The 72,089-nt window shown below is 40.4% G+C and overlaps 1 protein-coding gene and 1 long non-coding RNA gene across 6 annotated transcripts; both read left to right on the top strand.

The window, feature by feature from the left end:
* The first annotated feature begins 15,701 nt into the window (after nt 1–15,701).
* On the top strand, nt 15,702–24,872 carry Foxg1 (forkhead box G1). 3 transcript variants are annotated; one of them, XM_040743136.1, is made up of 3 exons: nt 15,702–15,720; nt 21,007–21,279; nt 22,228–24,872. In XM_040743136.1, the coding sequence occupies exon 3, from the start codon at nt 22,497–22,499 to the stop codon at nt 23,949–23,951; it is 1,455 nt and encodes a 484-aa protein (XP_040599070.1). In that variant the 5' UTR covers nt 15,702–15,720; nt 21,007–21,279; nt 22,228–22,496; the 3' UTR covers nt 23,952–24,872. The 3 variants fall into 3 exon arrangements, with proteins under 3 accessions (XP_040599070.1, XP_040599069.1, XP_040599068.1); XM_040743135.1 differs by having other exon boundaries at nt 15,707–15,830; XM_040743134.1 differs by lacking the exon at nt 15,702–15,720 and adding an exon at nt 19,505–19,836.
* A 5,627-nt stretch (nt 24,873–30,499) lies between these two features.
* On the top strand, nt 30,500–44,362 carry LOC106021625. Of its 3 annotated transcripts, none has more exons than XR_005876350.1 (3): nt 30,500–38,617; nt 43,480–43,535; nt 44,040–44,362. It is a non-coding gene; the product is annotated as an uncharacterized LOC106021625 (long non-coding RNA). The 3 variants fall into 3 exon arrangements; XR_005876349.1 differs by lacking the exon at nt 43,480–43,535 and adding an exon at nt 39,145–41,771; XR_005876348.1 differs by lacking the exons at nt 30,500–38,617; nt 43,480–43,535 and adding an exon at nt 38,624–41,771.
* The last annotated feature ends 27,727 nt before the right edge of the window (nt 44,363–72,089 follow it).

Genomic DNA, 72,089 nt, shown 5'->3' with positions numbered 1-72,089 from the left:
CTACTTTAGGATTTTGGATCACCTGGGCCATTGCTTCATGGGGTCTTGCTTCATCCAACCATATAAGTCATTTTCTGTGGAAACAAAAGCAAACACTCTTTTCCCAAGTAAGCTGTCCTTATATTTAAATTTAGAAGCCAAAGCATTTTTAAAATATTTAAGTTGGATTAATTTAGCAGCACTTATAATCAAGTGTATATTAGCAGTTCTTGTTCCTTCCTTAGCAGTTGAAGAATTGAAAGACAACACAATAGCATACAGTTCCAGACTCTCTGTGTAGTGTTCATCTTTACATGGCTTTTTTATTACTCTATATCTTTTAAGTTTACTTTATACTTTTTTGAGACAGGGTTCCTCTGTGTACTTCGGCTGCCCTTGAACTCCCTCTGTACACAAAGTTGGCCTTGAAATCACAGAGATTTGCTTGCCTCTGCCTCCTGAGTGTTGGGATTAAAGGTGTGTGCCACCACAGCCCAGTTTCTCTATTTCTTTTACCACTATCCTGTTTCTTTTTGTCTCCCAAGCCGATGTATATTCTTAAACACACTGTCAACCTTTTAGAGGTTTTACTTAATCTAAATCTGTCTTTACTGTAAATCTTTATGTTTTTCTGGCCACATGTCTTTTATCTGCTAAACAACATTGTTAAAATTAAAGCAGTGGCTGTTTCAGCCACTGGCTGTCCAACATGGCAGGTGTAAGTTTACCGCACAAGTGTCTGCTTGTCGCTAGTAAAACAGAGCCCACCAGAGAAAATGCTGCCACCAAGAAGCTGTCCTTGTCTCTGTTCTTTTGTTTCTAAAAATCCCTTTTAAGCTTTTGTCATTCTACATGGAAATTCATGCAAACAACGGGCACCATAACGTACTGAGATTCTTCCCGCCAGCCTGGCCCCAGAGCCGTGTCAGTCCCAAATGAACATGCAGGATGCTATATTAGTTATGAAGCTGTTGGCCATTGGCTATGGTTTCTTGTTGGTCAGCTCTGACTTAATTATTAACCCATAACTGCTAATCTAAGTATTTCCACATGGTCTTCTCTTACTGGAGAAAGGACCTGGACCTTTTACTTCTCTGGCATCCTACATGGTGACTGATTGTGCCTCCATTTCCCAGAATCCTTCACCTCTCCTAGTCCCACCTATCTTTCTTCCCTGTTGGCCAACAGTGCTTTATTCATCAACCAATAAGACAAACATATACACAGAAGAACTTCCCCCATCACATGGTGGCTCTCAGATGGCAGAGGCAGGCAGATCTCAGTTAGCTCCAAGCCAGTCTGGTCTACAGAAGGAATTCTAAGACAGCCAAAGATACTAAGAAACCTTTTCTTTAAAAAAAAAACACAACCATCTAGAGTGAGATCTGATGCCCTCTTCTGGCATAAACTCATACATGCAGAAAGAGTACATAAAATAAATAAATAAATATTTTCTTTAAAGGGCTGAAGAGACGACTCAGAGGTTAAGAGCACTGGCTGCTCTTCCAGAAGTCTTGAGTTCAATTCTTAGCAACCACATGGTGACACACAACCATCTATTATGAGCCCTCTTCTGGCCTGCAGACATATGTGCTGACAGAGCACTGTATACATAGTAAACAAATAAACTTTATAAAACAAAAACATGAAATAAAATTAAAGATAAAGATAAAACAAAAAACAGTAAACCAAATAATCCTGGATAATAAAAGAACTGCTGACTTATCACAGGATTTCACATTGTACTACAGAGTTATAGTAATAAAAATAGAATGGTAATGACACAAAACAGACATGCTGATCAATAGAATCAACAGAAGACCCAGACATATGTCCTCAAACCCATGGACAGCTGGTATATGATGACCAAGCCAGAAATACATCCTAGAAAAATGACAGCATCTTCCATAAGTAGTATTTGTCAAACTGGATGGTTGCATGTCAAATATCTCAACTCCAGATGGATCAAAGACCTCAACATATAACCATACATTGAACTTTATTGAAAACAAAGTGTGGAATAGTTTTGAACTCACTGACACAGGATAAAACTTTTTAAGAACACTGTTAGCACAGGCACTGAGATCAAAACTAATGAATGAAAAATCATGAATCTGAAAAGTTTCTGCACACCAAAGAGCATCATATCTCAGATAAAGCAACAGCCTACAGTTTGAGAAAAGATTTTTAACAACTATACATGCAATAGAAACCTAATATCCAAAATATATAAAGAACTCAAAAACCTAGATATCAGGAAAACAACTCATTTTTTAAAGTGGGGTGCAGATCTAAACAGAATTATCTAAAGAGAAAAACTCAAGAAAATGTTCAAACTCTTTAGTCATGATAGAAATGAAAATTTAAAACAATTTTTATATTTTCCAAAAGCATACTTCTTCCTATCACAGAAACACATTCTCATTGCTACTCTATTCATGATAACTGGAATTGGGAAATACATAGATGCCCCTCAACAGAAGACTGGATAAAGAAAGTGTGGTATATTTACACAAGGAGAATTACTTAGCTCTTTTAAAAAATTCATCATGAAATTTGCAGGTAAATGGATGGAACTAGAAAAATTCATCCTGGGTGAGGTACCCAGACTCAGAAAGACAAATATGATATGTTTGCTTGTATGTGGATATTAACTGTTAAGGCAATCATGACCAAGCTACAATCTGTAGACCCAGAGTAAAGGACTAGGTGTGACAGATATGTCTCCTTAGGAAAGGGAAATAGAACATGCAGTTATGGATGTACAGTGGCAGAGGTGGGGACTAGCACGGGGGGATTAAGTGCAGGAAAAGTAGAGGAGCAAGATATGAGGGAGAAAATTCAGAGAGAGACAGCAAAAATTAACGGGTATTTTAGGAATATTATGAAAACCTAATACAGTGGACTGAATGAAAATTACCCCCATAGATCATAAGAAGTGGCATTATTGGATGTGTGACCTTGTTGGAATAGTTGTGGCTTTGTTTGGTGGAAGTATGCCACTGTGGGTGAGGGATTTTAGGCTACAGAAGCTCAAGCCAGGCCTAGTGACTCTCTCTTCCTGTGAGCGACAGATCCAGATATAGAACTCTCAGCTACCTCTCCATGAGTCTATGAACCATAAGCCAGTCCCAATTAAATGTTTTCCTTTATAGGAGTTGCTGTGTCATGGTGTCTTTTTACAGCAATAGAAACAACAAGACACCTAATATAGTAAAAGCTTCCTAGAATATATATGAAGGTGTTATAAATGAATTTGTCAATAATAGGAGCAGCACAACCCCATCTGTCCATCTCTTGTCACCAAATGAAGCTTCCAATATGTGGACCATGTTACATCTAATTGAGTTGCTGGCCAAATGAGTTCCATGGAAATTCTCAAACAATCCAGGCTATTCAAGACATAGGTCACTCTCCACAAACTAAAGGGAAGGCCCCATTGCTAACAACAATACGCATACTGCTCATTGAACATAGAAATGTTGAGCACATGCCTACATGGAGCTTTCACCCTTATGTTCTAGCATCTTTGGTACAAGGAGGTAGGTACTTGCATGCTTACAAAAAGAGAAATGTAAAACCATCATAGCCACACTGTCCTGCCTGAAAGATATGCTAGGGCAATGATGGCGCAAATCTTGAGGAAGTACTAACATTATTTTGATTTAAGGCCCACTCTATGAGATGGAACCCATATCTGGCATTCCTTGCATGACAGAATATGAAATAGTTTAGGGACCTAGGGTAAAACCAAATGTGATTGGTCTTAAAATATTTTTAGAGAAGCAATAAAATTACTCCTAATGACATTCTTCAATACTTCTTAATCATGTCTTTCTCAGGGATCATCAGAAAAGCTTTTTCCTGCAGCACATGGGAACAATTCTGGTTATCTTATTACATTTTACATGTTATTTTATTATTATCCCTTAGAAGCCTGTTCATTTTTTTTTAATCAGAGACAGAAAGGGAGTGGATCCAGATGGGAGGGGAGGGCAAAGGGGGAGTAACTGAGAAGAGTAGAGGAAGGGGAGCCTGTAATCAGGATATATTTTGAGAGAAAATAAAATCTATCTTCAATAAATAAAAAGATATTGGGATAGGGATGGACTAGAAGTGAGTAACTGAGAGTATCCACTGGTGGGAGAAAGCTGAATGTACCACCATGATTTGCTTAGAACCCCTCGCTATAACAGGTGATCTGCTTCTGAGCTAGGGAGAAGACTGGGTTATTGAAATAGAGGAGCAGGGACAAAATGAAGATTGCCTAAATGATTCCCTGCCCAGGACAGGCAGCAGGTTTCCAATGAATGACTACAGAAGTTGGTGGCTGAGACAAGGGTGTTCCCACTTTTTCTAGAATCACCTCCTTAGCAAAGGATGAGTTGGCCAAATGCAGTGACTATTTGGAATTCTTTCTATTAAGTGTGATTCTCAAACTCAGTTTGAGTAATTTTATTTGTCACACAATAACAATTGGAGATATATAATAGGCAGCACTTATTTCCACTACCATAAAACTGGCAATCAATCTTGGAAGATCATAATAAAAGGAAAATAATTTTATTAAAAAGAAGCAAGAATTTATAGAGTTGTTTGATATTTCCATACAAAATGATCAAAAGTTGAATGATTATATTTCTTTCCTTGCTCTTTGTTGAAAGTTTGATTTACAATGACCGCAGTGGTGGAACTGTTTGCCAAGCATCGAGAGGTGTGGCTTGTTGAATGAGGTATGTCACTAGAGAGCCTGACTTTGTTTTGAAAAGATCCCTAGGGATGTCTCTCTGCCTACTGGTTGTGCATCAAGATGAAACCTCTCAGGAGTTCCTTCACTCTGCTATCCTGAATTCTGGCCATCTGAAGCCATAAGCTAATTAAATACTTCATTTATGAAAACAAATAAGTAAAGAAATAACTGAAGTCTGAAGTCAACTAAAATAACTATTTCAAATAGCATGTTAATAAAAATAAACATTTCTAGTGGTTAAAAAAACACTACTCTTCCACACGACATGGCTTACATCCTGTCACCCATACGGTGGCTCAGAGTCATCTGCAATTCCATTTCCAGTTCATCTGGCACCCTCTCCTGGCCTCCACAGCACCAGGTATGCATATACATGATGCAGAGACATATGTATAGGCAAAACACCAGTAAATATAAATTAAAAGTAATACTGACATGTTTCATTTATACATTTCTAAGCCATGTGATATGTAAAGCTGGTCTGATAAACACACCCATGTTTTACAGCATGCCTGGCTACCTAGTTTTGCCTGTTGCCTTGATTAAAAAAAATTACCCTGACCAAAAAAAACTTACGGGAGAAGAGGAGAAGAATTATATTTTCCTTCACAATTCCAGGTTATAGTTGGTCATCCTGGGGAAGTCAAGGCTGAAATAATTTGAAACAGTTACATTATATCCATAGTCAAGAGCAGAGAGAAAGGGAAAGTATGCCTACTTATCAGCTCCTTTTCCCTACTCCTTAGGATCCAAACCCACTGGAATGGTGCCAGCTGCTTTTAGATTGTGTCTTGTCACACCAATAACACACTTAAGATCCCCCAGTCCCCAGTCCACCCATAAGATCTATTCTATTACAGTCTCCCAAGCAGGTTGACATGTCTTCCCCCAGCTCCTTCCCCTATAACTACCCATTCTGGGTCTAAAGTTCATAGTTTGCTTACCATTTACTTAACAGCTATTGTTCACATGGAAGCAAATACATACCATATTTATCTTTCCATGTCTGGGTTACTTCACTTAGGATAATTGTTTCCAGTTCCATCCATTTATCTGTGATTTTCATGACTTCATTTTCTAAATGGTTAGTAATACTCCGTTGTTTAGGTGTGTCACATTTTTCTTAATCATTTTTCTGTTGAGGGGCATCTAAGTTATTTCCAATTTCTGGATATTGTGACTAGAGCAGCAATGAACATGGTTGAGCAAGTGTCCCTGTGGTACGGTGAGTCATCCTTTTGATATACACCCATATACACCCGAGTAGCATAGCTGCATCTTGGGGTATATCAATTTCAATCCTTCTGACCAACTGTCACACTGATTTCCATAATGACTGTACAAGTTTGCGCTCCTGTGGGGGTTTACTTTATGCCACCACACACATTGTTACAGGTTCTCTCCAGACTTGGTGTCATGGGTATGTGCTTGTTCATTCCTGGAGTGTCTATCCACTCCACATATCCACAAGTTCACTAGTGCAAATACAGTACGGGTTGCCTTTTTTTCATTATCAGTGGACTTGATGGGAAAGGATAGATATGTCTCTAGATTCAGCACTGACTATGTGTCCAAGGGTTTAGAGAATATAGCTTAAGGAAACATTTTTCTGGAATGATGAGAAAGCACCTTAGTAAAGGTTATCAATTCCTTCTAGAAGGTTTTGTGGCATATTATGTAGTACACTATGCCTTGTGTATAGGTTTCTAATGTCCTCTTACCAGTACTATACTCTCAGCACTTATACAACTGTCTGACTTATAGCACATCCACAATATAATTTTATCAAAACAAAGAGAGCACTTACCCACTGTTTCTGGTCCTTTTATAATTTTCTGTCTCTTTATAGCATTAGAGACAAAATACTTATTCTGACATATGAGTAATTACAAAAATATCTGCTAGGTATTGCCCCAGCTGAAATGTATCTTGATTTGATAATTGAATAGTCCTTCCAAGTACTCTGGCACAAATACTTGAAAGAAGAAAAAGCCAAATGCCTTTCTTCATGTATCTTAAGCAAATGTGAGTGAGTAAATGAAGAATAATAGGAGGACACAAAAAAAGTTTGGTTTCATTTTTTCCTGTGGAATAAAAATCTTCTGAATATGGTTAATTATCATCATGTATCTCCTTTGAAGTTAAAAAAATGCCTTGAGTTAGCATGAAGGCAGATAGCGTGTCTGCTTTGGTGGCTGACTACCAGTTGAGGGCAGCAGAGAGCAGTTTGGAAGAAAATGAATCCAATATGACAAGTCACAACTCTCTGCCACTGAATGCAGCTAAAGATGCAGCCCATTTGTAAAACAAGTCAACAAGACAGCCAATAAGAAAACAGAAACCAAATATATTAGTAAAGGGTGTTGACTATCCATGGAGATATGTAATGTGAATAAATAAAAAACCCAGAGACAGATATTGAGTTTCATCCTGAAAATCAGGGAAGCAAAGCAGGCAGCCACTACCTCTCACCTCAAGCTCAGGCTGAAAGGTCTGATCCAGGAGCTCTTCACCAAGCCTCAAACTGCTATCTCTCCTCAGCGTGGCTGGAGAATGATTGCCTCCTACTGACTTCTTACTCCTGTCTTTTACACCCCTCTGGTGTTGGGATTTAAAATGGTGAGCTATAATTCTCTTTCAGACTGATTCAATGTTGTGTAGATCCGGGTGGCCTTGAAGATCTGTCTACCTCTTAATACTGAGCCCTAGGATTAAGGGTGTGTACCACCACCTCCTAGCTTCTGAGTGCTGGGATTAAAGGTGTGTATCACCACTGCCTGAACTCTATGACTTAGGCTGACTTTCCTTTTCTGAATCCTCATATTTCATAACATATTTCTACAGAGAAAGACAAGTAACAGTGCCAGGAAACTCAGAAAAATCTGGACTGAATTCAGCATAGTTTCCAGAAGTCCTTATTCAGTCATCTCTGCCCTGAGCTACTGAATTGAACCACCTCTAAGATTCCTTTATCTCCAAAGTTTTGCTTCCCAGGTTGACTAGCAAAGGCATTGTAGAGACAATCTTTTTGCAATAGTGATACCTTCTGTGTACATAGAATTAAAACATTAACATGAAGAGGACAAAATCCACATACAAATAACATTATTCGGACTGGGCTGCTTGTATTTACGTATTAGGAACACACACAACAACAACAGAAATAAAAAAGAGGGCATAAACATTAAAGACAACAAGGCTGAGGAATGTTGAAGGGAGGAAAGAGAACAAGGAAAAGATGTGATTGTATTATAATCACAAAAAAATAAAAAATTAAATTAAAGGAGGAGAAAACCATAGCACGGAGTCGATCATATTGCAAGGAGTCACAACATTTTAAAAGTTGAGAGTCCTCAAATATGCGAGGTAGAATTCTACTGAGGAACACATCAGGAAGTATTTCCCACTGTGAAATGTTACTACTTCCAAGAGTAGGGTGGGTAAGTGAGAGCAATAGTTGTGGACCCCAACACCATAACTCACCATCCTTTTTTGTATTTTCCAAGCTGAATGGCCTAAGGTAAAATGTTCACCCTCTTGGTCAGTTTTCCCTGAAAGCTCCCAGAAGAAAACATGCTTTCTTAATCTTATATAGTATCAGCAACTCTAAACCCAAACTCTAAATCTGAAATGCTCTCAAGTCCAAAACTTTTAAATACTGGCATGCATTTTTCATAAGTTTTGGACTTTGTAACATTTGGGATTTCTGGCTTTTCAGATTAGGGATCTTCAACTGGCAAGGTCTCTGTAAATATTGCAAAAATCTCAGGTAAGGGACACCCTGTACAAGCACAAAGGCCTAAGGTGTTTTAATTGCCATCCCCAGGACTCAAAGAGCAGAAGGATATCTAGGGCACAGAATAGCACCTCAGAAAGAAACCTTTGAAAGACTACATTTGTCTCGTAATGAACCCCCTGTGCCTCCTATAAAACCAGGCAGTGTAGAAATGACACTCCTTGCGTCTGTGCGCAGCCTCCATGAAGCAGAGTATGTGTACATCCTGAGTGATGAGAGCCTTCTGTGAGCTCAATAGGGATGCTAGTCGAGTGGAAGCTGGGAACATGTTACTGTCAGCTCCTGAAGGGATCAATTCAAAGGGCCACAGAAGACAGGAGAAAAGCAGGCTATTTGCAGCCAGACTACCTTGGATCTGGTACCTAAAAATATTAATATTAATTTATCACTGTGATAAGGATGTGGGACCTTGTTAGAGGAACTCAGATACAGCTGCTTCAGCTCTATGTTCAGTCTAATCAGCATTCTCACATGATTTTTATGAAGAACAGCAAGACAGAGAGGCAAGGGCATGCCAATGACTTAGTAAATGTTGATTGGGAAGAGTAGAAGAACTGTTTTTGCTTTTACAGGAAGGAAGGAAGGGAGGGAGGAAGGAAGGAAGGAAGGAAGGAAGGAAGGAAGGAAGGAAATGGTACAAAAAAAGGAAGATCTGTTGGATGAATTCAGAATTAATGCTGAATATCCAAGTCCCCATCTCAAAGAAAGTGGGGTTACAAGTACCAGTGCTGGCACGAGAAAATCATCTTGAAATGAGAGTTAATGGCTTGTAGATTCATAGATCGCCTGAGCTATATGGAGTAATAAGGAAATTCACTCTTTTCATTCTGTGTATAAAGAAACAAAGGTCAGCCAAAGCAGTGTGGCTACCTCACATTCTCCCATGTGCTAGCAAGTATCCAGCTATTATGTTGAAGACCATCCACTTAGTTTTAAGCCAGTTAGTAGCATATTCCACAAGGAAATCATGGGAAGTATTGGTAAAAGTAAAATGTGATAAACAAAAACAACCCTAACGCATGGGTCCTTGTACTCCAGGAGCCATCAGCTGCCTTGCTGATAGGAAATTAAAAACACACTTCATCAAGTACATGCACAATGCACATCCACACATATGACCAGCATACAGAGTCATGGGAATGAGAGGAATTCTCCTCCCTCAGTCTAAGTGTTAAATGCCAAGCAAACGCTAAAGCGGTTATCCTGAAAATTCTTGGACCCTCTAGTTCGCCATTGCTAAGACTGCCATCCAGTCCATTTATAATCTTTTCCACAAAAAGGAGATGTGGCATCCATCCGGGCACAGGAATTCCATTACTTTGAATTTCAAAACATTTGAGCAATGGTGATATAAGGAAAGCATAGATGGGTCATTTAAAACGAGGTAAAAATTTAGTGTTTTCCTGATACTAACTCAACAGTCATCTTAAGTCAATAACCAATGATTGCTTCACAAATGCCTTCTTCAACTTTCATTATTTATGTGTTTATAGCTTTTGTTATCAATTCTTGCTGATAATTTGTAAAATTAATGTAGTAAAGCACAAGCTGTCCTGGATGAAAACTTGACAGTGAAACGTAGTTTCATTTATCTGTGTTTATGTTATAATATAAAATTTGATGTTATAGAGTTGTCTTTGCAAGACAATCAGACTGTGTTAGAAAAATCCCCTGCACCCTCAAAAACAGTAAACTCTCTTACCTCAATACTATTTAGCCTCATGGCCACTAGATGGCAATGCTGCTATTTGAATGGGATTTCATTTCCAACTTTAAAAAAAATGTGATTTAGAAATTATTTGGGGTGTCATTTCTTGGGAGTTGTACAAACAGAAAATACCCGGCACTTATGTATTAACAACTATGGGATTTTTCTCAGACGAAGAAGAAACCCTACAAAGGTGACATAACTTCCTAAGGATTCTTGGGGGAAAGAATGGTAAAATCAGAATTGGGAAAGTTATTTCGTCTACATGTCACCAACTTCCAAGAGGCAAGAAAATTTCAAATTTCATCTATGAATCACAAACCCACCAGCAAACCCACTGTATAACATTTATTACGCATCTAATTTTGCTTGGCCTTCTTGACGATGATCTTCTCCTTGGAAACTGGGTACATGAGTCATGTGGGCCCAGGCTTTGGCCAGAATTACATGAAAGAGTAGGTCTAACAAGGCGATCCTGGCTTCAGGTGATGGGGTTGTCTAGCAGTGCATCTCTTCATGGAGGGGTAGACTGGCAAGCCCCCCAAAAGTATCCCTAAAAGTTTTTTAAACTACAGAAGCATATGACACCGAGCATCTGCGTGGCGATTTCTAGTGGCATTTTCTTTAGAGTTCTGGAGTGGGGACCATCCCGACCTTCAGTTACAGACTTGGGTAAGGAGAAAGGAAAGGCAGGATTAAGAAAAGATGAAGTCAGGTATACTGTTAGAGGCAACCAGGAGACCTTTGGATGCTGCTGCATTCCAGAGAGAACCAAAACCGCCCAGTTCCTCCCAGGGTAATTGACAAGTGGTAGAAAGGGGGGGGGAGGTTCACACACTCACTAAGAGTTGTTGGACCCCCTTTCCAGACCCCATCTCAAGAAAAGAAGAGGAAGGAGGGAGGGATGGACGTGCCCTGAAAAGAAAACAAGAAGAAGAAAAAAAAAAGAGCCAACATTGCAGCTAGCCTTGGGAAAATCTCCACAGATGAACATGAAGTGGCTCACATTAGCAGCCTGCACACGTAGAGGGAGGCTAGCACGCCTTAATATAATGCAGGAGAGGGATTGTAGACCTGGGAGTGGAGACTGGAAGAGCTAGTTTTGCATGAAACAAAACAGCTGATCCATTTCTGAGGATTCGAGTTTTCCCGGATGTTACTGGAGTGAGTTTAGGTCATGCAGGCCTTGGGCCACAATGCATCCTTCCAATGGGGCATCAGTTTAGACTGTGATATATATAATTTCGCCACCTTAAAAACAATTTATACATACACCATGAAAATAGTTTCTTGGTTCGTTATTCTGAGGTGCTACTGGGCCAGAAGAAAAGGAAGAATGGTCTCGTAGAGGTATCCAAACTCCAAAATGGAGTGTCTGAGACTCCGAGTTTAAAAAACAAAAATACCGCTCTGTTCCTTCATCTTACTCTTGGGAAAGTTTCAGCAGATATAGACTAGGCAAGAGAGAGAAGGGGGAGGCGGGAGGCGGGAAAGCAAGTGAGAAATCTAAGAGAGAAGAGAAAGACATGGAAAGAAGAAGCCAAGGAGACTGGAGAGATTAAACCCAGCTGAAGTTCCAGTGTTTACTACACGAATTTTCCAAAACGAATTCAATCACCCTGCTCTTTACTCTTCCTACTAGTGAACCGTATTGAACAGTATGGTAGGTTGCTTGAGGCGGGTAAGATCAAACTTTGGAGTGGAGCTGAATGGCTGGCCTGTATGCCACAGGGTCGGCAGCCGCAGCACGACAGCACCCGGAGGCCGCTGAGGGAAAAGACAGCGCATACAAGGAAATTCTCCATCTAGCCTACTTCACCCTGACTTCGTGTATCCCTGCCCAAAGCTTAAATTAAACTACATTGGAAGGAAGGGTGACTTTTTTCCTTGAAGATCCAGGAGATCTAACAAGGCGAGAAAGATTCATAGTCCCACCAAGCCGAGCCCCAAATTCTCCCGCGCACTGCACGCACTTTCCTTGAAACTCCAGGACTGCAAAAATCTGGGTTTTTTTTGGGGGGGGTCTGGCTTCAGGGGCACAACCAAACAAGTCCGCCTTATGGGTATTTCCAACAGCCTAACTGGGTAGATAAAGGTCTTACTGGACTAATTAGATAAAGGCAGGTGATCGCATCTTTGTGTGCCGGCTGAGCAGGCTGTGGTAACGTAGGACTGATTTCTCTACGCAAAGCCGGAGAACGTGGACACGTGGTGATTCCCTCTTAAGCTGTTCCTTTATGAGACTTGAAATCAGGCTGCTTTAGATGACTCTTCCCCCCCCCCCCCAGTAAAAGTGAATCTTCTTTACAGAAACTTCCGAGCACTGACCCGCTTCCCCAATGCACTCTCTGCCACTTTCCCGGGAGTTCCTGCACTAACCGAGAAAGTCAGAGCTTTTGTCAACTGCGCATAACAATTACTAAGAAAATATTGTGACGATGTTGCAGGGCGTAAGAGGATATGAGGGGGTGGAGTGGGGGAGTTAGTTTGGACAGCAATTTGCAAAGGAATATTAACTTTGATTCTCCGGGTCACCGCGGGGGTAAAAGGGTTTTCATTGCACTACACAGATGCTCCTCTAGGTGGCGGATTTTATACCAAACAACCACTAGGCGAAGTGTTGACTTCAAATAGGATTAAGCTTCTTGGTGGTTAAAAATAATAGTAGTAATAATATAGAGGTGTGGGGCTGTTTTCCCCCTTTGGGGTATTTATTTATTGCAGAGAAAAGTCATTGATTTTCCTAAGCAAACTGTGTTTCTCCTTCGCTTGGTGGAAAATAAAAAACTGTTTGAATAAATAAGTTATTTCTGAACATTTTGTTGTCAAAGTGTTAAATGTTCCCGTCATTTTTATTCAAACACTAACATGATTACAGCCAATTATATATTCACCAGTGTTCTTTATTTTAGAGTAATTGTACTTGTCACTAATAAAACAGAGGCATAATGGATCGCTACTGTTCTGGATTTTCAAGCAATTTTGTGTAATTTGATTGAATTATACATCTTATCTGCTACTTTTTTATTTTTATATTTGGAGATCCTATTTTCTTGAAAATTGCAGTTCTATGCTTGTGTTACTGCTTTTCCGGTAACGTACATTTCGGTGATGCTGAGAAATAGAAAGGGTCTCTTTGAAATGTCGGAAATCGGTTGCTTACACACACACACACACATACACACACACACACACACACACACACACACACACACACACCTGCTTCACCATCGGGAAGACTTGAACTCTACGTATCAAGGGAGTCCGGACAGTGGCTGTGCTTTCCCTCACAAGTTCAATGCCAAGAAAACTCCCCATTTGCCCCAAAGGCAGTGACCTCCCTGCCTGATGAAGTCTTTGGGGCTTTATCTCTTTCCGGTAATGATACTGTTGGATGTCTAGGGCTTCAAACATGCCGAGGCAAGCCGACCATGAATTCTGTTCACATGCAGTATGTATCAAGGGGATGGGGTATACACAGCACGGCTGAAAGATAAACTGTATACACCACTGTAATTACACAACCCTCAAGTGCCCTACCTACCAACCCATCCTCCACCTCCACACAATCACAACCATTATGTATTTGGGCTTTTCTTTGGGCTTCAGATATACTTAAAGGACTAGCATCAATTTACAGCCTGCTTTAAATCATTACATTTAAAACAAATGGGTGAAACACACCCATCTACTCAGGGTCCCTATATTGGAGCAAATTAAAGAAGCATCCTGACAGCAGACGGGCAGGACTACAATCTTATAGGGCCATCGCCGAAACTGTGGGAGCAGAGAATGTGCAGTTCCCTTCCCAGGAAATCTTTTCAGCTTCTAGGACAGGACTCAAACGCCCCGCTAGGAGCTGCCGCTGTGAGATGGAGCCAAAGGCTCTGACAAGTGGCTTGTGTATGACCCAATATTTATCAATAACAACAACAACAAAATCAAGTGAAACCAAGGCTTGGGATTTTGAACTGCCTACGAAGCCCTGGCAGATATACACGGGCGAATAATGTCTCCGGAGACCAGTTGGCTCCATTTGTCCGCCCTAGGGAGCAATCCCGGGGCAAAATCCAGTGCTAATTGATCTCAACCAGCCACAAGATCAGCTGTAAATGTTCGAGGGGACAAAGAAAGAGCAGTGTGCTCTAAAGATACTCTGAGCACTTTTTCAAGCAAATAGGGGCGTGTAATCAATAGCATGTACATGAATATAAATAGAGAAAGAGAATTACTTTAATTAATTAGGAAATAATGTTTCATGCACAATTCCAGACCTCCTCAATACTCAGAGTTCTCTCACTCACGGGTTATTTTGTGGTCTGGACCTAGAACTCCCTCTATGAAAACCTTCCGGCCCAGTTTTGTGATGTGAGATAGTTAGCAGCGTATACTTAGCTTAATTGGGGGCCTTTCTCTCTTCTTTGGGGGTATTTATTCTAAGGCCAAAGGGTCGGTTGCTTGGGCAGAAATCCGAGCCAGCAGAGCGCCTGGCCCTGCAGGCGGCCGGGAAGCCTTAAGCCGAGAAAGCACCGGTGTGAACCTCTTTACCCGCTCTCGGAGACCATGCGGCTACCATCAGCTAGCCGCACCGCCTGCTTTGGCAAGAGCTGGGCTTCTTCTGAATTTCCATTTCCTAGTTGTCTCTTCCTTCTTACCTAACAAGTTCACTCTCTGGGAGAAAAGAAAAGAGATGGAAAGAAAAAAAGGAAGGAGAGAGGGAGGAAGTGGGAGGGAGGAGTAGAAGGAGGGAGGGAGAGAGAGAAGGTACAAAGAAAAAAAAGAGACAGTGAGCCTCTTCGCAGTGATGGGTTTGTCACAGGCTCAGAACCAAGCTTGCCCGACTGAGCTTCCTTCCCAGACATGGCTTTCTCTCCCCTACTTATCTTAGGGCAAACCCAGAAGAAAGACACCGAGTTTGGCGAAATAGATCCGGGATTGTTTAATATAAAAATGTCCCACCACCTTTGCTGTCACTTCTGAAAAGGAATTGGGCTGTTTTAGTTCTCATTTGGTGACGGTAGCAGCTTGCTTCTGTGCCCTGCTGCTTGTAGCTTGCTCTGTCGGATGTCTCCTTCCTGCGCGTGGCTTCTTGGGAAGATCCGGAGAGAAGTGATATGTAACTGCTCTCCCCCACTGGGTTCAATACTCCTTAGTTGTTATTGAATATTCGAATTAACTTCAGCACCACGCACTGGTATTTCAGCTCGGAGTTGTGCACTATATCAATACAAGCTCACAACCTTTAACTGGTTTCCTCCTCTCACCCCCCACCCCCCCTCCTGCGTTCACCATGGCAGATGACCTATAAAGCCCAAAAATATTGATCTGTTGGTGCATACTTCCAGTCTGATGTGCAAAAGCCAGACATCTAAGCTGAAAGTTGCCTCCTCAGAAGGGGAGGGGGGATCTGGAGATGAAACCTAAAAGCAAGGCCTCTCTCTCCGGCTGGATCGCACTTGGCAGGCGTGGACGACAAAGAAGCTCCGGGTGAGCGCGCAGGGAGGAGAGCATAGCAGAGTAGTGCTGACTGGCGATTCCGTCGGGAAAGCTCAGCCGCCAGGAACCAAGGCCCTACAGCCATTGCCGCCCCCAAGAGGGTGGGTAGACCGGCCCTTTGGCAAACACTAGCGCCACAGGTTTTGTTCTGCTTTGGGTTGGGTAGGGTGGGGCATGGGGAGGACCTAGAAGAACCAGGACTAGAGAGCCAAGAGGCAGGTGGGTATGAATTGTGAGCACTGGAAGTTTTTGTGATTGTTTGGTTGGATTTTTGTTTGTTTTGTTTTGGGGGCTTGGTTTTAATTTTTGGTAAGGAAACAGGCATTTTTATTAGCACACGGGTTGCTTTCTCTCCTGGACTAAGGGAGGCTTTGGGACTGGAGCACTCTCAAGAATGTAGTTTTCCCTCTCCTTATTCCTCTCCAGACTTGCAATGGGCATTAGTTATTCCATGTATTATATTTATCCATCTCACACACAACCCTTGGTTGTCCTACGCATTCTGTGGTCCTTTCCTGACTAGGGGTGACTGCTTTTGAGTTAGTAGCTGCAGCTTTGTTTTTTTTTTTTTGTTTTGTTTTGTTTTCAGTTTTCTCACACAACTGTAGTTTTGAGGACCTTCTGGAATGTTCCCTCAGAACATAGGGATTTGATCGTTGTGTTCTCAGGAAAGTGATTTAGGCTCCCATTGAAAATCAAACTGAAAAGGTATGACCAGGGATAGGATAGTTAGGGCCTCTGGGTCATAGGAGCTCTGCACTTTTCTAGCCTGCAAGCTTTTGTTTCACCATGTGTGTGTTGACCAAATCGTTGTCTTTCTTTTCCTTTCAATATGCATTGATGGACAAACCAGGCAAGACAGCATTGTCTTACATGCTGGATTCTGTAAGTCCATTTGCTTCCTTTTCAGACAGACTGGGATGGGTGGAGAGAACTAAGAAATCAAACCTTGTCTTCCATTTCCAGTTCTGGGGCCATCCTTCCTCTCTGTTCTCATCAGGCTTTCCAGTCCTCTTGGAAAAGTGGGCTGCATTGATTCCTTGGGCAACTGGGAGGAAATACAGATACTGGCCTTTCAGGGCTGGCTTGCCCAGTTGGTGTGTGAATTTCTCCCAATTGGATCTGATCTGCAAGTGGAGAAAAGCTTCCCTTCTTACTCACCAAGGGCTGGACTTCTTAAACTATCCAGTCTAAGAAGTCCGTAGTTGCTGGCAAATAACAGGAAAACACATACAAGGGCAGCAGGCCTTCCTATTCACCAAAGATGTACCGGGTTATTCTGCAGAGACATTGTTCAGAAAAACACAAGAGGCCTTGGCTCTAGGATTATGGCATTATGCTGTGAGTCTCTCTGAGATTGTTGGTACCAGGAGTTTTTGGGTGCCATTGGATCTAGTTTCATGGGACACATGATTATGTCAAAGAAATGTGCCCAGAGAACTCCATGGGTTTCCATGAAGACCAATTCCCTTCTCTTCTTCCTCCTCTTTTTAACTTACTGGTTCCTGAAGTGGTTCCCTAGCTTATAAAAGTTAAACATTTCGAGTCTCAAATATGAGGCTCTCCCATATATTTTTTTCCTCAAGGTTCTCAAGCAAAATTGCCGGTGCCACAATGTTATGATGGAAGGATGCTGAAATGACAGGCCTAGTAGACGCTTGTCTTAATCATCCGCTTCTTAATTTAGTTTTAGAGCTCTGTGTGTGTGTGTGTGCGCGCGCGTGTGTGCGTGTGTGTGCATGTGTGTATGGTGTGCGTGTGCATGTACACGTGCGCTCGTGCGTGTGTGTGCGTATGCGGTGTGTGTGTTTGTGTGTGTGTGTGTGTGTGTGTGTGTGTGTGTACCCACTCCTCGCATATCTGCGCGTGCCCTCTAGGACATGAAGGGTGCGCACATGAGCCTGCTGAGAGCAGCCTCTAACAACCTGCAGCTCCCTAATGAGTGACGAGGCAGGGCTGCTGAGGAAAAGTAACACTTCCCTGGTGTGAAGACCTCTTACTGAGAAGTTTAGTTCACTACTGTTCTCGCAAACCTAATCGTATAACCTGTAACCAAAACCCACAGAACAAGGATACAACACGCTAAAGAGTAACTTCTAATCACTAAATGTTAGCACCATTACCTGCTGTTAGGAAGTGATTACAGAGAAGTTTGCTCTAGGGAGGGCCGGCTTCATTTGTTACAGAATCTCTTGAAAATACCTGGATGTCTCAGCATGGGATCTGCTGACTGCCTCAAGTCAAGGGGTCACAAACAGTCCTGTGCATTTGTAAGAAGAGAACTTTAGCTAGATTTTGTCCCTGATCCCAAGGGAAAGCTGGAGATAGATAAATATGGCCCACCCTTGGTAGTAGAAGTTAAGGAAGGCCCAAAGCAAAGAATGCCCTCAAGGAAGACAATGTAGCATCCACCTTCAGAAATAAAATGAAAATGAGCTCCTCCCTGTTCAGATGAAGTACACTGTGGAGTCTTGGAGGATAATTAAAACTCTAGAAGAAATAATGTAATTCATTTCCAAGGAATCTTCCATTGGAATTGCTTACAATACAATTCTTGTCCTCTTTGAGGATGGGTGGGTGGAGGATGAGAGAGAACTGAGGCCTACCAGTTCACCACTATGTAAACCAACAAATCACATTAACTCTGATAGGCTGTTATGTTCACTATTTCACTAACACTACACATTTTCAGATTTATAAGTGTGAAGTTAAATTGATTAGGAGGGAAACTTACACTGATTGGGGAACTGGTTTCCGGTCTGAGACCACTGGCTGCCTGCCCTCTGTCTTCTGAAGGTAATCACAGAGGCTGAAAATAGGGCTTTATGTGCTGAGGGAAGAGGCCCATGGTGGACGTGGGCAGGACTTCAAATCCAATTTGCACCCAAATTGGTTGGTAGGATATACAAAGCCCCATCCAGAGACTTTCAACTTCACAATACTTTGTCCAGAAGTCCCTTCCCCCCCATGTTTCAGCTAGCAGCTGATCTAAAAAGAAACCATTGCTGATACAAATATAAGCTGCTGAGTAAACAGTGCATGTTTTGTTGAAGGCTGACATACATGTGAGTGTATTTTAATATATATTCCCATCTCATCCTAAAGCGCAATTAAAATTATTTAGAGGTATTCAAACTTGCTTTTTTTGGAAATTGCAAATAATCTTTGCATCATGAAACTAGTTTTAATATTATACCAAACTATATTCTATTTTTTTTACTATTAAACATCCTATTTGGAGAGACTTGCATTCATGCAACCTTAGAAATCCCACAGCACATCTTTAATTTGCATGCAAAACATTTTTCAGGCCAGTATAAGCCTTGACATATAAAATCAGATTATTGCAGCTCTCACTTTCCAAAGCCCAGTTTTTGCTCTTTGGAAGTAAACAGAAGGAAACCTTACTTCGCCTGCTAATTTCTTCTACAGGGTAATAAAACAATACACATTTAGATTTAACCTAAGAAGCACCTCAGCATTAAAAATTCATCAGTCAGCGCTGGGGTTGTATTCAAGGAACACTCCTCCAGTTCACTGCTGAGCTCAGATTGGAATAAAATGTCCAATGTTAACAAACAATACCCACGTTTGGCACTTTGTGTATTAAATTGATCAAACAGATTTTAGGAGACACAATGCACAATTTGTACAGACCTGATTGAGTTAATATAATATCAGCAAATTTTACATCGAAATGATTCTGTTTCTTTTCTTTGTGTTTAAAACCAGCACAGATTACAAATTTTAATGATCTGAAAATGTTTGGTATACAAAATCATGCTTATTTCAGTATTAGCAAAAACACAAGAAATTTTTCAACACAAACACCCAGCTGTGTCTATTTTAAAAGCAGTTCAATGACAGCTTGCACTTATGAGCATGCAATCAGCTAATTTCGCTTTTTTTTTCTTCTGTGTTAATCAACACTTTCCTTCCTGCATATCAGAGTACAAATAGTATAGTTACTCCACATCAGTAAATGTTTACGTAACCTGTCCTTTCCCAAGAATCCGGTTACACCGAATCATTTCACGCTAGACCGACTACGAAAACGTACCGGGCCGTCCACCTCAGAGGGAGCCCCGTGAGCCATTATAGGCAGTGGTGAGAAGGGGGGCTGGGGGGATGGGGAGGAGTAGGTGGAGGAGTGGAGGGGAGAGGAAAGGAGGGAGGGAGAAGGGGTGGCTTGGTGAAAAGAGGAGAAGGAAGAGGAGAGGAGGAAGGAAAGCTAGCCGGTTGAGGAGCCACCATGAAGGAGAGAGTAGAAGGGGAAGAGAACCGGGCCACTGGTGCTCACAGATTTCTATAGCTGTGACAAACCCCAGGCTTAGAAATCAACCTTTGGTGACCAGTGTGGCTTGCAAAGGAGATTGCTAGGACCCTGGAATTTTTCTTCATGCATAGCTTGTTTTAAAGTAAGCAGATTTGTAGAAATAGATCCAACCAGTGGAAGGATATTTGGGGACAAATATTCAAAGATCCCTTACAACGGTCCTAATAGATATATTAAAAATCTCTAGCTGTTTATAATTGTGTATTATTCTCTCCAATGTTTCTCTCCCCCTCTGCCTGCGCCCCATTTCAAACTTGGGGGTGGGAACCCTGAAATAGCTCCCTATTAATTTGAGTATTCATTTATTACATTTTATGCTAGATTTAAACGTCATGCATAGGACCTGCTTTTTCTCCCTCCATTTAAAAAAAAAAACCAAGTCTGCAAGATCATTTAGCTAAGAGCTCATCAAAGTGAAGAATGCTTGCATGGCTGGAGTATTTTACCTTAAAGAGGAGGGGAAATGTACTCGTGACCCAAGCGTCTCCACCTCCCTCTTCTCTGGGGCTAAATCCTCCCAACAAGGTGGCCTGCTTCGAGCCCGTGAGGGATGGAGACGCTTCTGATCCCTGTGCTGCAATCCCTGGGAAATGCTGGGCCTTAGCCCTGGCCCTGGCCGCGAGATTCTTGTAAAGCTCTTGAATCGCAAGCTATCCACTCATTTCAACCTCCCCATCAAACCATCCCTACATCCTCGAAGCCGGGACTGTCAAATCCACGTTCCCCGGGCTCCTGAGAAGAATTCCAGCAGCATCCTGGAATGGCAAGAGCTGATTTCAACATACTGATGTTTCAAGATTGAGGCTTTAAAGAAATAAAGCATTTGTGAATGGGGGGGGGGAGGGATGGCGGGGAAGCAAACATAGGATTTTTCTTTTTAAAGGAAGGAGACGCGCACTTATATTTTCGTATAATGTCAAGCAAAATGAAAATATTTCCAGGGTGATCGATCGCAGCTAACGGCTTCCAGTACTGCCTAGAAGCTGAAGAGGAGGTGGAGTGACCGAGGAGAAAACGCGACCCCGTCACCCGCGCGGGAGCGCGAATCTTGGAGTGAAGAGAGACATACGGAGCGCGCACGTGTTACCTGCTTTATTTCGGGACTGTTTGGTACTGTGTTCGCACTGGGCAGCTCTCCGCCCGGAAGGCCGCCCCCCGCACGCCGCCCTCAGCGCCTCTTCGCGGGCCGAGCTCGCCGAGGGCCTCAGAAACCCGTAAGTACCGGCCTGTCCGTGGCCACCCCCGCCCCATACACCAGGTCAGGCTCCCCCAAACCCCGGCTATCCAGAGCCGCTGGCCGATCGGCTCCGAGGGCGCTTCCCGGGCTGCGGCGGCGTCGCTAAGGTTCACGCCCTCTCCCGCACCCTCACGGCTCGCCCCTCCGCCGTGCCCCCCGCTCTTAGAGACAAAATCGGATACAAACTTTAATCAATAAAGATAAATATTGACGCGCAAAGGAAAATAATCCCATACAGGGAGGAGGCCGCAGGCAAGCGGCCGGGGTCCGGGCGCACGCCCCGCGCTAATCCTGGCCGGGTGGGCGAGCTCCCGCCGGTCCCCGCGCGGCTCCGGGGCCCGGGCCCCGCCACCCGGAGGGGGCAGGCGCAGGGGGCGGGTCCGGGGCGGGGCGGGGGTGGGCGGGCTCTGGGCTGCCGATTGGTCGACGGCCAGCCAGACGCTCCCGCACGCCGCCGGCTGTGATTGGTGCAGCCGTAGGAAAGGTTAAACCAAAAATTTTTTTACAGCCCTAGTGTGCGCCTGTAGCTCGGAAAATTAATTGTGGCTATAGCCGCCTCGATCGCTGTCTCCCAGCCTCGCCGCGGCCGCTCCGGGACGCGCCCGCCCGCCGCCCGGCTCTCCCCCCCTTCGGGCTGCCGCTGCTGCTGCTGTGACTGCTGCGGCGCGAGGAGGAGGAGGAGGCAGCGGGGGAGGGGGAGGCCGGGCGCGGAACGGAGCGGGGCGCTGCACCCCGGGCGGCGGGTTGCTTCTGCCTCTTGTTTTTTTTTTTATTTCTCTCTCTCTCTCTCTCTCTCTCTCTCTCTCTCTCTCTCTCTCTCTCTCTCTCTCTCTCTCTCTCTCTCTCTCTCTCTCTCTCTCTCTCTCGCTCTCTCTCTCTCTCTCTCTCTCTCTCGCTCTCTCTCTCGCTCTCGCTCTCTCTCTAGCTCTCTCTCTCTTCTCTCGCTCTCTCTCGCTCTCTTTCGCTCTCTCTAATTCCTGAGGGGTGGTTGCAGCTTTTGCTACATGCCTTGCCAGCGCCGGAGCCTGCGGTCCAACTGCGCTGCTGCCGGAGCGCTCAGTGCCGCCGCCACCGCCGCCGCCGCCACCACCACCACCCGCTCCCCCCGCGCCCCGCTTCGAATCCACCGGCCGCCCGCCGCGCCGCTACCCGGCTTCCGCGCCGCCGCCGCCGCCGCCCCCCGACGCCTGGGTGATGCTGGACATGGGAGATAGGAAAGAGGTGAAAATGATTCCCAAGTCCTCGTTCAGCATCAACAGCCTGGTCCCCGAGGCCGTCCAGAACGACAACCACCACGCGAGCCACGGCCACCACAACAGCCACCACCCCCAGCATCACCATCATCACCACCACCACCACCACCCGCCGCCGCCCGCGCCCCAGCCGCCGCCGCCGCCCCAGCAGCAGCAGCAGCAGCAGCAGCAGCCGCCCCCGACCCCGCAGCCCCCGCAGGCACGAGGCGCCCCGGCAGCCGCCGACGACGACAAGGGCCCGCAGCCGCTCCTGCTCCCGCCGCCCGCAGCCCTGGACGGGGCCAAGGCCGACGCTCTGGGAGCCAAAGGCGAGCCGGGCGGAGGGCCGCCAGAGCTGGCGCCCGTCGGGCCGGACGAGAAGGAGAAGGGCGCCGGTGCCGGGGGGGAGGAGAAGAAGGGGGCGGGCGAGGGCGGCAAGGACGGGGAGGGGGGCAAGGAGGGCGACAAGAAGAACGGCAAGTACGAGAAGCCGCCGTTCAGCTACAACGCGCTCATCATGATGGCCATCCGGCAGAGCCCCGAGAAACGCCTGACGCTTAACGGCATCTACGAGTTCATCATGAAGAACTTCCCCTACTACCGCGAGAACAAGCAGGGCTGGCAGAACTCCATCCGCCACAACCTGTCCCTCAACAAGTGCTTCGTGAAGGTGCCGCGCCACTACGACGACCCGGGCAAGGGCAACTACTGGATGCTGGACCCGTCGAGCGACGACGTCTTCATCGGCGGCACGACCGGCAAGCTGCGGCGCCGCTCCACCACGTCTCGGGCCAAGCTGGCCTTCAAGCGCGGGGCGCGCCTCACCTCCACCGGCCTCACCTTCATGGACCGCGCCGGCTCCCTCTACTGGCCCATGTCGCCCTTCTTGTCCCTGCACCACCCCCGCGCCAGCAGCACTTTGAGTTACAACGGCACCACGTCGGCCTACCCCAGCCACCCCATGCCCTACAGCTCCGTGTTGACTCAGAACTCGCTGGGCAACAACCACTCCTTCTCCACCGCCAACGGGCTGAGCGTGGACCGGCTGGTCAACGGGGAGATCCCGTACGCCACACACCACCTCACGGCCGCTGCGCTCGCCGCCTCGGTGCCCTGCGGCCTGTCGGTGCCCTGCTCCGGGACCTACTCCCTCAACCCCTGCTCCGTCAACCTGCTCGCGGGCCAGACGAGTTACTTTTTCCCCCACGTCCCGCACCCGTCAATGACTTCGCAGACCAGCACGTCCATGAGCGCCCGGGCCGCGTCTTCCTCTACGTCGCCGCAGGCCCCCTCGACCCTGCCCTGTGAGTCCTTAAGACCCTCTTTGCCAAGTTTTACGACAGGACTGTCCGGGGGACTGTCTGATTATTTCACACATCAAAATCAGGGGTCTTCTTCCAACCCTTTAATACATTAACGTCCCGGGGACCAGACTGTAAGTGAACGTTTTACACACATTTGCATTGTAAATGATAATTAAAAAAATAAGTCCAGGTATTTTTTATTAAGCCCTCCCCCCCATTTCTGTACGTTTGTTCAGTCTTTAGGGTTGTTTACTATTCTAACAAGGTGTGGAGTGTCAGCGAGGTGCAATGTGGGAGAATACATTGTAGAATATAAGGTTTGGACGTCAAATTATAGTAGAATGTGTATCTAAATAGTGACTGCTTTGCCATTTCATTCAAACCTGACAAGCCTATCTCAAAAGGCTGCCAGATTTCCATGTGTGCAGTATTATAAGTTATCATGGAGCTATCTGGTGGACGCAGGCCTTGAGAACAACCTAAATTATGGAGAGAGTTTAAAAATGTTAAACTGTAATTTGTATTTAAGAATTTGTAGTAAAGGTGCCCAAGAAATTATATTGGCCATTTATTGTTTTGTCCTTTTCTTTAAGAACTGTTTTTACCTTTTGTTTACTTTTAGACCAAAGATTGGATTCTAGCAAATGCACTTGGTATACTAAGTATTAAAACAAACAAACAAACAAACGAAAATGGAAAGTTGTTTAGTTGGCAACACTGCCCATTCAATTGAATCGGAAGGGGACAAAATTAAGGATTGCCTTCAGTTTGTGTTGTGTATATTTCGATGTATGTGGTCACTAACAGGTCACTTTTATTTTTTCTAAATGTAGTGAAATGTTAATACCTATTGTACTTATAGGTAAACTTTGCAAATATGTAACCCGTGTTGCGCAAATGCCGCATCAATTTGAGTGATTGTTAATGTTGTCTTAAAATTTCTTGATTGTGATACTGTGGTCATATGCCCGTGTTTGTCACTTACAAAAATGTTTACTATGAACACACAGAAATAAAAAAATAGGCTAAATTCATATATATCTTGATATTTTTGTCTCTTTTATTAAGTAGAGCTAATATGCAAAATACCATTTGATTTATAGGGAATTCGAAGGCTTTTTCAGCCAAGTTGGAGTTTAAACTGCTCCTTTACTTTCAACTGAGAATAGTATCTTTTTTTTCCCCTTTGTGAACAAATTTTACCAGGAGCAGGCTACTTAATAAATACTAGCTTTAAATGAAGTATAGGATTTTCAGCTAACACCTTTGCTTTTGTAGATGTATATACAGCAAAAAGAAGATATTCAATTTTATGTGCATAGCTGTTCATCCTGTGCTTTACATTAAATTCACTTGATAGAATGCCATATATATATACATATATATATATAGTTTCAGGTATCTTGTTTATAGAAGTTGGCAAATTATAAATAAATATATGTATATAGTTAGAAGTGACTAATGAACACACACGTGTGTGCATATATATACATATACACATATACATATGTATATATGCATATATATCCCTTCAGTTCACGTACAATTTTGCGCTATGGATGCTGCAGACATTTTTGTTTAAATATTTGTATTTATACTTTCTAAGTCAGCATTTTTTTGTGGCTGTTTACCCACAATGAACAAATTCTAATAAAGATGTGCTGAGTTGCAATGTAGAGCTTGCTGAAGTGATCACCTGTTGTAATGACTCACAGATGCTGATATTTACATTTTTAATTACAACTTAAAATTCTAGTTATTCAGAGTAAAATACCCCTGTCTTCCCTCTCCATTTTTACAACATAGACGTATTTCTTTAATTCTATCTTCAATATATTTGTATAATTTAATTTAGATGTGTGTTTCTTTTGCTTGAATCATTTTTGCTCTAAGTGCAATATGCATATATACAAGATATATTGCATATGTTCACATATGCATATATATGAGACAAAATGAAAATGTTTTCAAACAGTTTCAGACAGCCCACTTGCTATAATTCCAGAAAATAATTAGAAAACCTGAGTTAAAGGTTTAGTAATTAATTGGATCCTGTGGTGATTCTGTGGAAGACAAGTTGTTCATTTGTTACATTTGTATAGTCTGAAATGTGTTTTGCAGTAATGCAATAAGCTGGCCACTTCTTACAATGGGCCCAGTGAAAAATAATCTCTCCCTAAGATATTATCAGCCAGCACTTAGAGGTTGCTCAGGGAAGGGGGCGGGTGGCTAGTGGAGAAGCAGGTTGGCTAACATTGATTTGAAATTCAGAATAGCTGGTGTTGGAAAATGGGGGTGACTGTATCGTGGATGAAGAGAGGAAGAAGGGGAGCAAGGGGAGGAGAGGTTGAGAGAGAGAGAGAGAGAGAGAGAGAGAGAGAGAGAGAGAGAGAGAAGAGAGAGAGAGAGAGAGAGAGAGAGAGAGAGAGAGAGAGAGAGAAGAGAGAGATCGAGATCCCGGGAAATTTTGAAAAGCTAGAATCAAATTTAAAAGAGAAAGATAGGCAAAATTTTTATTTTCTTAATGTGAAAGTAGATTCACCTTAGATATAACTTTCTTGAAATCTAACAGTTGTTTAAAGTGGATCACGAAAAGTACCACATGTTACTGTAGAAGAAGAAGAAGAAGAAGAAGAAGAAGAAGAAGAAGAAGAAGAAGAAGAAGAAGAAGAAAAAGAAAAAAGAAGGCGGCCAGTGTGGGCTTAAGCACAGTTGAGAGACTAACTAGCTCAGAGAAAGTCCTGCATTTGGGCTGGAGGGAAGGGGTGCGAATATGATGATTTATTGCTTGCTATGGTTTTTTTTTTTTAATGGAATGAGTATATACTGTCACAGAGGAAATACAGTATTGCAAAAGTTGAAAAGAAAGCCAAACTCGCATAATAAAGCTGAAAGATTTTATGTATATTTTTCCTCTGGCCATAGTAAATTAACAATCTATACTTACTTGTGACCTTGTGAAGTGTTTATTTAGAAAATAGAGAAATATAATTTCAAAGGCACCTTTTGTACTTTCAAGTCCTTATAGTGAAGTTGCCTTTTTGTATCCATGGGACTAGGTATTAGAGTAGAGGTGTGCTTTACCACATGCTCATGTCTAATTTGCATATGTTGTGGATGTGATTGGAAGTTTGTTTATTAGGTTTCCTAGACATGAATATATATATATGTGTATATATATATATATATATATTTACAGAAAGAGAAGGTGGTACCGGCTTTCTCAAGCCCAATGTGTGAATATTTTTTATTTCATTTTCCTGATGTAGCCTACCCTCCCTCTTGATACCCTCTTTTAAAAATAACAATCTGGTATGGCATTGGTACATTTAATTTTGCTTATTCAGACTGTTGGTTACAATGTTTTTTCCTGTGTGTTGTCACCAACTTTTAGGTGTTACAGTCAGTTCATTCCAGACAAACAGTTCTAAAACTTTTTGAAGATTATTTTCTTTCAAATTTATAATTGTTTAAAATGAAATGGAGGCTGCCCTTTTTGAAAACTTGGAAAAGAAAACAATCACAATTTAAACATTGAAACTCCAAGTTAAAATATTACAGATTTAGCATTTTACTTTAGTTGACATAACTGAAAGTTAACACAATTGTTAATACACAAACACAGAGGAATGATATAAAATGCGTCAGTGAAGGAGTTTCTTCATCTAGCTGCAAAACTGAAAATCAAGTAAATCTGAAATAGTTCAATGCAAGTGTCCTTATACTCAAAGTACTCTTCCAGAGGCTTCTGTGACAGGAATCACAGTCCAGGATAGAGAGAAAAAAAATCTGTCTTGAAGTGTATTGATTATAATATGCATTCAAGTTGGTACATATTTTACCCCAATTTAGATGGGCAAATCAAATGTTAGAATTTTATATCAAAGTATGATTTTTAAGCGTGTATTTTCTACTTCCTCACTGAGAATTTGCATGCATTGAAATAATTTCAATTTTGACCAATTAATTTTGTGGACAGCTAATGGAGTTGGTTGTTTTTAAGGCTGAAAGTCTGCTGGAGAATTAGGTTAACAAAGGGTGAAAGTGAAGATCACTAGAGGTTTTAGTGCTGGCTGAGACCGGGCTGCTGAGGTTGTGTAACGGTGCCTAGAGGGCGGGGTTCCTGTAAGTCCCTACTTCAGCAGATAACCTGCTCCCAGCACCACTCCAGTTTCTACCAGACAGATGGAAATCTCCAAACGGAAATCTGCGCAGCTCTTTCAAGAAGCAGGGTAGGTGAACACTGAATTTTACATTTCCCTCTCCTTATGCTTGTACTCAAGTCCGGATCCTGGAGTTACAAAAAGAATGAGGGCCATCTAGATTCCCTTTCAAAAAAACATGCCTGAGTTCTCCCTCCCTGTAAGAAGGTGGTCTTCCAGTTCGCTGAAAGCTCCATTTTCGATTTTCTTTCGCTTCCGATTTCCCACTTTTTTCTAACCTCAATTGTCCTGCTTTATCATTCCTCCACGAATCCCCCCCCCCCGCCCCTGCCACCACCAATAGTAATAAAACAAGCAATCTTAGTTCTCAACTCCTAAATTGACCCCTTTCCTTGCTCCATCGGGTTGGTTTTTGAAGACCCTGTCCTGGGAAGGTAGGCCCAGGGACTCCGGGCTGCGAATATATGACGTAGTGTTATGTTTTGTCTTCCTCCCTCCCGACTTGGTCCCCCCCCAACCCCCGCCCCAATCCAAGGTTCTGCTTGATGCTGCCTGAAGGCTGCCGAGGCGAAGGAAGGACTTGAGAACTGTGAACACTCTCACCCGGGGATCGGTAAGTGAAAGTCCTCTTTGCCTCACGTGGTGGTGGGTGGTTAGTATGCCCCACAGGCGACTGTGGTGGACCCTTAGATCCCTTTAAAGTTTAAGCGTTCCCTTTCTTCCCCACTTGGGAATTGTTCCTAGTGCGTGGATTCCCACAGTCACGGGTGAAAGAATGCATGCTTTGTCCACGTGGGCAGATATCATGGTGGATGCCTAGGTAAAAAGGATTTAGGTATTTCACAAGAGAAAGAAAAGATGACAAATCTCTATGGAAAGGGCAACGGGAGACTAGCGGCTTCAGAAGTGAAGGTTATTCGTTTAATAGGAATAGGATTTCTGAATTTTATGACTGCTTCACAGGACGAGGGGGATTTAATGTTCAAACCGGGGATTAGGCAACAAGATGAAGCCCTTTATATCAAATCAAAATTCACTCTGTCTCTGCTCTCTCTCTCTCTCTCTCTCTCTCTCTCTCTCTCTCTCTCTCTCTCTCTCTCTCTCTCTCTGTGTGTGTGTGTGTGTGTGTGTGTGTGTGTGTGTGTGTGTGTGTGTGTGTGATTCTGTCCTGGATCCTACTTTCATGCTGGTATTGCCAGCCTCACCCGGTGCGGCTCTCCCTCACCAGCTCCTTGGCCTGGGTTAAGCCAAGGTCTCTGCAGGACTAAAAGGATCTGCTCCAGGTCGAGTTCAGGAGACTTCTTGGTCTCTTGGAAAACTAGGGAAATGAGCACCGTTCTGGGCTTGACTTTGTCCCTGTTGGGAATAGCTCAGTTCCTGGCTTTGGAAATCTCAGGCAAATAATTGATTTTTAATACACACTTAGGAGCCCGCGCTATATGCTCCAGAGTCTGGCTGTCCCAGGGTGGTTGCTAGCGCGCCAGACTCTGGCTGGCTTCTCCCGAAGCTCCCGGGAGGTTCGGCTGCGGTGTTGCGATGGTCTGCCCTGTGCCTCGGGGCTCGGACCGACTTTGGAAGGCGAGTCAGGGATGGGTACCGAGTAGAGAGGCAGGGGTCTGCCATCCATCGTTGTGGTCTCGGGTTGGTTACTAGCCGCGGAATGTGGACCGATACTGCAGAAGTAGCTGAGGCCGCTGGGCGGCTAGGTTTGTGGGTGTGGGCCTCGGCTGGGATGATCATCAGCCCCTGTCTCCCTGCCTAGGGAGCCGCGCTGCCGGCGAGCCGCAACGCGAGGGCGCTCTAGCCCAGGACACCGTTGCGGCGTGGGGAACCGGCCTCAAGAGCTGAGGCCGAGTGGGTGCCCGTGCTTCTGAGACTCCCTTGATCGCTCCTCCGCTTCCTAGAAGTTGTTAGTCTTTGTTTGCCGGGTGCAGTTTCAGATAGCAGCACTCACCCGGTGGATGGTAAAACTGATTTTTACAATAGCCCTCTATCACTTCAGTCCGCTTCTGCATTTCTGCCCAAGCCTCCTGTCTTTTGGTAGGAGTTAGCCTCCGGGTAGGAATTTCCTGAACGCTAGTAACAGCCTGGAGTCGGAGAGACAAAAGCCGGACTGGGGAGCACATTACAGCAGAAGCACGGAGATTTGCTAGGAATTATCTTCCTTTTGGAAGAACTGGACGGAGACACAGAGGGATGTTCCCACCTCCCTTTTACAACAGTCATGTTAGGTGTTACGTCTCCACACGGCTACATCCCATCCCTTTAAGCAAAACTTAAAATAGGCCAAAATCCAGAGACGGTGATCGGAGGAGTTACTTAAAATCATAACAAGTGATTCAGAATTCTGTGTGCGAGGCTGCCAGGAGAGTTGGAAAGCCCCACACCTTTCCCGGGCCTGTGGTCTATAGCATTTAACTGTCTTTGGCATTATGGAAAAGCCACACGGGGCAAAGAGCATATAGCTCTCATGGAGTGATTTGTAACTTCTGGTGGGTATGAAAGAGCATGTTCAATGACTACAGTGTGGATATTCATTTTCGACTAGATTGAATTGTCCTATATTGCTAGCATCCTGTAGTTGAAACAGCCACCTTCGTTTTCATTTTTCCCCTTCATCTCCTCTTATTGCTTTATTCTTTGTATGCTTTAAGGGGCAATGGTATCTCCCAGCATATGCCGATTTTGTTTGTTTGTTTGTTTGTTTGTTTTAATTCCTTTGAAGAGAAAGACTGAAAACTGTAATGGGGTTACAGAGAATTGTGTCTCTGTTGGTTCTTTCATTTTCTCATGACTCTGAAATTTAATGACCTAATCATTGTTGTTTGAAGTTAAATTATCTGTTAAATTAGCCCTAAACAATAACTGATGATATTTTCCTTTTGGGTCTGGTTTCCCCTGAATTCTTGGCCCTACATGGGTATGACAGGAGTCAAGGATTTTTTTTTTCGGATTGTGCACTATTATGAGACTAACCAGACTCAAGGCTTATGTGCAGTGATGTTATGGATGGGATTTTTTTCAAGCTATTTGGGCTTTATAAATTGGAAATTCTTTTTAGAACATGTGCTTGAGCATGGATGTGAATGAGCACCTCTGTAGATGAAAAATACGAACACAATTCTCATTACTGTCTGAAGGCCAATCCTGAAAAAGGGATACACACCCTTGGCGGTTAATAATTTCTCACAAAGAAAATTTAACTGTAGGGAAACCTGCGACATCATTTTAGATGTAAATTCTAGGCATCTAAAGTATAGCTACCTCTTTGAGTCTGACTTATGTTCACTTTACATTTATGATAAGAAACAGTCTTGAAATAGTACAGATTTCCCCCCTTATTTCTCCTATAAAGCTTATGTAGGCTTAGGAGGAGGACTTTCATGGGATTTTGAGAGATCAACACCCTTTTCCTTCACTATAAAAGGTAGCTAAAGAATTTTTAAACCAATAGTATTCAAGTATCTGAGAAAACTTTGAAAATAAGAAGTACTATTGTGTTTGTCATATTAAAATGTTCTGAATGAATAATTAGAGACTGGGATGAAGGCTGAGAAATTCAGAACAAGAATAAGGTGGTAATTTTATTATTTAATAATACTTTGATAATTTCTATAATTAATGATGTGATTTTAAAGGTTGGCAAAGCTTTCCTGAAAAAAAAAAAAGGGTACTCTGCCGACCTTATCAAAAATGTTCTGGAAACAATTAAGTAGAATCAGATAAAATTGACAGCAGGTATTACTTGTTTCTTTATTTATCTATTTTTTTCTGAAAATAAATACTGTTAATTACGCATGGCAAACTCTGATTGCAGGTTGGAAGACTAAAATTGATCGTTTCTGCATCAATAGTGTTATGTATTGCTACATTGATTTGTGTTTATTTATGCAGAGCTTTCAGCTATTTGCTTCCATATCTTCCAGGGTCCCTCTTTATTTTTATCACACATTGCTTTTAATGAAAGAGTTTATTGTAGCAAGCAAAACATATGTAACCGGTCCATCTTAGGTACACCTCAAAAGTGTACTTAAATTCTGGGAGTGTGAGCAAGTTATAAAATTGTTTATTCGTGCTTGCCTGTTAGCAATTAGAAACTTGCTTCTGCTTAAAACCTCATGCTGTTTGAAAGCTTCCATTCCTTTCTTCACACATTGCATCAATGTGTTTCGATAAGGTAGAAAGCATTATTTAGTGATCTTAGATTTAATAGAATGAAACTCATGAATAAGATATAATTTTTCAATTGGCATGGCTGGGTTAGCCTCATGAAAATAGACTAGCCACAAGGTTTTTAGCAGTGCTTTTTTATGAAAAATCAAGAAGGAATAATTTAAATATAGATGTTGGACATTTATTTTAAACATGCTAACTCATAAATATCCAGGGGTCTTTATGCATAAGAAGCCATTATGGATTCTCATATATTAAATAATGGCACACACATATATTCTATTAGTGTGCATGTGTTATTGCATGGTTTGAAGATAGCCATGCCACTTACACTGATGCAGCACATGGATAGTATATACCAGGAGTCCTCTCAGCACAAAATAGGAAAACCTGATTCAGTGTGTTCCTGATAAGTACAAGGCAGGAGTAAGGGATGAGGATATCCATATTTGTGGTTCTCTGTTGCCATGCCAAAATATTGAAAAATTGCTTGAAGAATTAAAAAAAATGACCTACCTTATTGAGGTCTATTTAGTATTTAATCTGCAGGACTTTTCTCAGTCCTTCCTCTTTAAGAGTTGGGAGTACAACTACCAAAAGCATACAGAAATTTTATTTTTCTTATTCATTTGTTATACCCTTCGTGAATGCAAGGTACACAGAAAACAAATTTGTCCTAGATATCTTTTGAGACCAAAGAGTCCTTGGGAAATGGAATGGGAATTCCTTTTTCCTCAGCAGTTGTCCATGGTAAGAGGGCCAAAGGGAGAAGGTGGGCCATTCTTGGTTCTAAAGTTTTGCAGAAAGTGGAAAGGGAAAGACAGCAGAGAGCTACTTTTATTTGTTTCATTTTTCCTTTCCTTGTCTAGTCTTTGAAGCTAGGGAGTGAAGTGGCTGTTGCGGAGCCAAATGCTGTAAGCACTCTAAGGACGCTGAGGTTCCTTGCATCCCATGTTGAGCAGGACTTACCAGCCGATGCACTCATGAACTCCTCCCCTAGTCTTTCACGCATGCACCAGCTAGTCCTCACGTGCGTGGTGTAGTGGACAGTGTTGACTTGAATTGCTCTCTGGATGCGAGCCTTTCCTGTGAATGAACCCGAAAACACTCGACAGGTCGTGAATAATCGTTTTAATGAGTGTGCAAAGTGTGCGACGGGGTGCACCGAGTTGTCGGGTTAAACAAACAACTTGTACTCTGACCAAATCGGATTGTTAAAGTGCAAAATGATGTCAGTACCATTCCCACTGCCTTTCGGAAATCCACAGATCTGACACGCGGGAGTCCAATTTTCCCCATTAAAGAAAAATAACAATATTTTTCAACTGTGTGATCTTCTTTAATATTAGCCAGAGCCAAACAAAACCTCATTTGAGAATCACAGTTGTTTCTAACTGAAAAAGAAAAACAAAAAGAAGGAGATACAAGGGGGAGAAATAAGCACACATGAGGATTTCTGAGGGAGAACTTGTACTTCATATTTCACACATCCTTGGTGATCAATAGTGTAGAAACTCTTCCTTCTGTTGCCTATATGCAAACGATCGGGACTGTAGTTTATTCCCACACTAATACCGAGTGTGTACACCTGTGAAGGCTTTTCTGTTGAAAAATTATCTCATATTTAATGTCTGCATATTAATCAGTATGAATGTTTGGAGGAAAGTAATAAAAAGGAATGCTAATGGGCCCCATCTAAAACAAAGACAGAGATCAGAGGTTCTCCAGAATCACACTCCAGTCAAAAACAGTTTTGTTTCTCTGCCATTCTTGACAAGATCCACTTAAAGTCACCTTCATGGACTCACTTGTTCTTTTTTGAAATATTAAATAAGAAAAAAAAGTAAGCATCAAAATGTTTTTAAGAAGCAAAGTTCTTGGCACATTTCTTCCAAAATAAAAAGTTAGCAGAGCAGAGATATGTGTAAGATATTTCTTTCCCTTGCCAATACCTTAGATATATTCATATATCATATGTAATTTCTCTACCCCATAATGTTGTATGGAGATGAAGTTTGATGTTTGTATTGGATTCAAGGTTATGCATTTCTTTATTGAAGATGGCAAGCTTGTCATAGCCCACCGTTTTTATAGTTATCAGTTTGTAACATTTCAATCAGTATGGAAAAATGAAATGTTAAAAGTGTAATACTTAAGAAGACATAAATAAGAAGCTCCAATTTGTTCACTTAACCCCTAAGTTGTTAGCTACATATCTATATGCCTGTTTTTCCAACCATCTATGTCACATATGTTTATTTATAACTAATAGCAACTGTGTGACCTAATTGACCTAAAACAGAGAGCTGAAATACTTGACAAAGTAAGCAATTCTTAGCTAACTCACTATACTTTTGTTATTATAGTTACTGGTTTTTACACATGTGTCATTTTGGCCTGACCTGGATAAAATAAAGATTCTAAAATTCTGCTTCCATAATTAATTTTTCAAAAGATAAACAGGGGTTTGGTGATTTTGCCTCATTCATAGCAAACTTCTGTACCAGACTGCCAATTCAGAATCTCCTTTGTTTTCAAATGAAATTTAACAAAAATTGACAATATTTGGACTGTAGTTATCTTCTCTGTGTGCTGCCCAACTGAAAGAATCTTAGGATCCACTGAAAGAATGTATCCATTTTTTTAGATGAACAAACAGCAAAGCTAGAGGGTGCGCCTGTTTTTATGTGTGTATGTGTGGTTAAAGAACTATACTATCAAAACATTAATTATATTTGAAAGAGCAGGAACTTGTAGAGAGAATTGCAATGTTGAGTTTACGTTCCAGAGTTTGCCTGAGAGGAATGAAGTCATCTCCTTGTCTTACATGATACTTCCTTTTCAGAGAACCACTTAAGAGAGCAAAAAGATGACAAGGGCTGATTTGCAGGGAAGAGATCTCATATGCTAGGATGGTCCTGAACACAGAGAATCCATGTGAAAAATCTGATGACATGAGGGTCATTCATGGGATCTTTGTTCTATACTCAATTTTTTAAAAAATGTTTAACAAATATCACAGATGAATTTGGGAAAGAGAGTGGCTGGGTGACTAAAAAATACCAGTTACCAGATTCTTGACTCCAAACTCCTAGTTATTTCACAGCTGCAAAATTTAGTATCCAAAATTTAGATTATCTCCCTTCCAAATCCTACATCAGTATGAATCATCCTGATCATTTATAGTTTTTGGCTTAATTACTAGTTTTTAGCTTTAAATTACCAATAAACTAATTAATCTGACTAATCTTCTTAAACTTCTGGTGAATAGTATAATAGCTAAAACAACAACAAAAATGCAACAATAATGCTAAATAAACTATTATTAATAACAGTATAAGTAACAGTAGCAGAAGTAACCTTAAAATAATTTTAAGGCCAACAGGAAGAAAACAGAACCTATTTTAACCTGCAATTTGTGTTTCGTAGCTGCACTTGGGAATTCCTCCAGTTTCATGTGTTGCTGATTAACTAAATGATTCTTGTCCTGCTAAACTAAAGTTTCTAAAGAAAGACTCCCTTGGTCTACTGTAGTAGAAAGGCCCTTGTAAATGTCATTGAGTACTTTTGTATTCATGCTCCATCATGGCTATAGACATGTCCTCCTCAAGATGCCATTCTTAAAGCGGCCAGCTTAGGAGGGAAACTGGAACAGAGGTACACATATCAAGGTTTCTTGAGTACAGAGCTGGAGCACCTGCTGCCTAGATTGCTTCTGGTTAGTAGGCAAGTCACCATATTGTTTTAAAAAGCTAAGGAAGTTGAGAATGGCAGGGTTTTCAGTTTCCAGTGAATATAGGAATAGACAGATGTAAAGACAGTGAGGCTAAGGGAAAGGATTTATTGGTGGTAGACTTCCGTGGTAATAGTCAAGCTAGGAAAACAAAACCATTTCTTCAGGTACAAGAGATGCTTCTATGAAGTGTATACGTGATAGATGGCTACTAGATCCTGGGCCTAGATGGGAAGAATCTGTCAGTAGTTCTCTACCTGTAGTAAAGTCTCTCAGTCTAGCATTCTCCTTGCCTCCTGAACACCTATCCCCATTTTGCCCCCACAAAAGGGAAGGGAAATAAAGATAATAAGACTTAGAAGTTATGGAGTTAGACTTGAGGTTTGTCAGGCAGATGTTTAGCCCTGAAACAGGTGGTGTGTAATTCCCTGCTTTTGTGAGGAAGATAGAGAAGCTGGTTAGGAAAGGAAGGGCAGTTGTAGGAGAGAAGAACAGAGACTAAGTCAGAAATTCCTTGTCAGTTCAGTACTTCTGGCCACATGAAGAGAGATCTTAGCAACCAGATAGTTTGGGATAAGAGGTGGGTAACCTTACTGCACTGATGTGGCCCCAGACCCAGAACGCAGAACCTGCACTCTTGAAAAGGTAAAAAAAAAATGTACCTATCAGTATCCAGTGTGTGCTCTGGAAACTGTGTGCTCAGTTCTCACCCACCTTGGTAAGACTGCAGCGGGAGGTGGCTCTGGCTTTACATAGGTATTGATCTATACTTCAGTGGCACCCCAGCATTTCTTCATGCTTGGAGTTGAATAGCTCTCACTAAGTTCACCCCAATCTTCTGCAAACATACTTCTGCCAAACTTAAAATCAAAAGAGGAGCATCCCATATTCAACTTAATTGTAAACAAAATAATATTTTAAGGAAGATATTCTGTTTGTGTGATTCTTGTTTGAATTATTTCTTTTATTAAGAAACAAACTACCATTTATTTCAGTAAGAAAATTAAGGGAAGTCAGCATCACTTGAAAACATGACTCCCAATTCTGTCCCATGCATTCCCAAAATATGGCTTTGGGGAAATTTATTTTCTAATCCTTTGTATTTTATTTTATATGACTGAGACCTTCAGAGCCAATACAGACAAAAACAGCCAAGAGAAACTACATTTAGTGATTCTGTAGTGATGAAATTTGATGTAAATAAAAGCTGAAAGCAATTATTTCCCAGTATTTATAGCTATGCAGAAACTCTTGGGCCTGTGAAATTTAAAAACCCATTTAATTAAGATAATAATTTCTGTAGCCTAATATTTGAATAAATCTTTAGCCAACAGAAACTATATATTTATATGCTTTTTCATGTACAACATGTATGTCAAGCTGATGTATCAATAATATTTGTTCTATGAAAACTAAAAATCAAATAAATATTAGCATTTCAGTACAAGTAATTGAGATTTACTTGAAATCTGCAGGTACTGAAGGAAATCACTGAAGATGCCTGTTTGTATTGAGAGCAAATAAAGACTTTCTTTCTATATTGGGATATGGAGGAGTGAGGAATTAGAATTTCCTGTAATGAAGTGTCTCTTTTAGCCAGCAAGCCAATACATACAAATATCATCCATTATCCACAGTCTATTCAATGAAAGGAACATACGTTTTCACAAGCAGAAGTAAGTCCACGTGAAAAGGAACACAAATGATGCTAACAGTTTTTCTCAACACAATTTTTTTTTCAGGGAAGATTGCAATCAGCTCTGTTGAACTAGTAGCAAAAGCAAACAACTGGGCTATGTTGTGGGGATTTAGTGGACTCGTGGGCTGAATGTTTGTGGAGAACAGCATTACTGTGAGTGAGGTTATGCAATTCTTTCACTCTTGAAGACAACTGAGTCTCAGTGGTGTCTATGTGCGAGCATTTTAGTTACTGCTAACTACAGTAGAATAGGAAAGATTTTCACGACTCAAGAGTATATGGAAACATCTATCTATCCTCGAATGTTTATTGTATTTTATTCCCGTTTCTAAAACATACTCTTCATTAGGCTGTGACTTGCAGTCCTGGCTTCACAGCCCGCAGCCAGCTTTCAGCGAAGTGTGGTTCCGTGTATCAGTGCAGTTAAAGACAAAAGGATGACCAGGAAAACCCAACTTCTCACCCTATCAATGGAATTCTCATTGGCAGACAGAATAGGAAAAGGGAAGCTCCGAAATAGGGTCCTAGGAATACAGTAATTTTCCTTAGGTGAGCTTTGGAAAGACACTAAGTGAAATACTGTTTAGGCGTTGGTGTTAATCGCGCAGCTTACATACAAATGTGCCGGAAATCATGCTCTGTGCAAATGAAAATGAAGGAATTTTATGCATATTCTAATTCTCCCTCTTTGGCTGCTATTTTGGAGGAAAAGATTTCTTTTGCTGATGGTGGGACTTTTTTTGTTCTGCACAGGAAATGTGTAAATGAACACATCACCCCCCCCACACACACGTCCCGTTTTTCCTTCCCACTTTCCTCCTCCACTCCCCCCCCCCTTTGTCAACAACCACTACATAGTTAGGGTACGCAGTTAGGCCGCTGATCCCTGACTGCTTTCCATTTCCAGGATTAGAGGGAACAGGTTCACAGCCAGGCCCCGGATTTATTGCTTCTCTGGATCTTCAGGCCCTTGGGAATCAAAGTAAAGTTTCTATGGCACGGAGGAAAAGGGTAAGGAGGCCCAACTTTGTCTGGAATCTCTGCTAGCTTTAGACCTACCAGAGCTTAGAGAAATAAACAATGAGGTAGAGATGTCCTGACCCATCAGCGTCAAGAGGAAACACTCCTCCCCAGACCTTTGCGGGGGTGGGGGGGCAAGGACTAGAAAGGGTGGTGAATTTTCATTATACTGCGACTAGCAGTATAATTATAATATATATATTCTACTTTCTATTCCCATTTTGATAAACCAATGTTCCAATGATGCTTATTGTGGGGGTTCTTGAGGTCTTTCCGGCGGACTTTGTGTTAACTCCTGGGCTGGCCTAGTGAGGGCTGTGTGGAGACCGCGCAGGCGGGGGAGAGAGTGTTGCGCAGAGAGGAAAAGGACGGCTCCCTCTATCCCCTCTTGGGCTGGGCAGGCTTCTCAGAACTAATTCGGGGTAGGGCGGGGCAAGGGAAAACGCCAACAGACTTGAGTTTTTCCGTTTCCACTCTCTGGATAAACAAAACCTTGGAAACAATCTTATTCTTCCCAGTTGAGATTAAAAAGCGCGGCGCTGCTGCGCTCTGCGGTGCTCCGGGAAGGAGAGCAGGGACACGTCGGCAGGACCCGGCCTCTGCGCTCCCCTCGCGGCAGCTGGGATGCTTCCAGGCCGGTTGGCGCTCGGCTGCCCGGGCCAATCATCTCCCCGTCCCATCTCCCCGAGCTCGGACGCGGCTCGCCAGCGCGGCTGGCGGTTGCCTGTGAAGGAAATGCCCAGAGAGGCTCGGCACCGAGGAGCGGCCGGCAAAGACCAGAGGAGTCAGTCTGCTGTAGGCCCCTGGCCTGTAGACCTCCCGCCCTCTAGCCAGTCGCCTAGCGGGTCCCCACCTCCTCCGCAGTCCCTCACTGGACCCCCAGCAAGCTCCTTCCCTGGTCTGGGGGTTCGCTCCCCGCTCTCCTTTCACGCCAGTCACGTGGTAGAAGGATGGCTCCGACGCTAGGTGACATCTCCCTCCTGCCTGGTGATGTCTTAACCTTTCTCTTTATTTTCATTTCTCTTTAAACGCCTTCACTTCTTAAATTTGGAGGCAGAAGGAGCTAAGGGCCGAAAGAAAAGGCCCAATGAAAAGGAAATCATTTCTGGCTTTTCAGACATTTCCACTTGCCCCTTTCCGCACCGCTGGCACAGAGTCACACCAGAAACTGGGGTTGGGACCTCTCCCTCCAGGGCCTAGACTAGTGTCTGTCTGCACTTAGCAGTGGTGCAGTAAATGGCACTGTCACTGGATAAAGCATGGCTTTCTTAGGCTTGGATCCCCTCAGGTCAGCTGACTTTGGCATTGGATAATTTTTTTCCTTCTAATCGACTAAAAGGCAAATAAACACGTATGTTTTAGATTGGTGTTATTTATCTAGTTGAGCTCCACCCCCTTGTGGGGGGTGGTAAAGTTGAAGAAAATATTTTTTCGTGGTCTGATTCATATATATGAGGTAACTACTGTGACTTGTAGAGCATAGAAGTTAATCCTTTTACGTTTTATTGTCTTAAAAAAACTTTAGTTTTTTAATAAAAGGTAAAGACCTTGCAAACGAAGTTAATCCCTTGTAGAAAACTACAAGATTTCTTACATTCCCCTGCTACTTTATTATAATTGAACACTTTTTAAAAACCTGATTCGTTTCTTTGTTGCTGAGTCTTCTGAACCATTCAACAATTCTTATCCTTTACAAATTTTTTCTTTTTCTAAATGTCATAAACATTTTTTTTTTACGATCAAGGCAAACCATGTTAGGTTTGTCAGACTCAATTTAGTCAGTCTGTATATATTGAATACACATTCGAGTGAGTATCATGAACTATTCCCTAGGGAATTTTATGTCCCACTCTCATTGATTGTAAAATAGTGAAATTATATAACCAATGAGCTAATAACCATGAAAGTAATTTGAAAGGTTATAATTGCTAATCAAATGTAAAGCATATTTATTAGCATCATTATTAAAAGGTGCCAGAGGGATACAGATAAAACCTGTTCCTCTCCTCTGGGAACTTACAGTCTAGTTGGGCATAAATAATGAAATGTAAATTGATAGAAAGAGCTGCGAAGCAATGGTGTCTGGCATATTGGAGACAGTCAGAAAATGATTGCCTCATATTAATTTGTAGTTGTGCCATTCTTTCAACAGAAACACAGTATTCTACGTAAAGGGTAGAGGAAGGACAATTAGGAAGACTTTCATCGGGAGGATGGATTTGTCTTCCATAAGTCACATTGAGACTGGAAGCACACAAGCTTGTCTGTGTGTGAGGGCTGAAGAGGAAGGCTAAAGACTGATGGAGGCGTGGGAAACCTCACAGAACCATCACAACCGAGACGTACCTTACACAACTTAAAAAATGTGTGCACGCGTGTGGGCATGTGCATGTGATTGCCAGCATCCGAGGAAGCCAGAGGTGTCAGATCCCTCTGAAGTTGGGGTTACAAGCAGCTGTGAGTCACCTACAAACAACAGGGGCGCTGAGAACCTAACAAGGGTTCTCTGGAGGAGCAGAATTTTTTTTTCTTAGCTGCTGGGCCATTTCTTCAGGCCCTTGCTACTTACTTTTAAATCATTCTAGCTTAAGACCTAATGCAGAGAATATATGAACAAGATAAGGTTTTGGTGGAATTCTGGAACATGAAGTTGGTAGAAAAAGAGTTATCATTACAATGGTCACTGAGTCTCTTAACTCCAGTTGGTATACATTGGAATACACAGAGACCTGCAGCACCCTAGAATCGCTATCATGTGCCCAGTGGTGATGGAGATGATAAGTATTCATGAGTGCTGAGAAATCTTGAGATGTCAACATCACCAGCAAGGCTCAAGATGTATTTTACATGTTTGAGGTGATTTTCAACCATGAATGAGTTGCCGTTCTACTGTATCGACCTTCTCTAGTCCTGGTTTTACCTAGAGAAAATTTTAGTTATAGCAACTACTGTGGGGGGAGCATCGCTAGCATCTTGTAGGTGGAGTTGTGGTATGTTACTAAACACCCTATGATTCATAGGTCAGTCCCCTACAATCTCAAATTCTTCTGTCCACCTTGTCAGTGGAACCCAGGCTAAATGATCTTCAGGCCTGGGATATTTTGGACAGCTCCACTACAAGTCTTTGGACCTAAACTTTATTATGGTAATATTTTCAATTGAAAAAATACTATTTGGCATGCTAATAAATACATATTAGAAGAAGGCAGCACCTTTGATTTTCCTCGAAGCCTTGGGAGGGGGAATTAGAAGGGTATCTGCTTGGATTTTCTACCTTTTTTTAACAGCAGCTGAGGTAGACATCATCTTTAGGGACTTGTCATTTGAATGCTATTTGTTAAATTAATAAAATGTGTCTTTGGAGTTGCTTAGCAACTTAAAGAAAGCTTTTTAAAAAGTTCATTTGTTTGTTTAAAACCAGGGTAGGTTGCATATTATTAGCTACATTGCATAAATCAACAAAGAAATGTACACCAAAAATGGAAGAAGACATTTTAACACATTTTAAGCACTCCGTGTCTGGCAATTAAAGCACTCAATTGTCTGTTAGATTTTCAGTCAAGTATTTCACAAACATTATTTATGTATGGAGCTTCAGTGTAATGTTGAGGATACAAGAAAACCAAAGGAGAGAAGTTAAACAGCTTTGTCATAAAATATTGGTTTGTATTAACCTTTTTTCTTCAGAAATTTTATCTGCCAAGGACTTTTATTGGACACTAATTACACTCTTTCTAAAAAGAGTTTCTCCAGCACCCTTCAGTGTTTGCATTCTTTAATCACACTTTATTGCATCTACCTAATCTATATCTTTTTCACATTGCTAAGGCTTCCTAACAGCTTTAAAAGCCAATCTGGAACATTATCACTGTTTGTATCCATATGAAAATATTGCCAAAGATGTTTTATTTCTAAAATGTAATGGACCATTTAAAATTTTCTTACTTATTAATGAAACATGAACTTTAAAGCATGGTGAGATATGTCTAAATCTCTTGAATCACCTTTTCTAAAAGTTATTTTTGTAAATTGCTTTAACATTGGCTCATCAGTCACTTTGAAAGGAAGTTATCCTTGATTAACAGTTGGCTGAAACCCTGCTCCACAGATGTGTAGCAGGAGTACAGGTGCAACCTATGAAACAAGACAGGTAACTTTCAGGATCTAAGTTATCTTTTTGAATGCTGAAAAATGAAAAAGGATTTGAATGGACGGGTCTTCATCTTTGTGTATGAATTTATATCATTGTTATGGACAAAAACCCCAAATACTCCACTGAAATAATAATCTGTAAATACAGCATTTCCAATAACGTCAAATTAAGCAAGACAGTAAGTTTGATGGCTACTTCAGCTTCCTTTTTGATTTTCTGGTTTTAGAAAATCACAGTCATAATTTCAGTTACATAACTGAAATAGAATCTTGTTATGATAAGTTCCTAGGAGTCAGAAGTCAAATCCTTTCTCTCATAATTTGACTATATAAGGCTACTGAGATGATCTCTGAGAAGAACACTTCTTGGATTATTATAGTCAAGTTTGAGATTACTTTTTGAAGTTTATTGTTATTTTATGAGTTCTAGGAAACTATTGTCTATTGTTCACTTTTTATACACACACAATTAAGTTTTGGTGTTTTTTTAAATCCACTAACTAAAAGTTGTCTAAATGTGTATCATTTGGACTGGCATCCCAATCTGTACGTAGTAGTGGATATACAAGTAAATTTTTGTTCTTGCCTTCCCCCTATTCATTCAACCAGATAGTAGTTATCTCTCACTTAAAGTATTTCTTAATTTTTTTCTTTTGGAATATATATACATTTCTCATTTTTATTTCTTATGATTTCTTCAGTTTTTTTCTAATGATCAGAAACTGGAAAAAAATCACATGATACCTTGGGCTAGCTGGTGAGTTTGGTTTACTGTAACTTGATCATTTACAACAGAATAACTGAATTTTTAGAACCTGTATCTTATTTCCCTAAGATTCATTCTCTCTCTATTTCTCATGATACATTGCTACATTCTGTTTAACAAATACTATTTCATTCATGGAATTAATTTAATTGATAAGAAATAATATTGAAATGTGTGAAATAAATATAACTTCAGAAAAACATGGGCAGCTCCTGTGTGCAATTAAACATAAGATTTAAGGAAACTTACCCATTAAATTTAATGATTAAATAAATTGAAGGGATTTAATCATCAGATTTATGAAGTCAAGTTTCTTATGTTTGTTATGTGTAAAGAAACAACTTACTTCCATGAGAAATTAATATACTCCAAATACAGTATTATTACACCTTTAAAATAATTTTTTGCTTGTGAAATCTTGTTTTTATTAAGAACCTTTGCCATTTCTGTACTTATCATCTATTTTCTTGTTCTTCTTATACTATTATTTTTCAGAACTTCGTACAAGGAAGACTGGCATGATCATCTACTTCACATCAGAGGGTGTCTAACTGCCAGGGTACTGACACCAAGCAGAAATTTCCAAGTTTAAAGAGTCACTCCATGGACTCATGACATGTCCCTGGAGAAAATTGCTTCATCATTCTGCAGACTAAATAAAAAGTGATCCCCATCAGTACCCCCAGTTTCAGAACAATTAGAACTAGAATAACATAGAACTGTATGATTGTTCAGATGTCTTCCATGCCTGAATTCTTGGTTATCTTCCTATCTTCTAGTTTCACAAATAAAAATAATATAATAAATGAATAAAGCAATTTTGGTCTCAGTGAATAAATTGAGGCTTGGCTGAATCAGTTCAAACCTGGAGAACTCTCTGGACGAATTCATCTTATCATTGCATTTGCTGCCTCCTGACAATACAGGTTTCGTGTTTGGGTCAATACTTTTCTTTGCTTTTGACTAGTTGGAAAAGAGAAAAAAAGGTGGGGTTTTCTCTTGTAGCACACACAATTAAAGACATAGCTCTTTCACTCATAGGGAGCACAGGGCGTAGCACTATTGTTTTCCTATGCTGCCTGCAAGCTTGTATAACCTTCTGAGCACTCTTCTTTCCTGACCAACAGTTCTTGCTTGGGACATGGCTTAGAACGATTATGAAACAACTCCTTTCATAGGAGGGATTTGTAGAGGTTTCTTCTACCAACCAAGATGTATGTGATTAAATAATTGACTAGGGCTGGGCATGTAGCACAGTGCTAAACTGTCCCCAAAGTGGATATGGTCCTAGGTTCAGTCCTTGGTACCTATGATTCATTCAAGAGCACACTGTTTCTATCCTAAGTGAGAAGAAGCAGCTGCTACTATTTATCTTCATTCCTCACAAATAAGCAAGATATTTTAGAGTGCTTTACATTATCCTGCAATTAATTTTTAATTTTTTGAGACTCAATAATATATATATATTTCTGGCTTGACTACAACTCACTAAATGGTCACAAAGTCTAAAAGTCTCTGCCTCCCTGGTGCTGTGATTAAAGGCGTGTAGCACCACATGTTTTTCAGTTCTTCTGGCTTTCTACAGAAAGCTATCAGCAAAATAAATCAAAATAAAAACACACATGATACTGTTCTTTGATTGCTGAAATTCAACATCAACACAAAATACATCAAGCACAAACCTGTGCAAATTATCTTTGGAGAACAGGTTAATTCTTCAGCTACAAGATTTGAATTAAGTTAATTGGATACATTAGCATACCAGCAGAAAAATAGTAGCCACAGAAGTAGAAAAATGAAAATCAGAAGCCACATAGAAAAACTTACTCAAGCATGGCTCAAAGATGGAGGATGGTCTTCATTTTGTTAGACTTCAGTCCCAGTGACAATCCTAGTTGAAGTGTGAATCAATATTATTAGGTGATTTAAGTTTGTTGCTAATAACTGTTCAAATCATAAATGATAAATATATTCAAGCTCATTTTATCCAAGCAGTATTCTTGATTACACTAACTACAAAAATTAATATAGTTGTAGTTACCATTAAGTGAGTAATGTTCCATGTTTTCAGTGAAGTTTGTTCATAGAAGTTGTTTGTTATAAACGAACAATTTCATTTCTAAATCAAAATATATCGACTATAGTAAAATAAGTTTTTACTATGCATCTACATTTTATGTGGGTGGGGGATAATATTCTGGTGTGTCAATAAAAATCATTGTAAAGTTTCCAGTGGGACAGGCTGATCCAAAATTGTGTATGTCAGGTCCAGCAGTTTTTGTCCTCCTTTGATAGAGGACATTCAAAACGCACATGTTCACATGTGTGAAGGAGAGTACTTGAAGTAAATTACCAGTGTGCAAATGGTAATCTGATGGGACTAAGTATTTCCTGTAATGCAATATTGTGCATTTAAAATATGGGCACGAAAAGAGGGCCACCTAAATGCTGGATTTGCTGTTTAGCAGCTTACTAGCTGTGAGAACATCTTAACAAGGACAGGCATCAACAACTTCATCTGTAAATGAGAATGCTATATGCAAATTTTCACACTGGAAATTAAATTATTAAAATTACACAAACTACCTAGCATTATGCAGAGTGTTTACTAGCATCTACAAGTTAAACCAACTGTGAGATATCATTTCAGCTCAGTTAAAGAGCCTTCTATTAAAAGGTATGACATAAGAAATTCTAGTAAGGAGTAGAGAAAGGAGAACTTTTGCAGACTAGGAATTCATTGGTGAATGAGTGGTTAAGACAGTGTACATCCTTGCACACATACATATGAATATTTTTGCTCTACATAATGAAAATTCTGTTATTTACAATAGAAGAATTCAGGTCAAATGCCAGACACTAAAGAAAAAATACTGCATTTTCTCACCCACATGTTGCAGCTAAAATGTTGATCTAATGAAAGTAGACTATTTGACCTCCAGAGACTGGGAAGGGAAGGAAACGGGAAGAGGATATGTTCATGGAGACTATTGGACTGCAGAACAATTTCTAAGATGCAATAGAACCAAAATGTAACAAGAATTAATTAATCAAATGCTTTGAAAGACCCAGTAGATGGATCTGGGATGTTCTTAACACAAAGAAATGATAAACGTAGAGGTAATGGATGTGCCACTTGCTGTGATTTGATTACCACATACTATACACATGTATAGAAAGCCATACTGTGCACTATAAGCTAACTACCTACAAGTCAAAAAAGCCAAAAAATAAATGAATAAATTTATTCACTTAAGTATTTAAGTAAAGATAGAGTCACAATAAGATGGTAGAAATTTAGGATATGATTGCAGAAGCAAGACATTGGCAGGTAACTACTAAATACTTTAGACCACATAGTTTCTAGAAATTCTTGCCTGATCTTTGCTCTCCATTCAATGACCTCTTTTGCTTTATTCTGCAATTCTGAATGCAAATTTCATCTCATGAATCCTTGTTATTCATAATACTGGCAGAATATATTAATGAATAAGTATTTTTACATATTTCCCCACAACCTTACATGTTTAATCCTACCAGAACAAATGGAGGGTGGGAGAGGTCTGCATTCAGCCCTATTCAATCCTTTAGGGACCTAGGAGTGCCTCTGCCATCTTCAGGACCATGCAAAATTTGCATAACGCATACTGGAAAGAGTGCAGCAAGTATGCTCAGGATTCTCTGAAATAATATTTAATTCTGTAACTCTACAGTAATTCACTTTGTCAACTTTAACTGTAGGGAAAGCAACAGCATGCTGTTCACTTAGGTATTTAGTACAGAAAATAAGTGCATGATATTTCTGTTTTGCCACTCAAATGTGAGTGGTCAATTACTAATGTAAAAAAAATTAAAATCTTATTTAATTTTATGGAGGTGTATAGCTCCTGTGAGAAAGCACTTGTCCATAGGGACTGGAGTTTAGATAGGCTAACTGTGCCTGTGGTAAGTTTTTGTTTTACACGAATGCTCTTGCTAACTTTTTGAGGAGCCTTTAGCCTACTTCATTTCAACTTAAAGCTCATATATGTGAAAGAGATTATATCCTCAAATCAAATGAGCATTTCCTTGCTTTTATCCTCTCATGTCATTATCCCAGTGTTCTTTTATTCTAGTTGTTATTGATAATGCACTTTCAGATTTAGCATGGAGATTAACTGTAAAACAAGTAAATAGCAAATTGTCTTGTTGGGATGAACTATATAAATCAGTACTTTAAGAGTTTTTTTTCTGTGCTTAGCTGCTGTTTCTAAGTGACTAAAAACTCAAAAAGAAGTGGATTGACAACTTCAGATTTAAGATTTTTTTCTGTGAAAAATTGTTGTGATGATAAACTTTACACACAGTGTAAGCTTTGCTATGATATTCCAAAATATGACTTTTTAATGTTCCACTTTGCCAGTGAAAGACTTTCTAGTATTAAAATCCACTGAGCAATATATTTGAAGTTTTTATCCAAATTAAAGACTTCTTTTAAAGTTTCCATGGTAGCGTTTGTTCATCATGGACAAGTAAGCAAAGTCAAATATCTTGCTTATTGTATACTTTGCAGGATAAATGGTATGTGATGCAGCGCTTATTTCAGGGATACCAATGCTCCACTGACTGACTGCATCTACTCACTTTCTTTTCACCAAGAGTATTTTAAATTGTATTGATATTATTTTGTAAGAATTAACTTTTATACTTACTTTCTTCTTACATGAACATGTAAAAATAGCATTATGTTTTAATTTTTGTATCTTGTTTTTAGTTCATATCTTTTAAATCAGTGTCCCCTTGGTGATTATTTTTTTCTTCACTGTGTGGCCAAGATCGAGGGAAAGGGAAAGGCAACCAGCTGGTGGAGCAAGGGTCATTTTCACAACATTCCATTAATACGCAAAGCTAAGTAGAAAAGCAGAGTCACTACTTTGCCTGGGATTGAGAGGGATAGATGGGTGGATCAATGGGGTATAGGGATGACATAAAAACACAGTCCCTCCAAAAACAAGATGCCTGGGATGGAAGACTTTGCTTAAATTCAAGAGGAATCAGAAGATCCGTAGCAGTTTGGGAAAGGCAGAACTATTGGGCATGAGTAGAGGAGGGCCATCCATAGCGTTGTGATGGTGGTGGTAATGGTGTTTGACATTGGGCAATGGGGCTGCCCTTCCCTTGGGGGGATCTTCTCAGTCACTCCTAACTTTGACAGGAAAGTGACAACTTGCAACACTCAAGAGTTTAGTAACTGGTCTATGCTCCAGGAAGGGACTAGAGGCACTAATAAAATTTTACCACTCAAGGAGATGACAACACTGCTGATGAGCTTTCTGAAAGAATGCAGTGGTCCACAGAAACAGCTGACCTGAGCCAGTGGGAACTCAGGAACCCCCAGTCTGACAGCTGGGGAACCAAACTAGGCCTCCTGAATGTGGGTGTCAACTAGGAGGACTGGATAATCTATGGGGCCTCTGGCAATGGAACCAGGATGTATTCCTAGTGCACAAAGAGACTTTGGGAGCCCATTTCCCATGGAGGGATACTCTCTTAGCTTAGATACACGGGGAGTGCCTAGGCCCTGTCCCAAATGACTTGGCAGATTCTGATGATCCCTCAAGGAAGGCCTCACCCTCCTTGGGAAGTGAATGGGGCATGGGATGGGGGTGTCGGTGGGGGCATGGGAGGATGGAAGGGAGAGGGAACTGGGATTGATATGTAAAATAAGATTTAATTTCTAATTTAAATAAAATAAAAAGAATGCAGTAGTCCTTTGCCCCTTCATAGCAGTTTGCTTTCACTTTATATTTGATGCATGTCAGCTTCTTTTTCATGGAATTAATGGAGATCATTTTGGCCTTAAAGGGTTCATTCTCAGGAGCCTGGAGGTGAATACTTGGTCCTCCTATCCCTCTGCTGGTTCTCAGCCGATTACATCACAGCAATAGTTCTTATCTGGCTGCATCTTGACAATGATGGGTAGCAGTCATCACTTTCCTCAACATTGCCTATTAGGGTCTGGTTGCCCTCCTTCACGACAGTGTTTTTGTCCTCACTCAGGCAGACAGGCGTTGCCTTCTTACATTCTTCACTTCCTCTTGAGCTGACAACTTGCTCACTTTCCTGTTATTGAACAACTTGATGACACCAAGAGACAGTCCTGTCAGAAGTCATGTTTCAGAGGTGAAAGGGAGAATAGGAGAGCCACAGAAGACCTGAATGAATCTGTCTTCTACCTATGTTTAATCAAATGAAATGTTTCTGATATTCATTGCAAGGTATTCTTAAGTGTCTATTTAGTTATGAGGTAAAGGTAAAGACTGATATTTTTTAAGGCAGGGTCTCATGTAGCTTAGGGCAGCATTGAGCTCCCTGTGTAGTCCAGGATGGATTTGAACTCCTAATCCTATTCTCTACCTCTCAAGAGTTGTCTTAGAAGCATGTGCCATCATCTTGGTTTAACAACCACATCCCTAGTTGATTATATGTTATGCCCATAATTGTTTTTGTTTTAATTTACAGTTTGTATATGAAGTACCTATCTTCTAGATACTTTGTGTATTTTAGAATTTGTCATACAGCTGTGTTTGCAAATTAAAGAAGGTTAAAGTGCAAGAAGCATCATAATTTTGATTTTTGAATCAGCCTAATGCCTACCTCTATTAAACAATCATCAAAAAGTAAGTAATCTCAAATGCATCAGCTCTATAATTGTTAACATATAATATTAAATTGAAGAAATGTGTCAGAGAAAAAAAGAATATTTCAGTAGGTAGAAATCAGAATCAGTACAGTGGCACATACAGTGTTAGTCTCTAGGGGCTGAGGCTAGCCTGGTTACATAGTAAGAACCTGTTTGTCAACACAGATAAGTAAGTAAATATGCAAAGTAGAATTGGGGTGGAGGTTTACTCTGGAGGCAAAGTCAGATTGATCTCTGAGGCTGAGGTCCGTATGGTCTGCATTGCAAGTTGTAAGATAGCCAATACTACATAATGAGACCCTGTGTCAAAAAACAATAAAATGTAGAAATAATCATTTTTACTAGTTCATTATGTCAAAACACATGAAGAACTCATATAAGAAGAATTATTTTTGACATTATACATTATAAACTTTTAAAATTGTCAATCACTATGTACATATTTTTAATTTTTTATGTTAAATAAATAATTTTCTTGGCATTAAAAACAATAATCTGTGAAGAAGTAGAGTCATTTAATGAGAAAACAGTTTGAAATCTTTTAACCTTTGAACTCCCCCTACATTTTTCATTTTCAAGTACAATAGTGACTGTGAACCTGATAATGTTAAAGTTTACAGTCTATGTGGCTGTGCACATCACTAAACAGCCACATAAGAAACTGTTACATTAATTACCACATTTTCGCCGGGCGCTGGTGGCGCACGCCTTTAATCCCAGCACTGGGGAGGCAGAGGCAGGCGAATCTCTGTGAGTTCGAGGCCAGGCTGGACTGACAGCCTCCAAAAACAATACAGAGAAACCCTGTCTCGAAAAACCAAAAAAAAATTACATTTTCTGTTTGCAATTTCCTGTAAGGTATTGCATATGGACAGAATATACGTGCTCAAGTCAAATGGTTTTATACCTGTTGTTTTATATCGTAATTGTCATTGCAAAAAACCTACATTTTCATTCCTAAATTTCTTTATATTACAGGACATAGTTATTTTAGCCTCAGGTTTTATGCATTTTGACAATAAGTTGTTAAGCATAACACATTTTGTATTTGAAATTGAATGCAATGTAAATGCTAACTAAAGTTTATTGGCAAATCATTTAAGATTTTATGTAAACTGACTTGAAGTCGTTTCTTCCAAAAACAGTTGTTAAATTTCTGCATGTTTCCTTCATGTTGGATTTTGAATTTAACATCTGACATGTTTTCTCAACTACTGGCTCATAATGAAAACATGTAGGTACTCCGGGGAATGTGTTAAAAGCAAAACTCTATGATCCTTGAAAGGTAAATGACAGCACTGAGATTGTCACATCTGGATGAGAAATGTTTCATCTGTTTATCTAACTAAACAAACACAAATAGAGATAATTAGGATAACAATTCATATTTTCACAAACAGCTTATGACTTTGATTAGGTCACACTCTAACTTTTGATTTTTTGTAGCTACAAATGAGTTGACCTTCAGCATAATGCTTTTGAAAGATCACAGCAAACCCATTATTTTGTGTTTTGACGTTTAAAGATAAAAAAATTTCTTGGCTTTAAGCAACCGTGCGTATTACCTAGTTGACTATACATACACATACAAGCATGTAACCATGTACATTATAGCATGCTTAATTGTTCAACTAAATTTACCTCACCATAGTTTGTTCTCCTTAGAATTGAGCGATCATACTTTAGTATTGTTAACCTACAGATTTGAGAAACCCAGTTACATACTCAAAAGTAAAACAAGTCTCCTAGTTAGCTTACAGTTGTTTATATTGAAGATAAGCTTTTAGTACCACAGTAAGGTGCTGATTGTGTATGTACGTGTGTGGATATATAGTGTGTATGTGTTTGCGTGCACGCGTATATGAAGTGCACATATTAATGCTACAGCAACTATGTGGAGGTAACACTGGGCCTTAGTCCTCACCTTCCTCCTTTTTTGAAACAGGGACTTTTCCTGGTTCATGGCTGCTTACATTGGTTGGAGAAGGAGTGTCTGGAGATTTTCCTCTGGCCTTCCATTTTCTCACAGGAGTCCTGAGATTAGAAATGCTTGCACTATGTACGTAGCATGTCTGACTTTGTGTGGATTTGGGAGAGTTGAACTCAGGTCAGACTTAAATGGAATGCTCTTTTACCCATTGAATCATCACTCCAATCACTGTCTATTGATTTTTAAATCGAGCTTTACTTGTAGATTAGCTGCTTAAAGAAAAAAAAAGTTTCAATGTAAGTTAGTTCTTTTAGAAATAGTAGCATATTATTTTCAACTTTAAAAGAAAACTATTGTTGGTACCCCAAAGACAACAATTTAAATATTTTGTTCACAATCTAGCTCTGGGTCTAGATTTAAAATTAGCATAATCATATTTTCTTGCTGAATTAAAATGTTCTTTTTACATTCTAGTCATATGGTTTGCTACTAAGTGACAAACGTATTCTTTCTTAGTTAGAGCGAAACAGTTGTTTAATTGTTTAAAAGGTAATACTTCAGAATTACTGGTTCAAAAGATGGGACCTACATATAAAACATATCAATCTGACAGCAAATTCCTCCCCCAGAAAGAGGTGTGCAGAGAACCGTCATCCTGAAGAGTAGACATGTTTCCATTGCTCAAAGACATGACACCCTACAGTTTACAAAATATGACCTTTGAAGATTAAGGAAAAATTCTATAATAACTAAAATTACTTAGTCTTGGTGCTTAGTATTTTAAATATTTTATTAAAAAATTTACAGCTTTTATTGGTCAGTTCGGAGAAGGCAAATTACAAAGGATGAATTTGATGTGAACATATGAAAACCTCGGCTTTAGATTTTATATAAGTAAGAAAACTTCTAGCCTCAGTGAATGTTAAATTTAACAGTAATGCTTACTAAATCAAAATTAAGAGAATTTTGGGCTTTACAAATAGGTTTTCTTTCCTTTTTATGCTTCATTAAGTGACATTTATTGTAAGCTCCCCTTTACATAGCAATTTGCTGTAACAATTACAAACATTTTATGTCTACAAAAATACTATCCTAAATTTTTAAAGTTGTGAAGCAAATGATAACAATAAAATTATGGTCGTAAATACAAAATAAGCAAGTGATTAATTTGCAGGGAAATCTGTTTAGTCTAAATTTGTTGTAACTAAGACACAGGCTTATTGTCTAGCTATTTACCATACACTCAAAGTATAATGTTATTTTGGGAAAAATATTTCTACTTTTGATTTTCCCATTGGGATTAAAACATTGCACAGTACAGGAAACAGAAGATATTAGTTAACGTTAGATAGGAATTTTAGTTTACTAGAACAAGGCAAATCCACATTTCTTTGACCAAATGTGGGCAGAGACCTTCCTTCTGAGTCCAAGTTCAGCTATCATCAGCACAGCAAAGTCCTTTCAGGATGGCTGAAATATTACGTCTCGGTTTCACGAGTTACAAATAATTATATGCATGATTCCCTGACTTTAATTTGTTCTGTGTAAATCCTTCTGTTAGGTAAAACTAATATAAGAGGAATATTGATATTGCTTGGTATTTATTTAATGATTATTATGCGTCAGATACTATGTTTATTTATTTTTTGAGTGAACTTGGTCACCTCTCCATTAAACCTGAGCAAACACACACACACACCAAACACACACACACACACGCACACACACACACACACACATCCATAGTCATAATCCGCTTACACTTTATTGAGTAGTTTAAAATCAGAGATGAAAGAGAAATTAAAAATGAGTCTTTTAAAACTGAGGCACAGGAGCATGGTAAAGCCAAACTGGTATCATTTTATGTTGGCAGTTATACGTCCTCTCCCCCCAGTGAATCACAAAGACAGAGGATGGGTATGGTTTTTACAGGGTGAAATAGGTTGTCTGTCAGTTGGCGTTAGGCGACAGTCTGTCTGCAAGCCGTAAGATGATCTGCACAGCTCCTGAGGAAAGCAGGCAGGATTCCTGGCTTGCAAGAATAGATATTGATCTACCTCAGCCACCTAAACAATGCCTCACCTGTCTGCCTTGTCCATACCTTATTTTACGCAGTCTAATGCTTGTTTTGTTTGACTTTCCTTTTATTTCTCTGGATCTGAGCTTTGATACACTTTGGGGAGTACATAAACACAGTGCTGTACTTGAACATCACCATACTTCTGAGTCCTCTGGTGGCTTAAGACCACCCCTCCCTGGTGAATAGCTCTGTTATTGAAAATTATGAGCTGGAGCTAAATTACTAGGCCACATACAGAAGTGGTTGATCCAGCAGACTAGTGTCCAATAACACCAAGTGTGAGATGGTGCTAATTACTGCCCTATGGACCTCGTTTAAAATTTCTTATTTTTCAAGTACTAAAAGGGTTTATTATTATTAATTCTAGTTCCCCCAGCAGATAGCTGAAAGAGAAGTTAGCATAGTATTTAGAATTCTATCCACTTATTTTGGAGCACAAATATGCTACTATGTACTGCCTCAAGCACTAATGAAATACAAAACTACATTCAGCTTCCCAGTAAACTATAATATAAATATTTTACCAGCACTTATTATTAGTTTGCCATTTCCTGCTGACAGCTATTCCAACTTTGCCAGCAGGCACTGGGTCTCACAATTGTATTATGTTTTGAACAAATAACGACAAACAAAAATTCTCACAAAATAAATGAACAAGATTTCCCGGGAAAAATCTCTTCCGATGTTAAATGAATATTTCTTTCAAACTCTGACACATAATATTATTTAATTTGCATATTGCACATTTCACTTTTACTGGAAAACAATTAAGATAATGAGGAACTAAATAGTGTGCACTCAGGGATAATTTAATATTACTAGTTGTTGGATTTTAAGTTTTTTTTTAACTTTCTGCTATTATGGAGAGCATCCCATATCATAATACATCTATTGATAATGGAAGACTCTGATTTTCAACTGACACAATTTAAAGGCTAGCAGAAATTAAAAGCAGCTTTTGTAGAACTGAAAAATGAAAAGGTTCCCATAACCCTTCATTTCACCCTGTACTGTCAAGGAACACTATAAAACTTATCAATGGTTGAGATAATGGATACTTAAAATATATCTTGGTTTTAAGTTGATGTGAGTTTCTAAAGACTGTCTTTCAACAAAGCATCACTGCTTGTGAACACCATTCACCCTTTGGCCTCTGATGCTTCACTGTGTTTGTTTGGAAACAGCACAACTGTTAAAATACTCTGCACTTCTCCAATTTTAATTGAATGCAATTGGAGAAAAAAAATACAAAGTTATGCTATCCTCTTCTTAAATTGCGGTAACTGACCTCTCAGTTTCCTTATGCTGAGTGGTAATCATTATGCATCTTCCCTGTTCACTCATAGGATTTGTCTGTCTATTTCACAGCATCTCTCTTCAAACTCCAGCACTTTACTTTCTCCTTAGCTTCAGACTATAAGAAGTATCTCTACTTCATTAAGAACAATAGCTCACACAGAAGGGGCTTTCCATGAGCTTCTACCTTGCCCTAAGGATGTACTGACCTAACACTAGTCCTCTCTCCTTTTTTAAGGTAATAATTAGTTTTTTAATTTTATTTAAATTAGAAACAAGCTTGCTTGACATGTCAATCCCAGCTCTCTCACCCTCTCCTCCTCCCCCCCAACCTCCTCACCCCCACTCCATCCCCCCTCCGTTTTCCAGAGAGGATGAGGCCCTCCATGGGGAATCTTTAAAGTCTATCATATTATCCCAGGCAGGGCCTAGGCCCTCTCCCATGTGTCCAGGCTGAGACAGCATCCCTTATTTGGAGTGATGAGCAAAGGAGTCCATTTGCACGCCAGGACTACATATTGGTCTACTATCCAAGAACCCATAGTTTGCTGAGGTCTCCTCACTGACACGTTCAGGTGGTCTGGGTCAGTCCAATGCTAACCTCTCAGCCACCAGTCTGGGGTCCATGAGCTCCGCCTTGTTCAGGTCAGCTGCCTCTGTGAGTTTCACCAGCTAGGTCTTGACTCCTTTGCTCATCACTCCTCCCTTTCTGAAACTGGTTTCCAGGAGTTCAGTTCAGTGTTTAGCTGTGGGTGTCTGCCTCTGGTTCCATCAGCTGCTGAATGAAGGCTCTAGGATGGCATATAAGGTAATCGTCAATCTCCTTATCAGGGGAGGGCATTTAAGGTAGCCTCTCCACTATTGCCAGTTGGTGTCATACTTTTAGATCTCTGAAAATCTCTCTAGTGCCAGATCTCTTCTCAAACCTATAGTGGTTCCCTGACTCAACCTTCCTGGTCCCCCATGTCCTTCTCTCCCCTCCTCTTCTCCCCCTCTCTTTCTCCCAGCTTCCTTTCCTCTTTCTTCCCCCATGTTCCCAATCCCCAGAGGACACAGTCAACATGACAAAATGGCAGCCCACAGAATGGGAAAAAGATATTCACCAACCCCACATCTGACAGAGGGCTAATCTCCAAAATTTACAAAGGACTCAAGAAGCAATTCTCCAAGACACCAGAGGATCCAATTAAAAAGTGGGGTACACCCCCAGAAACAGCTGATCTGACAAGGGTTAACTCTTAAATCCCAGGCTGATGTCTGCGAATCCAGCATGGGACTGATCAAGATCCCCCTGAATGTGGGTGTCAGTTAGGAGGCCTAGGTAATCTATTTAGCCTTGGGTAGTAGATCAGTATTTATCCCAGGTATACAAATGGACTTTGGGCACCAACAATGAGAGACTCTCACCCTGAACTCTTGGGGGAGGGTCTAGGCCCTGCCCTGGATGAAATGACAGACTATGGACACCCCTAGGAGGGCCTCGTCCTCCCTGGGGAAATGAGGGGATAATGGGGGGGTTGGGGGGAGGGCATGGCAGGAGGGGAGGGAAAGGGAGAGGGACCTGGAACTGACTTGTGAAGCAACCTTGTTTCTAATTTAAATTTAAAAATAAATAATAAAAAGTAGGGTACAGAACTAAATGAGAATTCTCAATAGAGGAGGCTAAAATGGCTGAGAGACACTTAAGAAAGTGTTCAACATCCTTAGCCATCAGGGAAATGCAAATCAAAACAACTCTGAGATATCATCTCACTCCTGTCAAAATGGCTAAAATCAAAAACACCAATGACAATTTATGCTGGAGAGGATGTGGAGAAAGGGGAACACTCCTCTAGTGTTGGTGGGAGTGCCAACTTATGCAGCCACTTTGGAGATCAGTATGGAGATTCCTCAGGAAAATGGAATTCAGTCTACCACAAGATCCAGCAATTCCACTCTTAGGCAAGATGCACATTCATACAACAAGAATGTCTGTTCCACTGTGTTCATAGCAGTATTATTTGTAATAGCCAGAATCTGGAAGCAACTTAGATGCCCCTCAGCCAAAGAATGGATAGAGAAACTGTCATACATCTGCACAATGGAGTACTACTCAATGGAAAAAAAACAATGGAATCTTGAAATTCTCAGGCAAATGGATGGCACTAGAAGAAACCACCCAGTCACAAAACGATAAACATGGTATGAACTTACTCATATAGGGATTTTAGACATGGAGCAAGGGAGTGCCAGCCTACAATCCCACCTTCAGGGAGCCTGGGAAACAGGGAGGATAATAAGAAAGACAAGCATGGTAACCCAGAGAAGAAGAACACTAGTTGTCTTTTACATGGATTCTGTTGCTGTATTGTTAGAAAAGCTAATTTGCTACTTGCATACTGGATTCTATTCCTCTCCCACTAATTTAGGATGTGGTCCCAGCAAATCTGCTCTCTATGGTACTGTGTGTGTTTCCTTCTCTACTAGATGGTTTTCACAGCACATAAATGTATTGTTCTTGCTTCTATTTCTAGAGATTTTGGCTTTAGACTCTACCTCCCCTTCTTTGCTCTCTTTCACAACCAATTTCCTTTAAAAATGGTGTTTCTCCATGTTTTCATCAATCTCTTTGCCAGTTTTCTTTCTTGAACTCATTCCAAACAAAATTTTTTAGTCCCAGATCTCAACTGAAACTTGTGTTATCTATTGCCCATCACATCTCTGCCATTAAATATAATGATCAATTCTCTTTCTTGGATCCTGGTTTATTATCTATCACTGTAATGCCTTCCATGATCACAGCTGAGTCGAGTTTGGCTTTAGTAATGGTAAAAATGACATCGACAGTGCTAGTTAGTGATGATTAAAAAGCATGCATATTCATTTTTGCTCTTGCTTGGATTAGATTTTAGATTTGATTTTAATTTCTTGTGTAATGCTTTATAATATCTGTCTGAACGTCAGTGTTTCAAAGTAGCTGAAATAATATTACCAAATTGTATCATTACATTTGATCTTCCACCTAGAGATCAACAATTTAAAAGTCCATGAAATAGAATAAACTTTCCTTTTTGGTCTCAGGGATTCATTGTGTAGCTCTCACTAGCCTGGAACTTACTATGTAGAGCAGGCTGGCTTCTAACTCAGAGATCTGGCTACCCCTGACTACGGAGTGCTGTTATTGAAGGAGTGCACCACCATGCTCAATTCTTCATCTTTATCTTACTTTATTCTTACTAGCATTAACAGAATTGATTTGTATTCCTAACTTAAAACATTGTCTTTACTTGACTTCTACAGTGAAATGACCACAGTACTGTTGTTTTTTTATTTGTGGTTTACTGTCTCAAGTCTCATTATTTTCTTCAAATCTCTGTGGAAGCAACCCCTCCTTCTCCTCCTATTTCTTTTCTCTCACCTTTCTTCATTTTTTTAAACAAAGTTTTGCTCTGTAGCCCAGGGTGACCAAAAAGTCAAAATCTCCCATTTCTTTTTCCAACATACTATAATTGCAAATGTACACCATCTGAACAAACCTCTCTGGCTTGTGAATGTTTCACTTTCCCTATGTTTACTACTTACATCAATATCTCTTTTATCATTAATAATTACTTTACTTGACATTTTCTTATCAAGGCTTAAACTGTCTTTTTTATATTTGCGTAATATATGAATATATGCCCTCACCATATAAAATACTCATACATTATATAAATATGAAAATATAATATAACATGGTATATAAATCCATGTATATATAAAGTACATACATAAATATGAACTGCCAGTTCATGTTTCCTTTTTGAGTTACATATAACATTCCTCTGCTTGGATAGTGAATATACATCTTAGGCTTAACACTTTTAGAATGTTCTTCCACAACTTGTTCTTCACCAGATCCATCATTTTTCAGGGAAATATAACTTCACTCTTTCAACTGGAGAATCCCAAATTCCTTAGAATTGCTAACATTTCTCTGTAAATTGTCTTTCATACATACTGTCTAATTTATCAAGAACCATTGTTTATGTATAGTTTAGAATGTATCACAAAACAATTTGCTTTTTACCAGCATTATTTCCACAACCCAGATCAAGGCCATCCAGTATCTCCTCTGGGTTTTAGAGCAGCCTCTGCTCTGCATTTGTTTCTCTTAATTGCCTTTTTATTTCTTTGAGGTTCACTCTCAGGCACTCTAGACTAGTCATGAGCTCATCAGGTAACAAAAGGAATGGCTTGAATTATGATCCTTTTGCCTCCACTCACCATAGTCCTGGGATTATAGATGTGTGTCACCTTTTGAATTTTATATAATGCTGGGAACATGATCCAGGACTTAGGGTAAACTAGGCAAGTACTCTACCAACTGAAATATATCATAAATATTTTTACTTTTTTCTTATCCACTGGTAAATCAGTGCTAATTTCACCTCCCCTGTGAAAATCCTTAATGTTTTTTATTGCATTTAATCTAAAACCCCAAATTCTTGCAATAATATACAAGGCTATTTATTCCAAATTAGGCTATTTCTTCCTGGAGAGAGAATGACTGGGGATTTGAGGAAACCTATAAGATCCGGTAAGTGAACAAAATTTAAAAGTCCCAGAAGATTCTTGAAAGTTTCAAAATTCACACCTCCTTTCATCAGAGTAATATACTTTCATGCAAGAAGTTTTTCTTAGTGAGAACATTTGAAAACTGTAAGTGGGAAGATGCAATTCCATGAGCCGTGAAGTTATTGAGTGAAGTATCTTGTTTCCAGAGGTGAGTTGTTGACTGTGGAAGCTCTCAAAGCAAAGTAAATCATAAAGGTTCTCAGCACTGATGTCAGTTTGTTTCATGATGTAACGACACAGTGAGTCTCTGTTCATGAAAACGCTTCTCTCTTTGATTGGAGGGCACTGAAAAATCATTCTGGGACTGAGATGGCAATTCCCTTTGTGGGAGATGGCTTTCAAAGTGCAGAAGTTTTTATACAGACGTCTGGTGGATAATTTTCATTTACCGTCATTCTTAGCTATATATCCTTAATTCTGTTGTATCTACATGCCAGACAATGCAATAGTGATGTGAATATTAGATCTGCAGCAAACTACTGTCCAATCGGAAAGAACCTAAGAACTAGAGGAAAGGCAGTGGGTCCTGTGGAACTGTTACTTCTAGACTGAAAGATTCTCTTCTACAAAGAGGATGAGATATCATAAGAAACAGGAAGTAAATAAAACTTACAAGGCATAGGAAGCCAATGAAAGTTACAAGACTTATAAAACTCTAACCTCAGGATGAATTCTGATCTTCCAACTACTGGTAAAATTTTCTGGAAGCTCCATGAAATTAGATTTCATGAATTATCACACATGCTGAGTTTGTAGTTTTAGTGACGGAGATGTCTTAGAGTCTCCTAAATACTATAAGTAACCGCCCAAAACTCACTGGTCACTAAGACAGAGATGGGTGTCGTGCTAATTGGTCTTTCATCTGTGCTCTATCTGGGGAAGAGATTTAGAGCCTAGCTAAACAGAACTTCCAATTCTGTTTTTGATTCTTGGCTCAATTATGACTTCAGTAAGTATAGCTACAAGTGCCTGTCACCACAGTGCTGATCTTGCTGCCACTCCTTTCTCACTTCATGGACGAATGGACCAAGAAGCCACATTCTTCAAATCTTTCATCTCACAGGTTGCTTCTTCTGTCAAGCATTTTGTCACATTGATAAGAAAAGCAACTAATACAGAAAGTTGGTACCAGGAGCAGGCATTCATGTGCTAAACTTGACCACCTCATATGAAGGCTTTTAAAAACAATATAACATATTTAGTCATTCTTTGAGAGTTTAGTGCATGCATGCAAGGTATTTTGATTATAGACACTCCAGAACTCCTCATAATTTTTTTCCAGGTCCAAGCTGACAATTTCTATGCATGCGGCTTTTTACTCACAGAGATCCACCTGCCTCTGCCTCCCAAGTGCTGGGATTAAAGGTGTGCGCCACCAAAGCCCAACATGCGACTTTTTTTAAAATTTATTTTTCAGTTTAAATTTAGATAAGAAACAAGGTTGCTTCACAAGTCAGTTCCAAGTCCCTCTCCCTTTCCCTCCCCTCCTCCCGTGCCCTCTCTCCAACACCCCCATTATCCCCTCATTTCCCCAGGGAGGGTGAGACCCTCCATGGGGGTGTCCATAGTCTGTCATTTCATAAAGGGCAGGGCCTAGACCCTTCCCCAAGAGTTCAGGGTGAGAGTGCACCTCACATTGTTGGATGGGAGTCCAAAGTCTGTGTGTATACTCTGGATGGGTACTGATCTTCTGCCCAAGGCTCAATAGATTACCTAGGCCTCCTCACTGACACTCACATTCAGGGGGTCTTGGGCAATTCCATGCTGGATTCCCAGGCTGATGCCTGGGATTCAAGGGTTAACCTTTGTCAGGTCAGCTGTTTCTGGGGGTTAAACCACCCCAGTCTTAATCCCTTTGGTCATCAGTCCTCCCTCTCTGTTACTGGCTTTCTTGAGTTCAGCTCAGTACTTAACCGAGGGAGTCTGCCTCTTCTTCGATCAGCCACTGAATGAAGGTTCTGTTTCCCAGACTCTCTGGCCATGGGATTGTAGGCTGGCCCTCCCCAGATCTATGTCTAAAATCCATATATGAGAGAGTACATGCCATGTTTCTCTTTTTGTGACTGGGTTACCTCACTCAGGATGGTTTCTTCTAGTGTCATCCATTTGCCTGCGAATCTCAGGATTCCATTGTTTTTTTTCCTGCTAAATAGTATTCCATTGTGTAAATGTACCACATTTTCTCTATCCACTCTTTGGTTGAGGGACATCTCACTCCTGTCAGAATGGCTAAAATCAAGAACACCGAAGACAATTTATGCTGGAGAGGATGTGGTGAAAGGGGGACACTCCTCCATTGCTGGTGGGAGTGCCAACTGGTTCAGCCACTTTGGAAATCAGTATGGAGATTCCTCAGAAAAATGGGAATAAACCTACCACAAGACCCAGCAACTCCACTCTTAGGCATATATCCAAAAGATGCCCATTCATACAACAAAGATGTCTGTTCCACTATGTTCATAGCAGCATTATTTGTAATAGCCAGAACTTGGAAGCAACATGTGACTTTTTACAAAAAGAATCTCATCAAATCAAATTTGTGTTGCCAGATATGAGGTCGTCTACTGGAGCATGATCGACATTCGATTTGTGTTAGGGATGTGGAAGAGCTTAGAGTTGGGAGTTAAGGAATCTGTTCTACGATAACAGTCCCATTTCTCTCTCTCCCTCTCTATCTCTGTGTGCTTTTGTATGTGTAAGTACAAACATGATCATGACATACTGCATCTGTCGAAGCCAGAGGACAGCCCTGAGTGTTGTTCTTTTCCTTCCACCTTATTTGAGACAGGGCTTCTTTGTTTACTGCTGCACGTGCCAGGATAGCTGACCCAGAAGATTCCAGGGATTCTCTTTTCTCCACCTTTCATCCTGTAATGCCTGCCACTATGCCTGGCTTTGTGTTGGATAGAGTCATCAGATCTCGGGTCCCCTCTCTTGCACTGCAAGCACTTTACCTACTGAGAAATTTCCCTGCCTCATAAGAAGATTTTGATTGGTCCTTATGGTGAAGGTTCAGATGACCAGAATGCCATAGATGGCTGATGGTACACTATCCTCTGGAAGTTTCCAGATGGGACCAAGAACCCTACTGGAAATTAGTCTATGGGACACTCTAGTCACATTCTGGTCACAAGCAATGCAATTATTTTATGCTTGTGCCCTAAAGACGTTATTGAAGCTGAATTTTTTTAAAAAAGAGGACTAATTTGTTTGGTGGGGGAAATTTCAAGATAACACAGTATTTAGACTTAACTTGGTTATGGATCACTGCTTTTATCTAGATTTATGGAGAGAATTCAAAACAAACAGCAGAGAAAAAGTTAAAAGTACATGTATTTTGACAAGGATAGAAGTGTGGCAGACAATGCATATTTAGAGGCTCTAATTATTAAAAAGATCGTAGCCTAGTGCAATTAAAAATAAAACATTATCTTCATATTAGGATGATTAAAAAAAGATGCTTTGAGAATAGGCTGTGCCAATCTCATATAGGATGTAAAGCTCAAAGCTCATTTCATAGTCTTCCCTTTAGAAGAGAGTGCCTGAGGCAGGGTTCATTGCTCTCTCATTAATTCCTAAGATGTTTGCCCAGGTTCAGCCACCCAGACAATCAGAAGTTGACATAGTGTTCATCCTAGGAGCCCTGGTTGTATCTCAAGCTCTTGACATCATTCATGTGCTACTGATCGTTCATGTATGTATTGTGAGTGTGATGACAATACAGGTGCATACAGTAAAGACCCTATGAATAGATGATGAGGCCAGATGCTGGGGTTTTTGAAGGGCTGTTAAGTGGGACTGTTGGTGATACATTATTTATGATTTATTAAAGCTTGACTAAGGATTCAGAATGCAAAACTAGCCACAAGCTAGTTAGAAGTCAGACAATGGTGATACATATCTTTAATCCCAGGTCTCAGGAGACAGGCAGATGGGTCTCTCTGAGTTCAAGGTCACTATGGTCTACACAAAAGTAAAGAGTAACAGACCTTATGCCTTTAATTCCTGCACTAGGGAGGTGGAGACAGGAGTGATGTGGATGGGCAGAGAAAGGAATATAAGAAGGAGACAGGAGCTTAGAGCTTTTGCCTCTGAGGATTCATGGAGACAAGATTGCCATTTTAGCTTGGTAGAGGTAAGATCTAGTGACTGACGGCATCTCCTATCTGACCCTCACCTTGAACCCCAATATCTGTCTTTGGGTCTTTATTATGCATGCTATAGGACTGTAAAAATGAAGTCCAAGTTTACATTATAGATACTGTGATATTCCATCTTGTGTTTTCTAATTACTTCTAAGTTTTATGGCCAGATTTTACCAGTTGCACTTCAACTTCTTTGGAGCCCTGACTAAGAACTTGAAACAATGCTCCAAAAGCTTAATCAGTCAGTACACAGAGTAGAAGGGGTTCAGTGTTCTTGGGAACAGTTTTAAGCAATAAAAATGAGAAATGTGGAACAAGTACTTAAGTTCCTTCTTTCTGAATTGATAATCATGATATATTGTTCCTAGTGGATTCAGCTTCAATTTCCCACAGGAAATGCATTCATTGATAGACAAGCAAATATTTTTCTGTATTATCTGACTTAACATTTGTATGGTGGAACTCAGTGTATGAATTAAAGAACAATGAATGAAGTCACAAATGGAAGACCTAAAATAAAGATCTTTAGAGCCCCAGCAACTGTGAAAAGATGTTACATGACTTTCTTTATAGGGATATAAACAAACATCTATTTATCCAAGAAAAATACCTATAGCCAACAAGTCAGCTATATAATAAAACTTCTATTTTTGTAGCATATGGGCAAGATAATAGAAGGCCTAACACTGTCTCCTACAAACAACTGAAAATTGGTCTTAGATGGCTAGAAAGATAATATGAATGACATGTTAGTGACATCTAATACAGCATAGACTGAATCTTCAATTGTATTAATTGTTTCACACAAAAAGGCACTGCTGAGTACAGCAGCACATAGGAAGGACAGTTCTACATACAGCTTTCCACAATCCCTAGTCATTTTTCATGAGTCATCTGGCTTCTTTATCCTGAAGTGTTGTTGCTGCTGCTGCTATAAAACAACTGCACATCTTCCCATTCCCAAAGGCACTGGGCAGCTGGCTTATGTTACTGGGGCTGGCTCAGACCCAAGAGAGAGCCAGGCTAAGGTCTAGTCTGGAGTATCTGTCTCTGATGTTGGAATCTCAGTTCTGACAGTCTTCGGCTATCACTGAGAACCTTGCCTTTGTGTTGGTCATATCTGACTGATTCAAGGGCTATGGACTAGATGAACAATATGAACTCCAATTATATTTTCTTGTAATAAGAAAATGTGCTGGGCAGTGGTGGCACACACCTTTAATCCCAGCCCTTGGGAGGCAGAGGCAGATGGATCTCTGAGTTTGAGGCCAGCCTGATCTACAGAGTTAATTCTAGGACAGCCAGGGCTGTTACATAGAGAAACCCTGTTTCAAAATTGTGGGAGGAGAAAAGATAATGTATAGTTGGGGAATAATTGCCCCCTCATAGGAAAGAAACACTTACTTTTTTAATACATCTGCACTGTTTTATTATTTGTCTTTTGTGAACTGTTGCTTGGGTTTTACTGTTTCCTGTGAGCTCAATAACACAACATTTGGCTTTGTATGAATTTTTTCTGTTTCTTAGGTGTTCTGCCCTGACACAAATTTTGTCATACTTGCCTTTGTGAACAGAATGCTTTATCTGCTTTGACCACTCATCCCTGATTGCTTTCTTACTTCAAAAATCTCACTTGTAGATCTGCCAGAGCCTTACTTGACATGTATAGATCACATTCTACCATGGGACTCAGTAAATCAATTAAAGTGGTATAGCAGTCCCAACCTCCCTGCTAAATCAAACTTTTTCTTAACTTTCTTTCAAACCCAGTCTTATCTGGCCAAGTAGACTAGGGATTGGTTATAAATAAAGGTTAAAATATTAGTAGCTTTTTGGAGACCTTTATTAAGAGAGTTACACCATAAATGCTACAGTGACAATTGATAGTATGCAGAAGGCGTAGATCATGTGTTCAGCCTTGAAAAATAACTTTTTTTTGGTTTTTCAAGACAGGGTTTCTCTGCGGTTTTGGGGGCTGTCCTGGAACTAGCTCTTGTAGACCAGGTTGGTCTCAAACTCACAGATCTCTGCTAGCCTCTGCCTCCAGAGTGCTGGGATTAAAGGTGGGTGCCACCACCGCCCGGCTAAAAAAAAGGAACTCTTAATGAATAGTTATCATAGATAGTATGATGAAGTTCTGAATGGAGAAATGGACTCTATAGTTCCCTTCATCCCCTAGCAAGAAGGCACTAGCTAAAAGTAAAACTAAAATTTAAGGTTTTAATTTTTGGCTTGGGTATCCAGACCTAGGCTGGCAGTCACAAGCTAAGGGAGACTGGAAGACCACTATCAGTGTTATTTATATTAACTCTCTATATGAAGAGAGAGAAGTTGTGGGATGGGAAGAAGGAGGCATGGTCAGATTTATGGAAAAAAAATTAGAGGATTTGACTCAACACCTCTTTCATTCATCACCAACTCTGTTAGTAGTGCCTGTACTTCCCCTATTGTTTTCAGTCCCGGATAGTCATTGAGACCTCAGCCATTGATAACCAAGTACCTCTAATGGCTCATAGAAGCCAGCTCATCAGCTGGTTCCTCATATGAACCAAGATTATCCTTCCTCTGTCTGAAGAAGGAGTGAATAGATACATTACTCATGTCTCTGAATCCACAGCACTCAGATGGACCTTTCTGCCCCTATATCATACATCATTATAAACTAGGATATCAGGGTCTCTTTAATTCCGTATGTAAAATTCTTTCCCAATTCAAGGAGTTCACAGGCTAAGTATTGAATGACTATCATAGTTTCTTTTTTCTTTTATTTAAAAGTATTTTTCATTCTTTTAAAATTTTTGTTTTATTTAAACTAAAAACAATCCAATCCCTGTTCTCTCTCCCTTCTGTTCTCTCACTCCCCCCACCATCTCCGCATCTGCCCCCCCATCCACTCTTCAGAGAGAGTGAGGCCTCCCATGGAGCATCATTAAAGTCTGTCACATCATTTGTGGGCAGGAATGAGGCCCTCTCGCCATGTATCTAGGCTGAGAGAGTATCCCTCCATAGGGAATGGGTTTGAAAAAGTCAGTTCATGCTCTAGGGATACATACTGGTTCCACTGCCAGTGGCCCCATAGACTGCTCAAATCCCCCAACTGATAGCTTAGTCATTAAATTTTAGGCTCACAAACAACAATTTTTCATTCCTTGAGAATTTCACATTTATACACAATAAAATACGAACACACACACTCCCATTTTTCCTCTCCAACCCTCTCTTTATCTCCATTTAAACTTGATGTCAACTAAAGCTTACAAGGCCTAGGAAACTCAGAAAATAAGATTCACTGGACCTCCCCCCAAAAGCAATAAACAAGTGTGGGGTAAAGGAGATTTTTTTAACCAGGGGAACTGATAGAGGTTTAGACATTCAACTCCATGGTTGGTGCTTTGATGAGTCATTACTCATGCCAAGGCAGTCTTTCCGTGATGCAACTGTGTAGGACTCAGCTGTAAGGTAGTCCTTACCATGTTTCAGCAAGCAATCCTAGTAAACTCAGTGACTCACCAGGCTAGACTTGGGTAGGATTCCTTCTTTCTTCTGTCATTAGTATCCTACTGAGGTAAATAGATGTTTGTTTATACATTCCATGAAATAAATCCTTCACAATTGTCACTCTAACAGGGAATAACAGAAGCAAAGAAGAGTTGGAGAGTATGGTCTCTAGGAGTGATGATAATGCACCCAAATTTGATCTGTCTAGAGCCTGACTATCTATGAAAGCAATTCCGATATGGCTATGTTTCCCTATGTAGTATGGGAGGACATGTGTCTTTGCTCTCATGGACAATTATATGCTTCCTGGGATGGCTAACAGGGCTTGCAATCAAAGCCATACCATTTAAGGGTAGAGAATCCTTAGGGGGAAACGTGGGGTGGATACCTTTTCCTCTTTGGTATGGAATGTTATGTCTCGTTAATGAGAGCGTTCTGTCTCCTGTGTTTGTTGATTTTTTTTCCTAAACTGACTGATCGAGTAGGGAATATGTTGCTATAACTGTTCAATGAAGTGTCCTCTTTAATTTTTTTGGAGTATTTAATAAAATTTGATTGAACTACTCCAGGAGGATAACAGTTAATAATTGTAGCACCCAAATGATGTTAAAGAAAACACAGCACATAGCTGAATGAGATTATGAAGACAACCCAGAATTAAAAAAAACAAGTCAATAAGGAGAATTGTTGATGAGAATGCAAGCTGAAATGAAGACACAATTTAAAACCTCAATATCCCAATTAGAAAACTCATAGAAAAGCCTAATAAGTGGAGTGAATCAAGCAGAAGTTAGAATATCAGGACTTGATGATAGAGGACCTATTGTCATGAAATAAGCATGAAAATATGAAAAATTAAAACCACAAGAAATGAATAATCAGGAAATATAGGATACTATCAACAGACCAAATCATCATAGATGTCTGTTTCCTCTTTGGTTACATTTGCTGCAAGTGCGTTATTGTCTTTGATGCCTTTGTAAATATGCTGTCTAGCTTGTTGTGTTTGTTGGTAGTATCCAGAAAGACTACTGATGCTCATAAGCTGGTTTTGTATTCTGAAACTTTGATAAAATTGTTTATTGTTTCTACAAAATTCCAGTGAATTTTAGAGATGTTTTATGTATAATATCATGTTTTCTATGACTAGGGATAATTGAATTCCTTCTCTTATTTCTATCCCTGTGGTTTCCTTCTCTTGCCTTATTTCTCCAGCTGTGCTTCAAGCATTATATTGAAAAGGAGTTTGAATAATGGAATCCCTGTCTTTCTCATAATTTATTTATTTAATCCATTTTACATACCAACCACAGCTCCACTTCTTTCCTCTCCTTCTTCCCTTCCCTCCACCTCCCCACAACCCTCTCCCATCCATTCCTCAGAAAGGTAAGGCTTCTCTTGGGGTGACAACAAAACCTGGCACATTCAGTTGAGGCATGACCAATGTCCCTCCACCCCCATCAAGACTGAGTAAGGCATCCTGCCATGTGGAATAGGCTTCAAAAAGCCAACTCATGCATTAAGGATAGATTCTTTTCCCACTATCAGGGGTCCCACAAACAGACCAAGCTACAAAATTGTTATCCACATGCACAGGGTCTGCTTCCGTCAAATGTAGGTTTCCCAGTTGTTGGTCTAGAGTCCATGAGCTCCTGCAACTACAGGTCAACTATCTCTGTGGTTTTCCCTATCATGACTTTGACAATCCTTGTTCATATAATCTCTCCTCCCTATCTTTGACTGAACACCCGTAGCATGGCCTGGTGCTTCGATGTGGGTCTTTTTTTTTAAGCAAAGAAATGATGAAGCAAGGAAATGATGTGGAACTATGTTCTAGACTTTCTTATGAGGAAAACTGTTGTTCAAGTGAGAACAATGGTAACATGCTGGAGATTTCTCAAACAGCTGGGTTCGGAGGACAAGTAAAATGAATTTTCTTTTTCTTATACTTAGTTGTTAGAACAAGACCCAACCTACTAAACATTCTTTTTCTTTTACACTATGATCTCAAAACATTTTTTGCTCTCACAGTCACCCTAGGTATGGAATGCATGTTTGTTCTTGTCAATGGCAGATGTAAAGTTTATATGGAAACATGGAAACCCCCATTCTAAAGAATGAATGCCTAGCTGTGATGCATTCATCCTTACACACCTTACAATGTAGTCTCTCTTGAAGGGTACACTTGATGTGCGTCTTTGCATCTGCTTCCATCAGTTACTGGGTGAAGGTTCTATGACAACAGGGTAGTCACAATCTAATTACAGGCGAAGAACAGTTTAGGCACCCTCTCCACTATTACTAGGGGAACTCCCTCTATCAAGATATCTCTTTCCTTGCTCTTCTACCCCATTCCTCTACCAACTAGATCATACCCTTATCCATGACCATTCACTCATGTTCTCATCCTCCATACCCTCCACTTAAACTGCTCCCTTGCCCTCAGCTTATCCAGGATAGCTCATCTGTTTCCCCTTCCCAGGGTGATTGATCCATATGTCCTTCTTCGGGTCCTGATTTTAATGGTGTTGCTTTCAGTTATCTACATTTAGGATACTATTCGCTGTAAGTTTGTCATGTATAGCCTTTATTCTACTGAGGCATATTTCCTAATCCCCAGCTCTACTCTTTCTAGGACGTATTATATTCTATTAAAGGAATTTTATGCATTTATTGAGATAATCATGTGACTTCTGTCCTGAAGGCCATTTATAGGAATTATCATAGCAATTTACTTATGAATGTTGAATTATCTCTGCATTTTCAGGATTAAGACAAATTGAATGTGGAGGGTGATTTTAATGATATGTGTCAATATTGTTTGCTCTCATTTTATTGAGGATGTTTACAACTATTTTCATGCTCATGTTGAGGTTAGAAAGTATGCAGGACTCCTCTATTTTCATCTTATAGGTCTCCAGTGATTGAAATGAGGTCATAAGTCTTAGTAGGTGAGACATTTCTCCAGCTCCATTTATTAGTAATTATATTAGGATGTCTTTTGACATAAATTAGATGAGATTTTATTTTACTTAGAATAGTGGTAAAATGAAATTTCCTTCATAGTGGTCTAAAATGAGTTCCTTGCCAATGGAGAGCTAGTTCAAGAGAGCAACATGTGCTCAATAATTATTAGTCCCCAGACTCGACGTATGGGAGCAACACAAGCATTTTCTCTGGGATCACGCCATTTATTTTAATGTTTTAAGTTATCTCTATCAGTTTGGAAAAACCCACTTTCTAGTGTCAAGGAAAAGTGAACAGGAAGGAGGAGACACAAGAAAATATTTTAACATTGTCTTTCAATTCATAATGTCTTTATATTTATCAGATACTGCTTCATCTCCTGGAACACTTTATGAAATGAAGGACTGAGGAAACTAGCCACGTTATTTTAGCCAAGAAAGTCACTAGTTTTTATTTAAATGGCTTCCATTTTCAGTCATTGTAGGAGAGTGAGTTTTCTGTAGGAGATTAAAGTCTGCCTCTGTCCTAGTTTAGGACAAGGAAGACTTGCTCATTCAATTTATAGTAGCCACTACTACATTCATCTATTGCCTTGTGTCTACCTTGCAATGTCATATTCTCCCCTCCTCTTTGATTAGGAAAGAGCAATCATGATGCAAGGTAGAAGCTTGGTAGAAAAGAATACCCCTTTAAATACCATTAAAATATCTCAAAAAGAAATACAATTAGCTAAGCACTTACATTTTATTAGTAATAGCAAGCAAAATTAATAAGTAAATTCAACTAAAATGATTATGTGTCAAAGTGTATAGTTTTTGCATTGACATTTCACATAATCTGACTTTGCTTAGAAGAGAAATCACTCGGCTGTTAAAATTACTTTTAAAAAGCTGTCAAAATTAGAAAACCTGCTGTCAAAAATATGAGAAAAGTTTAAAAATGGTAAAGTATGTTGACTCAGACAAGAAATATTAACTTCATGAGGGAAAACTTGAATATTTATCATTGTCCTTAAAGGGGATGGCTTTTCCTCCCAGAAATGGACATTTTTCTTTTAGCTTATTTATCTAAGTATGTATTTCCATAACAACAAGAACAACATTATTTATATTTATACAACAATGACATTTTCATAGGTGCTAGAAAATGTCAAAATATTAATTATGATATTGTAAGTATCAATTATTTTATTAAATTATAAATGAAATAGTATTTTAACTCTCATGCTTATTTTCAGATATTTGGTATATGTGTATGTATTAAATTGATTTTAACTCATAGACCAACGTAAATCTGTTTATTCAGCAAAGTTCAATAAAAGTTATATGTTGTTATTCTACTTTTCAAATTA

Source organism: Mesocricetus auratus, unplaced genomic scaffold, assembly GCF_017639785.1.
Source record: "Mesocricetus auratus isolate SY011 unplaced genomic scaffold, BCM_Maur_2.0 Super-Scaffold_15014, whole genome shotgun sequence".
Classification (NCBI taxonomy): domain Eukaryota; kingdom Metazoa; phylum Chordata; class Mammalia; order Rodentia; family Cricetidae; genus Mesocricetus; species Mesocricetus auratus.
This window is presented reverse-complemented; position numbering and strand designations above follow the sequence as displayed.

Excerpts from the sequence above, each read along its gene's own strand:
- Foxg1 (XM_040743136.1), top strand. The coding sequence starts at position 22,497 with ATGCTGGACATGGGAGATAGGAAAGAGGTGAAAATGATTCCCAAGTCC.